Consider the following 68,754-nt stretch of genomic DNA (forward strand, 5'->3'; position numbering starts at 1 on the left):
TCTTCATATTGAGTAAGAATTTCTAGCTTGATCTTGGTGGTTGCTAGAAGAGAATAGGGTTGGAGAAGACCCGGCTCTTTGTGAGCTCCTCAACGGAGACGTAGGCACTTCTTTGTGAGGTGGCCGAACTCCGGGATAAATTCACGTGTTCTTATTTACGCAATTTACTTTATCATGTGAATTTGGTAACTTGTCATTTAAATTGCTTTAGTGACAATCTTGCTAGTTTTAAGTGTTATTCTAGCTTTGTGATATCTAGTAGACCTAGTGTAATTCTTAGACTCTAGCTATTATCTTTAGTTCACATTTATTCTGAAAATCCCTGTTAGGCCGGAGACTCCGGACTAGACCGGATACTCCGGACCATACCGGAGTATCCGGCCTTCACCGGAATATCCGGCAGTTTTAATCCGCTGTTTTTAGTTTTAATTTTCAGAAAAGCCTATTCACCCCCCCCCCCTCTAGGCACTTTCAGTAGCTGACTTACGGGCAAGCTGGTTTCTGAAATCTTTTAACCTCTCTCAAAACCTAGGAATTTTCCTTTTTACAGGTATGGCTTGGGCCCTGTGAAGGACTAGGAATGCTATGGCAATTGAGAAGAACTTCCCCAAAAACTCTGCTGAGGTTCTGATTCTTGCTATATCGTTCGTGTAGAAATAGAGCATTCTTCTACACAATAACGATAAGCTGAAGGTAGTGCCTCGTCTCGAGTCCGAATGTGGCTTCGGGACTTCTCCCCTAGCACTGCCAGTGTCTGATGTTGGCGATATGTAATTTGATGATCATATCCTTGTTGTAATATGATAGTAATTTGCTATCTCTTGTCGTTGTGATCGGATCTTACTGTTCGCGATTTGTGCTTTTCTAGTCCACTGGTAACCCTAACCCATACTGTATATGATATGATAATTGTAAATCTGTTTATTGACTTTCAATAAAAATTGGGATAATCTCTGTTTAAAAAAAACGTTGAAAGTCAAAGCTGGAAGCAAACAATAATGCATGCATGCATGCACATGACGCGATTCCTGCCCGCCCCGAGGGCTCCACGTGTCCACTACACGTTGCCCTGCTGCTGGCCTGGAACCCTCCGGATGAAACGGGACCGCCAGTCCATGTCCAGCTAGCTCTACATATCCACGCGACCAACCGAATGCCTCAGATCAAACCCCACCCTGCTTGCGCAGTCAGAGCAAGCGATCGATCGAGCGAGAGAGGTTCGCGGGAGTCTCGCTTGGCCTCGGTGCGTCGGCGAACGAGCGGCGATGGGGTTCGCGTCGTACCTGGAGATGAAGACGGGCCCGGCGGGCGGCGGCGCGTCGGAGGCGGCGCAGGCGCTGGTCGAGGCGGACCTGCGGGACCTAAGCGTCGCCGCGCGGAAGCTCGCCAACCACGCGCTCGTCCTCGGCGGCGGGCTCGGGTTCGGGTTCGGCACATCCTTCCTCAAGTGGCTCGCCTTCGTCGCCGCAGTGTCAGTGCTACCATAACAGCCCCCTCTCTCTTTACTTCTTTTTTTATAAAAAAAAGACGCGTCACTTTCCAGAGGGATCTCTGATCTCGCCGCTCGGGGCCCAAGAAGCTCCTGCTTTTGCGAATCAAGTCAAGGGATGGGCTACTGGAGTTCGTATTATATGGGATCGGTCCTTTTTGGGATGGTTGGTTGAGAGAGAATCGGGCCTAGTTTAGGAGGGATGGTACCGTGAAATTGTACTGGTACTGTACTGTCAGGTACCCATGAGATATGCGGCATATGCAGCCGGACGTAGTTGGATTGTGAGGAACTGTATTAGAAGTAGGATCCTGTTTCTTAGAGCTTCAGCTCAAGCTTCTAAATCCATATAGGATTTAGAGTTTATAGATAAAATAAAATGATTTAAATATTTTTTGTTTGAAATAAGAATAAGATGGATGACCTTTCAAAAATTTCTTGGAGCTGTACACTGAGAATAGTTGTGCAAGCCATCTTATTTCTATTTTAAGCTAAAATTAGTGACTTAAACTACTTTATTATGGTTAAAAATCTGATTGTGTGTCTGGTTAATGGCGGCAGCTGTATCCGGACTCCTGAGTGTGGGTACGGATAGCTTCAGTAGTCAACATGCTTTTGAAGTATGTTCAAGCCAGAAGGTTATGAACTCCTCGCAGAATTCGAATTCCTGGGCGGTGTTAAGCTGCTGGTATTATTTACAGCCAAGTTATCCGCGTGTGCAAGTTCGCGCTTGTATGTAGTGTTTGCAGTACTGAATCGCGACTAGACGAGTAGTACGCCTTAGAAGAAGAGAGCAGAAATTGCTGGCAACGGAGGTTTTAGTGCTACTTGGATTCCTTCCAATCAGCACTACTAATGCTCTTGATGAGCCATTTTACTTTCTTTTCTCAGTTTCAGCTTTGTAGACTGCCAGGACTGAAGGAATTCATATGCTAGTTCCACCTGAGATTGGTAGCATTTTTTTGAGGCATTTCTCATAGCATTGTTTATTGATGGAAACTGTTTTCTCTTCCGCTGTAGGTACCTCTTGATATTGGACCGCACAAACTGGAAGACCAACATGCTGACAGCTCTCTTGGTCCCTTACATTTTCTTCACCCTGCCTCATGTGCTGTTTTCTCTGATGAGGTGAATGGGCAAATACTCCCTACTATATTACCGACCCATCATACATAGTCTAGACTCTAGATGCAATCGTTATCTACCATGAGACTATTTTCGCCAGCATGGATTAACAGAATGTGAAAGATGTTGAGGAAAGTCGTAGGATCAAAGTACTGCCAATTGCATTCTGTCATATTTTGAATGAGTACAAAATTGAAAAACTCTGTATTTTGTGGAAAAGTAACCCAGGCCTTTCATATTGGTTACCCGTTGATCTAAAGTCTGCTGATAGCGATCGCCCTAGCACTTTCAGGAGATAATGTTCTCCGTTGATGTATGATGAGATTATATGTGGATATATGAAAGTAGAATTGCTTATCGTTAACCATTTGAATTTTTCAGAGGAGAGGTGGGAAGATGGATTGCGATTATTGCGATTATTCTACGGCTCTTCTTTCCACGCCACTTCCCTGGTATCACTTTGCTATCTATCCCTCTTTCTTGTCATGCTTTATTGCACCCTATCAAAATTCCTTGATATTTGTTACATTTCCCCTTCTTTTTTATATCCTTGTGCCCCTAAAAGAATATACCCCTGTTCATTTTGTGGCACCAATATATGTTTCTACCAACAGAGTGACTACAATGTTGCCTGGACCTCACAACATTTTGCATCATGTGTACCAGATTGGTTAGAGCTGCCTGGTGCAATCATCCTTCTCACAGTGGTTGCCCCAAGCCTCTTTGCGGACACCTTCTGGGGCAACTTGGTCGGTGTCTTCATATGCCTCGGAATTGGATGCTACCTGCTACAAGAGCACATCAGGGCATCAGGTGGATTCAGGAATGCCTTCACGAAGGGCAATGGCGTGTCGAACAGCATCGGCATCCTTCTGCTCTTTATCTACCCTGTCTGGGCCCTGGTGCTGCACTTCCTGTAGACACTACCGCTTCGGTTCTCTCTATTCGTTCCTTTGTGCAGACGTTTCATCTATGGCGATTTGAGGGTGCATGTTATGTATGTTTGAGCCGTTGTCCTGTTGGTGGACAGTTTCTTGTATGTTCGTTTTGTTTTGAATGTCTCTTGAAGGTTCGATGTCAAAGCTTCGTTCTTTGATACATAAACTCAATAAATTCTTCTCAGTTGCTTGATGTCAAACTGAGAAGATGTTAGTCAAATTCTCTCATGCTATCATTGTGCATCTGTTATCAACTTTTTTCTAGGGATGTTTGTCAACTTTTCGTCCAGTGTTGTTTCTGAACATTTTAGCGATCTGCATAAAGTTTGATGTAATAACAATTGTGCACTTAGATTTGCTGAAGTGACGAATAGTGAAACACAATCTGGACGGGGACACGGGGCAACGGGCCGAGTCTGGCACACCAAATTGTAGATGAACTTTTTGGCCCGACAGGGCTCTGGGCTTCTGGCATCCACGTCGGTCGTTTACACCTGGCTCCCTCGCGACCGTTGTTGCAACCTTTAGCTGCCTTTCGCTCGTCGCGGTGCAACCACACATGGTGCGCGGCACATTCCTCCTCGCCCGGCTGCTATCCCGGCGCTTTCCAGACCAATTATTCCTCACCGGTGATCATCCGAACCAGGCCTACTGGAACAGTGGTCAGTGGACGAGACGAAATGTTATTTTCTTCTTTTATACCATGAGATGAAAAGTTCTTGTCTAAGGAAATTCTTTCCAGTGATTCCCTCAGAGTTTTAACTCCTCGATCTCTCTAGCACCTAAGTTTCTGGCTGGATGATCCTACGTCAATCCGTTGCAATCACTGAACATGACCTTACGCACACCTTTGCTTTACGTGTCTTGCTTAACCTGCCACGTTCTCTTCACTGTCGCGGTCAGCGTGTAAGATTGCAAGTCAGTAATGCCATTTTATCACTAGTTTACCGGCTCTGCGAGGATCTGATCCGAGTGGAGAAAGCGACTGGGCGAGATACACAAATTCAAAGCAGTAACCATGACGAGCAAAGGCCTTTCCGGAGAATCAACTCCCCCTGCCGGTGGTGCGGTGCCCCGCATCCATCCATCCCAAAAGCCCCGGCCTTTCCATCTTGTTCGGTTGTTCCCTGCTTCTGTTCAACTCGCTCCACAATTCCATTCCGTTTCTCCATTTGCATCAATAGGACCTTAGGAGAGCGCGCACGGGCAGGGAATCCCCAAGAAAGCAAGAACTGTTGGCGCCGGAGAGGAGCAGGGTGGTTGGTACCGCGCGCGCGCGTATGGGATGAGAGGGTGGTGCTTGAGGGGCGTGGTCCGGGAATGGAGAACGTAGATAGGGCGGGGGCAGGGGCCGTCGGCAGCGCCGGCAGCCTCGGCCTCCGCGTCGGGCAGGCTGCCTTCTCGTCGGCGTCCCTGCTGTTCATGTCCGTCGGCGTCGAGTTCTTCAGCTACACCGCCTTCTGGTACGTGTTGCCTCCTCCTTTCTGTTTGGTCTTTTTCTGCTACTTTCTTTCAGTTACACCGCTCATGCAATGGTTCTCGAGGTTTCAGCACGGTGATCAGGCTAACTAAACGTGTGAAAATTGGAAATTCAACCCACGATTTACGGCTTTACGCTAAATTCTCTGAAACGATATGATTGACAGCTTCCTGGTCACGATCATGGGTCTGGTCATCCCCTGGAGCTGCACGCTCGCCATGATCGACGTGTACTCCATACTTGTAGGATGCCCTCTTCGCGTGCCTGGCGTCATGGTTATCGTTGTTGTGGGAGACTGGGTATGTATGCACACATCTGGTTACTCATGCCATGCAAGCCCTCTATTTTTGCCCTCTCCTGTGCGCATCAGCGTGCCAGTAATGAAGGATCATTTTGCCTGCAAATCCTCCAGGTCCTGTCGATACTCTCGTTTGCAGCTGCCTGCTCGAGCGCCGCGGTCATCGATCTCCTCCTCCAATTCCACGGATCCCACTGTTCCCCGAGGTTCTGCGGGAGGTACCAGTTGTCTGCCATGATGGCGTTCTTGTCCTGGTTCTTGACGGCTGCTTCAGCGGTCTTCAACTTCTGGTTCATCGCCTCCCGATGATCACTGTAACTGCTGAATTAATTCCAGAAAATGGTTCCGGACAGTCACTGTTTTTTGATAGAATTTTATATTTACTAATTGGAAGTTCCTTTTGGTGCTCCATGTTAATCTTAGTAAACTCCAATTTAGTTACGTTAGCAATCAACATATTTTTTTCAAATCAAATAAAATATACCAATTAAATATACGTGTAATCAAACATTACAAAATTAAAATAACAGAACGCAAACATATTACGAATTATCACATAAAAATAATATCAAAGAATTTATAATGTATTTCAAAAATAATAATATGAGATACGGTGGCGACATTAAAAATGATAATAATTTCAAATAATCAAGAAACAAATAAAAATCAATTTACATAACACATAAAATGAAAATTTATAAATTAGATCTATTCACAAATAAACATGATTCCAATATTATGAATAAAAATTACATTTATATTTTACATTCTAATATTTAAATATAAATAGCTGATGTATTTTAGCATACAACTATTATTAACACAAATATCTACAATTTAACTATAAACTAAATTTATAGTCTGTGCAGTCGCACGAGTTAATGTGCTAGTGTTCCTAATAAAAATAGGACCACGTGTTTGGTCTTCATCGGCATTACGGGCACTATGCTAGCCTGCCGTTGCCGCTGCCGGTTTACAATTGCCTGGCCAACTGCCATTGTGAACTCTTCTCATGGTTTTGTCTTAAAAATGCTTCTATAATATCACAAATTTAATGAATTTTATAAATATATATTCTAATAAAAATAGAGATCAAAGTTATATATGGAAGATCATATCGTATCTTATTCAAATTGATATATATTTATGATAGGAAAGAGTACGCTCTGTAGTTTTAAAATTAAACAAATACTTATATGCTAGATATGAACAAGTTGGGCCGAATATGCTGGTTGAGTTAAATTTTAGGGGCTAGGTAGATCCATATTTGGACGCTCTCCCACGTGTAGATCTCACGAAGGACTAAGATGTTGAATAGAAACACGCTGTAACTTTTTGTTTAGTTTACAGCATGACTCGTAATGTAACTATGTTTAGCAGTTGGTGAAGAACGGTAAGGGTGATCTGTTGGGGAATTTATGAATATGGGTTTTGGTTTTGGCTTCATCCAACCACAGCCTAGTTTATTTCACATGCTGATCTTATGCTAAAATGTCAGCGCAGCCAATTCTTAGCAACTAAAATCACGCTGGTTCTCTACATTTTAGAGGCCTCAGCAAACAAAGGTGGCGTAGAACAAGAATCACGAAAGCAACCTAGAAATTTCATGCTTTAGAGCCAAAGATGGTAAAGCCCCTCTGCACGGGCACCTTGTCGGGCTTCCCCTGCCCTTTGCTCGCCTTGGCTAGTATACATAATTTGAATTGATTCCAGAAAATGGTTCCAGACAGTCACTGTTTTTTGATAGAGTATACATAATTTGAATTGATTCCAGAAAATGGTTCCAGGCAGTCACTGTTTTTTGAAAGAGTATATACATAATTTGGAGGGCTTATGCTAGTACCTTTAAGGTTCAACCAACTTCTCAGCCTTGGTTTCGTGCCGAGGTGACTGACAGAGCTCCACAGTACTCGGTCAGTCAGGAGCCGTTTTTCTGAATTGGCTCATCCAGTTGAATTCCATCTCTGGTTAGTATTGCTTCGGTTCTAACACCAGGAGATTTTGTGCATAAAGAAATTAAAATATCTGACGAATGAACAGAACATATAGTAGTACAGTAGATCATTTTATTTTTTGAGACGAAATACAGTAGATTATCAAGATGAGCGGTGGTTGATCCGATAATGCGAAAATGACATCTGTTCCTCGTTTTTTTATATTTCTTAAATCAAAAAATTATAAAATAGGTGTTTATTTTGAAAAATCGCAATTCTGAGTAGTACTTGTCGCTTTCAACGGGGACATGTTAAAAAATAAATAAAAAATCATGTTCTATTGTTCTCAAAATTCAAAACACTATCAAAATAGTTATGAAAAATTCTGAAATTTTTTTGGTAGTGTAGAGAATACTATGATCAAGCTCTCAAAAAAATTCAAACAAAAAATATGATCTATACAATGAGAAACGAAAAAAAGGCACACTTCATTATACAGAGCCGGCCACAATCCATACAGTAAAATTTATTTTTTCATGACAAGTAATTATTTAAGTGTATTTTTTAAGTAAGATTATAGCATCTTGTACACCATATATATATTTTAATAATTTTTTATGACTATTTCGATAGTGTTTTGAATTTTGAGAATATTGAAATGATGTTTTTTTAACATGTTGTCCGTTGGAATGGTGACAAGTCTATTTTTTAAAATCTGTGCATGCTGTCCCCCGTAGTCTAGATGTGTGATTTTTCAAAATAAACATCTATTTCTACAACTTTTCGATTTAAGAAATATAAAAATAAAAAATCCCAGATCCTCGAAACGTTTGGGCCGACGGGAAAGCTGGTAGGGCCTTTAGCCCCTCTCGCGTCCTCCGAAATGCGCACTTTAATTTCGGCCTACTGGCCATTTTTGGAACCCTGTGTGGCTGCGTCAGCCAGAGAGCCCAGCTTGCTGGTGAGGTGCCGTGGGCCTGGGTTTAACCAATTCAAACGTAGTAAAGGACCCGTAATGGCACTTTCATAATTCCTGCCCATCATCATCCTATAGTTCCTCATTTAAAAAAAAAATCATCCTATAGTTCCTGCTAATCATCATTTCACAAAAATATTTTTTATGATGAATCTAGTTATATCAAACTTATGTTGTTAATCTATATGTTTTTTGTTATTAATGGTCAAAGCTCAAAATGTTTGATTTATGACAAATTTAAATACCGGAGGTACTTAGTAAACATATATCAAATTGCGATGCAAAAGAGCAGAATGAATGCAACGGAAAAAAAAATTCACTAGTCCTTACAAACGTATAGATTATCAAAACCGTTTATTTACGTTAGATAAGGCGAAAAAAATATAAAACAGATAAGAGAAATCTATATCAAATGAGATATAGATGGACGGAACTGCCTTTCTAGAATGCAACGCGTGGTTTGCCTTTCCGAGTGGTCAGCTTGGTCGCGGCTGGATTCTCAGGTCTCTGCCTGTCACTGCTGCGTTGGCAGTTCTGGGTGCCTCCGTAGCAAGTTGGCCACCTTTCCAGCCTGCGTGTTGTGGTAGTGTCCGTCCTCGGCTTGATTCTTCTGGGAATTATCAATCGGTTGCGCCAAAACAGGTGGGTGTATGTCGCGACACTTGCGTTGCATCGCACAATGGCGTTGCCGGTGCACGGTGCTCCTGATCGGGACACCATGGGCCCAGACTGTCCCGATCTTGGACGAGTCGATGCATCCAAATCTAGGGGTTGGAAAGACTTTCATGTCACAACTGAACTCTATTTTGCTGGAATGTAAGAACCGCGTGCGCCCTAGGAGCAACTAGCAAGCATCCTATAATGAAGTTGTTTGCATCTTCCAAACTGATCTACTCTGATCCGTTGGTCTAAAAATAGATCTACTCTATTGTTTTTACTCTTTATTTTGGTGTGACAACCTACAACTGTCTTTTTATAGTAATGAATGTTTGTATGTATCAATTGATGCAGATGCTAGGACAAATTTATATTCACTTATAAGAAAAAAGAAACTACCGCAGTTAAATGTCAGTTCTTGAAAAGGGTACAAGATACCCAAAAAGTAGAACATTTGGATGGATGGATGTTGCACGTTGCTACCTGGTCCCTGCAGGCAACCATGCATGGTGCCATAGTCCAGTGTGTAAAACGCTTATAATCCGTGGCTGCGGCACCCTAGCAGAATTCTTGGACAGTGACAAATACTACGTACTGGAGGAGCATTCATAGAGCAACCACGTTTGGATGCGTTTTTGAAACAGAATCGCAAAAACACAATGATTCTGGGTCATCGAAAAACGCAACCTTAATTTTGCGATGTTGGCAGGTGGCGTAACTGGGAACATGCCATTCCGTCGTCGTGGCTTCTGAATTATCATGTGGCCTTCGTCCTCCCCTGCGTCTCCTGAATCACGTGGCTGTTGGATCGAAGCGCGAGTAAAATAGCCGCTGGCCACGTCGAGATCTGCGGCCGACTGACCGTCCAGGACCGAAGAGATTCCCGCTGCCGCCCGCGCGCGCGGCTCGGGTCTGCTCAACGGCGTACAGGATCTACGCGCTCCGCGGCCCGCGCGCCCTCTCCCGGTGCCGTGGGAACGTTCCAGGAAGCTGGCCAGGGCGGGCAGGCAACGGGCGGGAGGACGGAACGGCAGGAGCGACGCGACAGGCCACGCGACCCGGCGTCGGATCGGCCGCGCTTGGTGCTGGAAAGAACCTGGGAATCATTTGGCCCCGGCCGGCCGCGCGGACCAAGTGGCCCGTCGTGCACCGGAGGTGGCTCCCCACTGGCCGGGCAGCGCGGGTGCCCGGGCTCCGGGCGGCATGTGCGCGCTGCCCTCCTCCAGCACCCCCGTGCGCCAACGTGCGTGGGACGTGACCGACGTCCGGCCGGTTGGGGGTTTGCTGGGGCGAACAACTCGCCGCGCGCGCTGGTGGGCTGGCTGGTAGGGTACGTTGTCTCAGCTAGATTGATCGGCCTTCTCATCATGCATGGTTTCTTTTGGCTGAACTGTGGACGCATGATTTGTCTCAAAGTGAAAAAAAAAAACCACATTGTGGTACACATATCGCACTGTTTATTTATATTAAGATTTATATTAAAATAATAGATAAAAATAATTATAAGATAAATGAGAGCATTAACAGATAGATAAGTATAAAATAAGAGGATAAACGATACAAATTAACTGTGCATTTGCACCGCATAGCGGAATTACATTTCCGGTTTGGACTGGGTTCATAGGCCTCCGTTATTTGTAACCGCGAAGTAGGGTCCAGTAGTGGTCTAAACATGCATGCATGTATAGTATATGGTATAGTATTACTCCGTATATTCCGTAAAAAAAATCACTCCAGAGATGGCTGAAATGCATGTAGTTTTTCTTTTTCTTGACTTGATCGACCTTGTTGTGATCACGTAACTCTCAGAATGGTGCTATAGGGTGTGCTATTGGAGTAATTGTAACTCGATATATGCATGACACTATATCCCGTTTGTTTCATGTGTAACAGACGATGACGAGGTCACGAGAACTCATACACAGAAAATAAACCACACTACCGTCCGCTGCACCCATCAAAGATGTAGCAGGCCGAGAACGCGCGTTCGGCGCGGCGGTAATGCGCCAGGTGTGGCGCACGCCTGCGAGCGTTCGAGCCTGCTCGGCGCTCGCGTCTCCCGGTGTTTTTCCCGGAGCGTCCGCACGGGCGGACCGACGTTGAGGCTTAGGGATGCATATAATATCGGATGATTTTTCGTTTTTTATGGTCTATCTTAAATAACATGTCTATAAATCATTTTAAATAGGATATCCGAATCTCTAGACTAATAATTGAGATACTCAATTATTTTTGTTCTGAGTCCACCACTGAACACTCAGGCTAGACTAGACATATACGCGTGCGTGTTCTACTACGTATTTTACACATTAAAAGTCTCAAGCCTTCTAATCTCAACCTAGTGTATATATGCGTATGATGTGTGTAGGTATGGGTGCGCGTGATATACCCTCTCAAAAAAATAGCAGTCCAGCGGTGGGCTACGGTCAAGGTCACAGTTTTTGAGCGGATTGGAGAAAAAGGCGCCACTGATCGGACGTGCCACCACGTGAACTCCGTCCAACTCCCACGCCGGCCGCGCCACGCGTCCCGTGCTCCGTGAGTTGAAGCTCTGCCATGGCACCACCCAGGCGCTCCCACCTGCCACGGCGCTCCCTAGACCGGAGGCTGCACGCTACCTCTAAGCGCGGCTACGTGAGCGACCTAGCGCTTGCGCGCGATAGCCTTTTGGCCTACATGTAGTGATGCACGGACATAAATGCGAAGATATTTTTTAGTAGAAAATTGCTCATATCGATGGTATAAATTTATATATATTATCAAATATATAATAAAATATCACCAGGCTCATTTTGGTTCAAGCTTCTTCGCCCCTGCCGGCAACAGAAAGGCCACGGTGGAAATATGCCGGCGGAGCTGCGGGCAGGCGTCGTCGGCAACACTATCTGGTTGCATCAGACATTCAGACTAGAAGAATCGAGGAGAAATTTCAGCGAGTTCACGAGACAAACAATTTTTCAAGAAGTTCACGTTGAAATCAGAATAACTCTTTCGATTTACTGGATGGTTATCCGAACGTGATGTGATAAATAACAGTTACCTACAGGATATGCAATTTGTAGGGGCGTTACTTTCGCTCTTCCCGTTCACTAATAATCATGATGCTTCTCACCTTCGATGTAAACATTCAAAATGTGAGTTTAGGGGAAAGTCAAATTTAAAATGCAAAACCTCCATTCGAATCCGAAGAATGAACCTCTAACATCAATGTGAAAGGACTTCTCATCTATACGTAATAGCTTTCTATCGAAAATTGGGCAGATTTAACGTCTCGCAACTTTCTACATAAACTGTGAGAAAAATTCAATTGGGATCCAAAACTTTTAATTGAAATTTAGCTTTTATCAGAGAAGGCTAAGCTTTTTAATAGATAAAATTCTGAACTAGAAATGACAACTTTGAGTTTTCAAATCAAGATTTTTTAACTTTCCAACCGAGCTATCGATATGCATGTGCCCGCCGTGGTTAGTGATGTATGATGTGCTCTTTCGGATCATAAATACATGCTATTTTGAAAAATTTTATATCAAACTTTTAAAGCTTTGACTAATAATAGTTTTTAAAATATTTAGTTTGAAATTTTCAAAACCATGTATGTAGATTTATCTTAAAAAATACTTTCATAATATCATAAATTTAATACATTTATAAATATATTTTAATAAAAAAATAGTTGCCTAAACTATATATTGAAGATCGTATATTATTTAAAACATATGTATTTATAATCGGATGGTGCATGGAGTAGTAGCTATGCCCGAAGTGATGTCCGTTGTCAACCTCAATAACAATCGACTATTTTATGCTTGTGCTATTTTTCTTCACTCAAATAAGGATACTGGAGACTGGATATTGTAGATGATGGAGCATCATTAGAGCCGATATGATATTTAACGCAGCTAGTACTCTCGTTGGTCCTCACTTTGTCAAGAAAATCCCGTCCAGTACACGCTAATGGCTGGCCTCATAGTGAAAATTTTCACACGCGTAAACATGGCTGTTTATTTACGATAAAATTTGTATTGATTGGGTATATAAAAAATCATAAAATAGATTAAAAAAGTTACAGATAAATAAATATCAACTAAAAGAAATGAACGGATAAAATTATATATGTATTTATAAGTGGGCGTGGAGTTGTATTTTTCGCAGTAAACCTCCAGCCTGTGCTGCCCCCACTCCGTGGCTACACGACAGTTCACCCTCTGCCGCCCGACTTCGTCTCCCTCCTCCTGCGCTATATATAGCAGGCCCCTTCGAGTCTTTCGTCCTCATCGCCATCTCCAGCACAAACCCAGTACACCTCAAGGCCAGCGCAGGGCAAGGGCCAAACCCGATCGAAGCAGAACGGTAGCATACACAAAGATCGCAGCGCGAGCAGGAAAAGTTCGGAATCCTAAGGCACAATGGGCATCTGCGTGTCTTGCGACGCGGCGGACGAGGGTGCGGCGACGGCGAGGGTGGTGCTCCCCGGCGGCGAGCTCCGGGAGTACTCGCCGCCGGCAACGGCGGCGCTGGCACTGGATGAGGCCGGCGAGGGGTCGTGGTTCCTCTGCGACGCCGACGTGATGGAGTTCGAGGGCTCCCTAGCAGCGGTGGCTGCCGGCGAGGAGCTGCGGCCGGGGCAGATCTACTTCGTGCTCCCCGCCGAGATGCAGTACCGCCGCCTCACCCGCGAGGAGGTGGCCGCGCTCGCCGTCAAGGCCAGCGCCGCGCTCGTCGAGGCGGCGGCGGCCGCCGCCGCGCCATCCTCCCCCTGCCGCCGGCGCCGGCGCGGCGCTGTTGCGCCGCTCGTGTTCCCGCTCCCCGAGGAGGAGTACGCGGTGTCGGTCCCGATGAAGCCGGCGGCGGTGCAGAAGCGGAGGGTGGCGTACCGGGGCGGGAGGGCCACGAGGTTCTCTCCCGATCTGGCCGCCATCCCGGAGAGCGAGTAGAGCCACCACGCGGTAAATCTCGAGACGACAAGACGAGAGGCATCGTTGCCCTTCCCCCCTGCCTCGCTGGTGACGCGTCCCTCGCCGGAGTTTGACCGGACGGTGTGGACGCGCCGGAGATGAAGCTGGAAGTGTTTCAGGTCTAGTAGACGGAGCATTCGCAAAGAAAGAAAAAAGGTCTAGTAGACGGAGAATTTCGAGTGTGTGGTGTGCGTAGTGTTTTTGGCGCCGTTAATTTAGGCGGCATAAGCATGAGAGCATGTAGGTCGATGCAAAAGTGTAAATACATGCAAAAGTGTAAATAAATGAGAAGGCAAGCGTTAGAGATCCGGGACTTTTTGTTCGTGCCATCACCATGGGAGGCAGAGTGCTTCAGTTTGGGGGATACGGCGGATGAACTAGATCGTGCAATTGACTGAACCTCGTGTGCGAGGACGCGTCACGGGTTCCGGTGGCAAAGAGAACACGACGCTCCCATAACCGAAGCCTGCAAAGTCGCCGGTGAAGCCGCCGGGGAGGTGGTCGCCGACGGAGACGAGGCACCTCGAAGAATCTGGATCCTGGCCGGTGGATGGGTCGCTGGGCCATCAGAACACAAAGCTGGGCCGAAACCAGAGATATGGCCCGCGGCCCACACATACGCTGATATCTTCTCTCACTCAGCTCGGCCGCTGCCAGAACCGTGGGTGTGGATATCCAAAGATAGCGCGATTCTTGGGTTAGGGTTCCCCGCAAGAAAGAGTGAAATCCGGTGGTTTGGTGCGAGTGCGCGCAGGGTTTGCCGGATCGGCCCTCCTCCACCCCTTCTCCGCTCCTTTGCGCAAGTCTTTAAGGGAGAACAGATGACTGGACGCCCAGACCAGGGGCACGAGAGGGGTTGAGGCAAGAAGAGACACATCGATGAAACGTGGATGGAGGAAGACGAACTTCCTGGCAGGGACTACAACCGTGAGAAGGATTTGTGCCAGAAACTCGTAAAAGGTATGGGGACCTTATAGGATAGGGGTTTTTGAAAATGCATCTAGCCCTTATATGTGGTTTTGGTAATTAATGATAACACCTATGGACTAACAATGACGTTAAGTTTGTTAGTAGGTTGTTTCATAGGCAATGTATTGAGAGATATGCATGAGCTATAAATGAATAATAAGATTGAAAATGCATCAAGATAGATGAGCTCTAGGTTATTTCATAGTAGATGCATAAGTGATGAATCATAGATTTACTGAGAAATGCCACGAGAACAAAAGAAATACATCTTTGTCAATGAGCTCTTAGTGATGCTTATAAGGAGAAAGAAAAGCTCAAAAAGAGTGGCAATAAAATTGAAGACTAAGTTACTTGTGGAGATCAAGTAACTAAATGTATAATATTATTAATAGAGTTTTATGGACTAACCCGTGTGATATGTGCTTAAGAATGAGTAGAGTTAGGTTCTATATGAAGATTGACAATATGCATGAAGGCTAATAAGTTACGTGTGGAGATCAAGTAACTTAAGGTACTAAAGTTATCAATTAGGTTTTATAGACTAATCTATGTGTTTTGTACTTGAGAGTGAGTTGGGGTTAGGATCTATATGAAGGCATAAGTTGAATTGAAATCATATATACCAAGAGTAAAGAATAAGAATGGACTCTATATTTGATAAAGTTAATTCCTTAAAGATGTCGAATACAAAGTGATTTTCTATGGCAAGACGGTGAAGTGCAAGCAAGACTCGGCTACGATGGATCATCCGTGGTGAAGGGCAAGCAAATAGCTTGGCACCGAAAGACCAAGGAGGTGGTGAAGAGCGAGTGAAAGATTTACGCCAATGGACCGTGTGAGGCCATGAGAAGCTATGAATGATTCAAATTAATCATATGAAGAATCAAGAAATGATGGAGTGAAGAATATATGAAAGTTGGCAACCCGTAAGGTTTGAATGAAAGAAGCGGTACTTGAAAGTTATTCAAATGCTCAAAGTGGTTCAAACGAGTTTATCTTTTAAATTGAGTATAGGTATGCCGTACTATTAAGAGGGATGCAATGTAGAGCTAATTATCGTGTCTCAGTGGTCAAGAGTTTCTAACCAAACCCAAGTGAGAGTTCTTTTTAGAGTGGTCAAGAGTTTCTAACCAAACCCAAGTGAGAGTTCTTTTTAGAAATCCCGGTGTGAAAAAGTGTGAAAGTGTCTGAATTGGGTTTCGGAGTGTTCCTAATTTGATCAAATGTGTTTTATGTCACGAATTCAGTTGGGATGTGCAACCCTCTGAATAAGCTTTTCATAGAGTCAAAAATCGTCGAAATCGGCCTTTTTAGTTGACCCGGATACTCCGGGTGAGGTTCCGAGTTTAGGTGCTCGATTTTGCCTTCTTTAGCCTACCCGGATACTCCGGTGGACCCGGAGACTCCGGGTATTTATACCCCCTCACCTCCATCCTTTGGGGTTGCTGCAAGGGCAAGAAAGAAAAATATTTTAGAGCCAAAAGAACTCCTTCCCACTCCATTTTAGTGAGAGATTTGAGAAGAAAAGTGAGTTGGGTTGTGAGATTGGAAGATTGAGTGCAAGTGAGCTAAATCCAATCTTGATCACTTGAGTTCATCGGAAAGAAGTTCGTGAAGCATTTGTTACTCATGGAGGTGAAGCCTCCTAGCCGGCTAGGTGTTACCCGGTAAGCTCTCACGCGTGTGGTGAGCTGCGGGAAAGTTTATGAAGGTCGATCTCGCCTCCGCAAGGGAAGAGATAAAGCTAGTGGATCGAGGAAAGCGGTTGAAAGAGATCCGACTTGTTGGAGCTTCCTCAACGGAGACGTAAGATTCATGGTGGTGAATCCGAACTTCGGAAAACAAATATTTGTGTCTCCACTTCGATTGTTTACTTTAGAGTTCTTGCTTAATATTTGTGCATATTGCTCGATCTATTTGTTTGTGTATATTTGATTGTAGGTTCTCCGTGGATCTACTTGGAACACACGACTTCATTTGGTTTGAGCTAGAACTCTTTAGGCGCTGTTTATTTTTAGTTTCGAGCTAGTTTCTGTACAGATTCTGGATTTACCCGGGGGTTCCGAAACTGTACAACTCGGAGTATCTGGATTAACCCGGATACTCTAGTGAACAGTGTTTTTAGGATTTTTCAATTAATATTTTCTTGTATATCTTTTGCTATAACTGAATAATTTTTTGTCACCTTAGGATTATAACTTTCACTTATTTAGGGTGATTGTGCACTAGTTGAGCTTAGTATATTTAGGGTTTTTACTTGTTAATATTCCGCTGCAAGTTTAGGCCAACGGTAAAAGGGGATGAATTTTTTGAAAAATACCTATTCACCCCCCTCTAGGTGACGTCATTGTCCTTTCAAGTTTCCATCCTCACCGCAGAGATGGCCTGCAACAAAGGGACCAAGGTGGTCGTCGGAACACACATCAGGGGTCGAGGGGTGGTTCTCACCAAGGGGGGTGGAACACTCACCATGACCTGTGGAGCATCCCTACTCAAGGTGAGGGGGGAAGCAAAAGCATTACCCTGGATGCTCAAGGCAACTCAAGGGGCCAACGAAGAGAAGAGTCCAGGAATGAGCAGCTAGATGTAGGCTGGGATCTCTCTCGAGGTAAAGCTCCAAAACCTAGACCTTATGAGATTATCAAATGTTTTAGATGCACACAGGAAGACCATCATCAATTAGACTGCACAAATGAACCTATATGTTATAAATGCAAGAAGGCTAGGCATATGGCTACTGAGTGCGTCTCCTTAGCATTTAGGGATAAGAAAGTTAGAATGTTTGGGTTTGCCAATCCCGACCAAGGTTTCTATAGAATCACCGTCCCAGAATCAAAGTCAAAATCTTTCTTAACCATTGGGGTAATATCTGTGATTAAAGGGGATACAACTAAAGCTAAGCTCGAAGCTGAACTGAAAAACCTGATCGACCCCGAATGTGATTGGAATATCAGAACAGTGGACAAGAATGAGTATCTTGTTGTTTTCCCCAACAAGGAGAGTTTAGAAACCTTCTCTAGGCTGTCCATGGTGGAACTAGCCTTACATGCTTTGGTGGTAAAGATCTCTAAAAGGAATGTAGACCCAAATACCTCAAGTCTACTACAAACTGTTTGGATTAAGATCTTTGCACTACAAGAGATCGGCGCATTAGTGATAAAAGCTTTGTGTCGAAATATTGTATTGTCACTAATTCTCATGTTAATTGTGACTAAACTAGTTTTCGTCACTATTATGTAGTTTATTAGTGACAAAATTTTACGTCGCCACAAGATATGCCATTAGTGATGAAATATAGTGATGAAACATTGTTTTATCACTGTTTACCAGGTTAATTGTAACTAAATATTTTTTCTCACTATTATGTAGTTTATTAGTGATAAAATTTCATATCGTCACAAAATATACCATTAGTGACGAAATATAGTGATGAAATATTGTTTTGCCACTGTTTACTAGCAATTCATTTGTTCAGCTTGACAATTCGAGCCGAAGTAGTGGTTCACTAGCGAATTCTTTCCTTGTTTACGTGGGCTAGTTCCCTCCAAATATTTGTTGACCTTTTTTTACTCCCACCCAGTAGCATTGACCACCATCCGAAATTACATTTGCTGGTTCCCTCCATCTATTTGGTGACTTTTGTTTTATTCCCGCCAAGTAGCATTACCACTAACCTATATATAGGAAATTACTAGCAATTCATTTACGAAACATTTCCTAGAAAGATCAGAACGGGATGGCCCCTGACCGCCGCCGCTTGCAGCAAGGTAAGCAAAACAAATATTTTATTCCCACAAACTGTCTCATTAGCGTAGCAGCCACCAGCCCTAGCCGTCATTAGGTTTAGGAGCCGCCGGTCCCTGCCGCGACGATTTTGATGTGGCGGCGATGGCCGGTTCCGGCCGTGACGATCTCTACCTGGATGCGATGACTGGTCTCGTCCATGCCCATCTCGACATGGCGGCGATGGCCGGTCCCGGCCGCTCCGATGTCGACCTGGCTGCGATGGGCTGTCCCGGCCGCGCCGATCTCGACCTAGCTGCCATGGTTGCCGCGCCGATCTCGACCAGCCATCCTCTTCATCGGAGGTTGCAACTACCACGGCCCGACACATGCGCACGCTGCTTCCAGCCATGAATGGATTCCCCCCCCCCCCCCCAATTTTCTTCCGTGTTTCATCCTTCTTGATAGATAGCAACTCCATGCCTTAATAAATTTGATTTTTATGTCCTGATTAATTTTGTGCTGGCTATTTACTTTTCGCATACACACCGCATTTGACTCCGTTTCAATTTTGTAGCGAATATGAGTCCCCGCCTACCTCAAGGAATCGCTGAGATGGATAGAGAATTTGATGAGTTAGCCTCCGATGGTTCCATGGCTGGAAGGGAGCAACTATCGTCTCATACTAGTATTATGTTTTCTGCATCCAACTGTCTTATTCCATTCACTATTTTCATCCAACTGTTTTCTGTATGTTGGTAGTACCTTTGCATTGGTATTCTCATTGGTAGCAATCTGTTACTAATTAATTAGATAATTCTATTTTTAATTGTGTGTAATTACAAATACTGTTTTTTTCATGCGCCTGTGCAGGGGAAAGAACTGCTAGTCTGCCATGTCCACATGCCTCTGGAGCTGATCAGTTTGGTTCAGATATAGCCGTGGATGAAAATGAACAGATCAATGCTGCTGCACTCAACACTGGAGGTGTGATGTTAATCTGATATTTTTTTCTGTACTCTGCAACAAATAAAAAATATTTATTGTTGTTCATTTCACTAAATTAGGCCCTGCTGCAAGAAATGGTCGAAAGGTAACAATCAATGAACAACTTCGCAAAAGAAGGGCAAAAGGAAAACAGATTGATATCAAGTTCCCTCTACAATTTGCTAAAGTGTGTGGAAAACATGCTAGTTTATTTAAAAATGAGATTTCAGTTATTGTAAGAACTATACCTCTTCGAGTGAAGAAGTGGAGGGAGATGGAGACATCCCATCCTGGTACCATTGAAGATGTTTGGCAAAAACTGAAGGTTCGTTACTCTTTATATGACTCAATATTCAATATGCATAGCTACAAATGGATTGATTGTCTGCTAATATCATGCCTTTTGCGGTGCAGGGAAAATTTCCTGAGCTTTTAGAGGAACATAAAGGTTATGCCACGAGACAAGTAGAGTCTCAATACAACAATAGGCGTTACCGTCTACTTCAAGCCTACCGACAAAACAAACAAAGGCTAACACATGTCGCACCAGAAGAGTGGAGATGGCTGATAACAAATTTATGGACGGATCCTGACTTTCAGGTGCATAAACTCATTTTCTATAACATAATGTTTCAGAGTTTGTAACTTATACGTTTCTGCAATTTTGTGAACTAGAAAAGGAGCAACCAGAACTCTCTGAATAGAGGGAAACAAGAGATGAGGTCAAAAGTAGGAACAAAATCAATTGCTCAAATCGCTTACGATTTGGTGAGAAAAGTTATTTTCTTTTTGACTGGTTCATTTGTCAAATAAATATCTACTACGGTTACTTAGTAGTTCATGCAGTATCATAATTAGAAGTTCCTGCAGTATCATAATTAGAAGTTCCTGCAGTATCTACTACGGTTACTTAGTATTCCTGCAGTATCATATTTGTCAAATAAATATCTACTACGGTTATTTAGTTGCTGCAGCTCATAATTAGAAGTTTATCTTCCTTAGTAGTTCCTAAAGATGTCTCAGTGACAATGCCAATATGACATGAACTTGGTTTAATAAATTGTGGTTGCGAATGTTTGCTGAAATGTAAGGTGCAGCAATTTTTCACCTTCTACTAGAGTATTGTGCTGTCTTTTCCTTGTAAACTTTATTAGCTCATCTTGGTCATGTATTCTGTTGATAAATTTTTGTTACCTAACTGTAGAGGGACCCAGAAACTGGTGCATGGCCTACTGCTATGCAGGTTTGGAGGGCAACATATCAAAAGGCTGATGGGACTTGGTCTGTTCCAAGTGGTGAAGAAACATTGGTATGCCTCTTCTGCTACTGTTTATTGGAGTACTAGCTATTGATTTGGTTGCTGATGCTACTGTATTTGTGATCTTTGTGTTGTGTAAAGTATCCCAAAATTCGGATATGCTCTTTATTCTTTGAAATGATTGATTTCTGCCTAACAATTGGATATCAGGGCTTCCTTTCTTTTCGAATCAGTGGTCAAAACTATTGTTCTGAAATGGAGATGAAATTTCCAAATATTCTTTTAATATTTTGTAGCACAGACTACATACTTACCTTGTTTATGTCATAAATTGCAGACCAAACTACATGAAGTTGCACAGACACATGAAGAACAAATTTCTGCTGCTCATGTGCCTATGGTTGAGCACTTTGCACTAGTCCTTGGCAGAAAACCAAACCATTCACGTGGTGTTGGTAATCGTGCTGTCAACAGAGTGGGTGAAGAAAGGATCAAATTACGTGAGCAAATCGAGGCTTCGGACCAGCGTGCAGCTGCTGCTCAAGAGCGTGCTGAGGCTGCTGAGCAACGTGCTCAGGCTGCTGAACAACGTGCACAGGTCATGGAAGCCCAAGTCTGCACAATGGTTCAATCAAATGCACAATTACAAGAAGAGTAACAGTCCCAGCGTGATGAGCTGAATTCTTTGCGAGATACCCAAAGTGGAGAGGTTGCACGTCTAGTAAGGCAGCAACTTGATCAACAAATGGCTGATTTTCTTACACGCATAAATTCATTTTCGCAGCCTTCATCGAATGGACAAATCAGCCAAGTATGATTTATGTACATGACTTTAATTTCTACTGTTATGTAGTTTCTCTTCCTATAATTGCATACTGAACAATGTGTATTGTATTGTTTTATAGGGCAATGCGGATAGCCAAGGGTAGTACTCACGAAGTCCATGCATCAATTCGATATCCAAGAGACGTGCTGTGCACATTTAGTTTAGAGTTTATAGTTTCTTCATCAGTGGTTTTAGTCATCATTTTGAGCTTTTAAAATACGTGTCTTGAGAGTTATTTCGAGGGTTGTTAGTGTTACAGTACATTTTTCAAATGGATTAATCTATCTCAGCATGAGACTTATTTATTAGAAGTATGTTTTTCTTCAACTTTATGTATCGCTTGATTGCAAAATGTGTTATGGTACGTGGTGCATATTTGTAAGAATGATATTATCATAGAGTATTTTTGTTACACTATTTTTGTCACTGTGATATGAATAATTACGATAAATTGCTTGTCATAAGTAGGTAATAATTATAATAGTGATAAAATCTCCAGTCTCAAAAAATGTTCCACACTAATACAATTCTTACCTTGTGACAACAATTGTCATAACAAAAATTATTTTTGTCACAAATAACTTAGTGTTCCTGTGATGAAATTATCCTCACATCACATCTCTTTAATTGCCACAAATAGTTGACTGTGTGATAGGAAATATTGCCACAGTAAACTCATATAGCGAAGAAATTATTGTCATTAATATTTACTTTGTAGTGACCATATATGTCATCACTATTACTATAATAATTGTGACGATTAAATTGTCATAAATAACATGATGCCGTGAGAACTACTATCATCACTAATAAAAATATACGTGATGACAAGTTTTGCCACTAAAATTATCATAAGTGACGGCAACTTTCATCACTAATCTATATGATTTTGTTACCACAAATATCGTCACTAATAAAAATATAAGTGATGACAAGTTTTGCCACTAAAATCTTTATAAGTGACGGCAACTTTCATCACTAATTTATACGATTTTGTTACCAAAAATATCGTCACTAATAAAAATATAAGTGATGACAATTTTTGCCACTAAAATTATCACAAGTGATGGAAACTTTCATCACTAATATATACGATTTTGTTTCCACGAATATCGTCACAAATGGGTAGACCAGTTGTGAGAGTTCCATTCGTCACTAATGAGCACAGTTATTTGTATAGAATAAAAAATCATCACTATATTATTTGTGACTTGAGTATTTGTGGCGACTAGTGGCGAACGAAAATATCGTCACAAACACTGCTTTGTGACGAAAAAAAAGCCTTTTGTGATGAATATTTTCGCCACAAAAACCCTTAACCCTTGTAGTGTTGGCATCCCTGACTATGCCAAAGAAGATGAAGTGGTCAAGGAGATCATAGCCTTAGTTCCTGAACCAGTGGTAGTGGATGAATTAAGTCTTTTGAGGGCTGCTGTAGACAGAGTCAAAGTAAACTGCAGAGAACCCCATAAGATTAGGACTACAATTGAAGTTTTCTTCAATAAAGAAGGCAAAGAGATCTCCTTCGTGTTGGAAAGTTTTTTGGGCAAAAGGCAGGAGGATGGGCCCTCAAAGCCTGATCCCAAAGACCATGATGATGATGATGATGCAGACACTGACATGGATGACTCATACTCTAATGACAACAACCCAAAAAGAACTTACAAAGGGGACAAAGGGAAAAAAAATAAGAACCAACCAAAAAAGAGGGCTCTATGCCCAACACCAAGGGAGTCCCAAACACTATGGTAGAGGAGACTGAAGTGCAATATGAAATGGTGGATCCCCTGGCTTCATTTGATACCAAAGAGGGGATTTTGGTGTTGCACCCTGTCAAGGATAACACTATGAAGGAGGTTGCTCATAAGACACAAGGTTTGGATCTTATGGTACTGAAGCCTGAAGATGGGCAACAAGCTGACATGAGATGGGGTAACCAAGAGACCATGATGATCCAAATGGAAGAGCTGACCAGGGAAGAAACACACTCACAAACTCCTTATGGCTTGAGTCTGACCAATAATCATGCCATGAATGCTGAAGCAGAGCAAAGTACCAACGGTTATGAAATCCAAAATACTCCCCATTCCTAGGTGAATGTGATGATGGGATGGAAGGCCTGGAAACTGGCTTAGGGGGGGGGATGTTTTGGATCAAGAGGAAGAGGAGGAGGAGGACACTTATAAGGTCACAGGCTGGTCTATTCCTGTGGGGAAGCAAACCAGGGGAAGAAGAAGAAGAAGCCAGCCATTGATTGCCACCATGTTCAGCACAAGAATTCCTCGAGATGGGCCCTAATTCTAGAGAAGGCAATGGCTCGGAAGCAGGCTATGGACAAGGTGCTCCAAGGTCAGTCCTCTTCATCTAACTCTTTACTATTCTTAACAATACTTCTCTAGAGCATTTCAATTCGATTTTTGATAAGCTAGATGTTGAAGTAAAGGATTTAGAAGGGACTATTACTGCATTTAAAGTTGAAGAACTTGCTAGAGCAGTTATTGCTGAAGCCAACTACAAAACTTATTTTGAAAAGCTGGCCAAAAAAAAAATAGGGTGCATGAAAATGGCATTGTGTTCCTCTCTGAAATGGCCATGGAGGCTATTGATAACACAAAGAGGGCCGTAGAAGATCTGGACCAGGTTGGTGACACAGGGGGTGTGCCAACTAAATCCAAAAAGAGGGCTACAAACAAAGGGAAGATATCCAAATGAAGTTCATTTTCTAGAATGTAAGAGGGATCGCCAAGAAAGCTAGGAAAGGTTAGGTTAAGGATACTATTAGGCATGAAAAATTAGATGGTATAGGGCTACAAGAGACCATAAAGGAAGACTTTTCTGCCAAGGATCTCTCTCGCTTGTCTGCTGACCTGAATTTTCTTTGGTCTTGGCTACCCTCCAGAGGACTCTCAAGTGGTATCCTCTTGGGCATCAAGGTTGATGCTCTGGAAGTGGAAAACTTTTGGGTTGGGGACTTCTGCATTTTGGCTACTATTAGAAACAGAGTTTCAAATCACAGGTGGAACCTAGTCACTGTGTATGGGCCTGCTGACCATGCACTCTCTGTTGATTTTCTTAAAAACTTTAACAGGTCCATGACAAGGAGTCACTACCTATAGTCTTGGGTGGGGATTTCAATTTAATTAGGTTAGGGAGGACATTAACACTGGCAATATCAACCCCAGACTGACTGTCATGTTCAATGCCTTCATTGACAGCAATCATCTGATTGAAATTAAGAGGAAACGGAGCAAGTATACATGAACCAATAGACGAGATAATTTGGTCGTGGTTAATTTGGATAGGGTGTTGGTCACTTGAAAATGGGAGAGGCACTACCCTCTTTGCACAGTAACTTCCTTGACCAGGGTTGGGTCAGACCACAACCCCATTATTCTGGACACTGGCGATAGCGTACAACATAGAAAGAAATTCTTCTTTTATGAAAAACAATGGTTTTTACACAAAGGGTTTAAGGAGAAGGTTTCTTAAAGATGGATGGCATGGGTGCAAAGGATGCCAAGCCAAATATACTCTCTTAACAAATGGCAGGGTGGCCTTTGTGATATGAGGTAGTTCCTTAGGGGATGGGACATGGCTCAGATTGGAGATAACAAGAAAAAAGCAAGCCATCAAGATAAAATTGGAGGATATGGATAAGAAGGCTGATGATCTTGGGTTGAATGCCATTGATTGGGAGACAAGATATAAACTTGAACAGGAGATGGAACTACTATATCTCATGGATGAGATCTATTGGCAGCAGAGAGGGGGTCTGAACTAGATCCTGCAAGGGGACAATAATACCAGGTTCTTCCAGATATGATGCCAGATCATCTTACTGGAAATTGAAGAAGGCAAAATCACTGAACACTCCCAGTTAGAGAAGCATATAGTTTATTTCTACAAGAAACTATTTGGTTCCAATGAAGAACCACATATTCATCTCAAAGAGGGTTTTTGGGGTGCTAATCAGCAGCTAGCTCTACAGGACCAAGAAGACTTGATCAAGGAGATATCAGTGGAAGAGATAAGACATGTGGTTTTCAATATGAAAATTGTCTCTGCGCTAGGCCCTAACGAGGTTGGGGTCTCTTTTTTCAAACATTTCTGAGATATTCTTAAAGATGATCTTATGAATTTGATGAAAGATTTCCACAATGGAGCTCTTGACTTGAAGAGGCTGAACTATGGTGTTATAACTCTCCTCCAAAAAGTCCAGGATCCAGTGTCTATCAAACAGTACATACCTATATGTCTGCTGAATGTGGACTACAAGATCTTCACCAAGATGATGACTGAGAGAATCACACCTTTGCTCCCTCACCTGATTAGCCACCAGCAGACTACTTTTATCAAAGGGAGGAATATCCTAGAGGGGGTTGTGATACTACATGAAGTGTTGCATGAATTGAAATAAAGTAAGACTAAAGTGGTCATCCTAAAGATTGATTTTGAGAAGGCATACGATAAAGTTAGATGGAATTTCCTTCAGGAAGTCTTTGTGAGGAAAGGTTTTCCTGACACTTAAGTAAAATGGGTGATGCAATCTGTCTATGGTGGAAAGGTGTGCATTAACATCAATGGGCAAAGGAGTCCATACTTCAAAACTTACCAAGGACTTAGGAAGGGCGATCCTTTATCTCCAACTCTTTTCAATTTGGTAGCTGATGTCCTGGGAGACCTGATGGAGAAGGCTGTAGAGAAAGGTTTAGTTAAGGGAGTTTTGACTCATCTGATACCAAGGGGGTGTTTCTTGTTCAATATACAGATGACACTGTTTTGATGATTGATGGATCAGATTAGTCCATTCTTAATTTGAAAATTCTGCTTTATTGCTTTGAGTGGATGTCAGGGCTAAAGATCAACTTCCATAAGAGTGAGATCTTCACTTTTGGCTTTGACAGTGCCAATAAAGAGAGGGTTACCAACATGTTAAACTGCAAATTGGGGGCACTCTCTTTGAATTATTTGGGGATTCCCATTTCAGATCAGGATCTAGGGGTTAAGATGTTCGAGCCTGTTAGTACGAAGATGTATAAGAGACTCTCTCCTTGGAAAGGGAAGAATATGTCTTCGGGGGGAGATTTACCTTGACCATTTCATGTCTGAGCAGCCTTCCCACTTACACTATGGGGTTTTACCATCTGCCTGCAAGGGTGCACAGAAAGATGGATTCCCTCAGAGCTAACTTCTTCTAGCAAGGGGCTGATGATAAATTTAAATACCATATGTTGAAATAGGATGCAGTGTGTAGACCAAAAGAATATGGTGGTTTGGGCATTGCAAATACCATGAAGATGAATGAGTGCTTACTGGTTAAGGGGGTCTGGAAAATAGTGAAGAATAGCCAGGAGGCATGGTGTCAAATCCTGAGGGCTAAATATATGCCTGATGGCTTATTCTTTGGAAAAGAGAAGAGGGGTTTCTCAATTCTGGCGGGGGCTTCACAAGGTCAAGCATCCTTTCCAATAAGGGACCAGATACAAAGTGAATGGAGGGGATAAGACTGTATTTTGGAAGGATGTGTGGCTGGGAAACACTCTACTTAAGGTCCAATATGCAGAGCTTTTTGACCTCTGTGATGACCCAGATGCCATGATTGAGGATTGTTACACTAATGGCTACTAGGCCTTGACTTTTAGAAGAACCCTAAACCAAACAGAAAATGGCAAGCTGCAGGTACACTATACACAATTACAAGAAATCCATCTCGATGATGGAGAGGATAAAGTGATATGGACCTTGGATAAGTCTGGAAATTATACCACCAGATCTCTATACAAGTTCCTTACCTTGGGGGGGGGGGGGGGGGGGTCACCAGCAAGGAGGCTTGCACGGTCTGGGATAGCAAACTACCTCTCAAAATAAAAATCTTCTTGTGGCAAGCTACAAACAACAAACTGTAATTTGCAGGTACTCTAAAGAAGAGGGGCTGGAAGGGCAGTGAGAATTGTTGTTTATGTGGCAAATTAGAAATTTCTGATCATATCGTGTTTAGATGCCACATAGCTCGTTTTGCATGGTGCTGTTTGGTTGGAAGGAATAACCCAAATTTATGAGTGATATGTTTCATAATTGGATTAATCTGACCTTTAAAAATTCGCACAATTTGAGTTTGTTTATGATTGCAGGTTTTGAGTGGGCTGTTTGGAGGACACGCAATAAAATGACGATTGAAAGGAAATTCCCTGCTTCTCCGATTGACATTCTGTTTTTTGGGATTTCATACTTGCAGAAGTGGAAAGCCTTTCTCAAAACTGATAAAAGATGAACATGGAGGTAACGATGTCGAGAATGGTGCAGTAGATCAAATTCTTTGAAGTTAGCTCCGTGTGCGTGTCTGATGTGCTGGAGATCTAGCCCATGGCGTTGTGTTGTTCTTGGTTGGCGCCAACCGATCTCAAGGGTGAACGTTTGATGTGGAAAATGATATCACCCAGATGTTCTGAAGTTTTGTGATGTAGACTCTAATCTGTCAGTTGGTCCTCTCAGCTTTGTTTTTGTTTTTGTTTCATTTTCGATTTGGTTCCGTATGGTTGTTGAAATTTTTTATTGGTTTTCAATAAAAACCGAGTAATCTCCTTTCTTAAAAAATACATGAAATCCTTGTGCGAACTTACAGTGTGCTCGGTCACAGTTTGGAACAGGAGAGGCCTATCCAAGGCACAGCCGCACAAGACTCCGTTCAAATTATTGTATTTCAATGGTCTTTAGTGGACTTACGTTTCTTTTTAAGTTATAAAGGCCCTGTTACTATTATGCTGCTCTCAATTTTTTAACATCGACTGTCCTTGAATTTTTAGTATAAATTAGAACACATATAACTCATTCACATCATACACTCACTTTTAAGATTATGCCTAACAGATTTTCTTTGCGACTTAGAATTTTTTTTTTAAGGGATTTTCGTTCCCTTCAGTGCTCCGATGATTTTTCTTCACGAAAGAATTTTTAAGATCATTCTCTATAGGATATGTCTGTCTTGTGCATCTTCTGATAAACCTATCTCGCTAATGAATGACAAAAATATCATGTTAACTTGCATTGTGTATATTAAAGTCTGTTTAGCAGAGCTCTCAGAGCAGCTTTTCGGCTGAAATCAGGAGGAGCTCTGCCAAATAGCAGTTTTCAGCTTTTAGCTCCCTGAGTGAAATCTGTGGGAGTGATTCTCTGAAATGAACTAGAAGTTGAGGAGCTGAAAAAAACAGCTTTCCCTAATTCACTTCCCGCACAGAATCACTTTCTCTATATATTAGTCACAGAATCACTTCCTCTTGAGAATCACTCCCCGCAAAAAATTTGAATAAAAAAAACTCTACCAAACAAACCCTCTGCCTTTCCAATATTACAGGTGCTCTATTATGTGACGAGGACAAAGTCGATTGTTGTACCAAACACAAAAAAATATATACCGAAGCTATTTTTTTGAAAAAAAAAATACTTAAGCTAACACACTGACCAAGATGCAATCGATGATATGCCCTAAGGCTTAAACATTATGTGATGATATATATTAGAGGGAACGGCTCACATTCTTAAATATGCACAAATAAATTACTACTTCCGGTCATAAATACTTACACTTTTGTCAAGATCCTGTCAAGCTTTTAAAACATTGATCGTCAATAGTTTCAAAAATATTTAATTTAAAAATATAAAAATTATATATAGAGATTTATTTTCAAAAATATATTTATAATATTATATTTTATTAGATATTATAACTATATTTTAATAGAAAATAGTGGTTAAAATTGGATATCAAAGACTATAAAAAATAAAAAAACATCATGTATTTTTTACCGGAATAGTACGTGCCACCAACCATCACATTATTGCGTAAGGGCCAATTTGCAACGGTTGATTTCTAAAGAACATATCAAGGTGGCCCACGCTAATAGCAAATGTCCACGCTAATAGCGTTGCTAGTATCGCAACAAAATTTTATCACGATAATTTTTGATTAATTATATTTTACATGAACACTTTATTTAGTATTTGTTTTTTATAATAATTTGATTTTTTTTCTAAGACTATTTGATATGGATCATTGTTTTTTCTATTCTAACCGCAATTTCAATTGTTATTTATTATATTTTATTTGAAATCTTTATTTAGATTCTTGATTCCCAAATTGTATTGAAAGCGAACTACTAATTTTCCATAATTTTTAATTTCGAATTTAGCTATGTATTAATCGTATTTGATATGAACTCTTTAGTTTAATTTGGACCGTTAGATTTTCATAACAAGTGGTTTAGATATTTTTGTTTTTTATTAATATGATAATTTTATGACAAAAAAGTAATATAATGACTCCTTTTAACACTTAAATAATAATATAATAGATACATTACATAGATGAGTCATGATTCCTGAAAAAAAAACCGGTAGCACGTGCTGGAGCTAGTTTGGAGTCTACAAGCCCGGCTGGGTGCTTTGCTTCAGCCCGTGCCGATGGTCAAAGATCAAAGACGTCCCCCGGCCCAAAATCCATGTCATGTTGGTCCTGGGTTATGGACTTATGGGCCATTGATTTGGCATGAATCCGTTGCTCTCCGAAGCTGGGCCATTCGGAGAAAAGAGGCTCATATGGAGAAGGAGAACCATCCTTGAAGCTGATGTATTTTTTTCCCCCGGGAAGATTGAAGCTGCTTCTTCAAATAAAAGAAGAATTTCCCCTTCTTGTTTGAGATCTCGAAAATTCTCTTTGGTGGATAACACTATTTCAGCACCATAAGCAATACGTAAGTTAATCTTGATCTCCAGAGCATCAACTTGGCGCCGGTTGCCAGCCGACGAAAGACCAGCTATGCTCTTGTCTTCATCATCTGACCAAGTTTATTCTGGGGAGGAAGGCTAGGCGATCAGGACAAGAGTACGGAGAATGCGGCTGCGTGCATCCTCGGATGTAGAGGCCCAAACGATGTTCTTTCATTATCTAGGAAAATTTAGAAAGAACGCGATTGCAAAGGCTATTTCCTCTCATTTCTTCCCCTATCTCCTGTTCATCTACAAAACGAGTACCTCTTTACACGGCGTCAATGGTAGTCTGATACTACCACACAAGACAATCTGCACAGCTCTTCTCAAACTCTCTAATCCTATGATACACGCATATACTAGTTCAATTTAACCGATCCTCAGTTTTTTTTTTTTAGAGATCCGATCCTCAGTTTATCACAACCTACTGGAACATCCTCATGGTCTGACGGGATCAGCTGAGGTGAGGAAACGCCAGGTCCCTGGCAAGCAGATACCGGAAGCTCGGGTTGTACGGCACCCACTCCACGACCTTGCCCGAAGACCTGCCACCCTGCTGGCATCTCTGCACGGCCATCCTCAGGCTCTCCGGGAGGTAGCGCCGGACCATGTCCACGAGGCCCTGCGGCGAGAGCTTGACGTCCTTGGCGTACGCCTCCACGGCCTTCGGGAGCAGCAGCTTCTGCTCCTTCCACACGCCGGCCGTCGCCCGGATGAACTCCTCCTTGGCGGCCTCCAGCTGGTGGAACAGCCGCTTCGGAGTGTACACTCTCACCTGGAAGCAACCAAAGCGAAGAGAGAGGAGATGATGATGGTACGGTCGTAAAGAGACGCCTCTAGTAATTATGGTAGCAGCAGTGCTTTGATGCAACAGGCCAGATTCCTAACATGATGGCAGATGAAAGATTCCTAAAAACGTTCCCAATCAGTGTAAAGTTTGCATCCCATAGTCCATAAACATCTCATAATTTCTCAGGTCACATGCAGCTTTTCGTGCCATATTTGTGCTAAAAGGCTTGCCAAGAATTGATATGGCATGAGTATGACTTGACAAAAGTAAGCATTTGCTTAGTTTGAAAAGGGATTAAGGTACAACGACAACAATTTGTGCAAGATAAGCTGCTTACCGCCGGATCAGAATGGCTGCCTGAACAAAGCGCAAAGCGTAAAAGAGGCTCTGATTGTGCAACGGCAAAGGCTCGCCACTCGTGCCCCACTTTGGTCACTTTGCTTTTGATCCTTGGGTAAAGCAGAGTCCGTAGCCACTGCATTAAAAGGATCATCAGATGGAATTAGCGTGCTTGCGACATACAATCAGTACAGTACGAGCACCGTGCTTTTAGCTGGGTTTTTGACCTAATCATGCATGTTTGCTATACCTGTCCGGGACAATGTGTGTTGCATCCAAGAACCATGCTCTGGATCACAGCTACGTTGATGTTGCGTCCAGCAATTTTGCAGGCAGCCTGTGGTAGAAACATATGTCAGGAAAGGAGAAACTTGGTCTGAATAAATGCTTCTGATTGCAAAACCCTTTCATTGATTCTTCAGGGGAAGCACTTTTCACTTTACCTTAACAAGTAGCGATGTCTTCTTTAGATTGTTCTGCGGGACACCATTCTGCAGATAAGCCTGAGGAAGTAGCACAATAATACAATTGAGACCCAATCAAGAACAAAGTATATAAAGTGCTAAAAGTTTAAAGCGGACTGCGTCGAGAGAGTATTACATGCATCAGCAGGGCGTTGTGTATGTTCACCCAGAATGCTATCTTTTCTTCATTTGTCATTCTCCTCAAATCAACGGCTTCCAACCGGTACAAAATCAATCTGAAAAATCAAAATTCGATTTGGAGGAGGGCATCACAACATTGAACTGAAACAAAACAATTGCATCCACCAAAGAATAGAATGTTGCGTAAAACTTACTTGTATGTCTGGAGCAGGTTCTCAACTTCTTTCAGCCTCCGGCTATCACGGCTGATCAGTGGAACCTCAACCATTGTGTTGTACGGTCCACTGAACTCCTTCAAACCCTCGACATGGAATGGGTTTATCAAACGGGAGTCCAAAGTAGTCTCTCGTTTGTAGTTGGGACTCCACATGTCCCCCACATACTGTGGAGATATCGCACTTGTTGAGGAGAACGACGATGTCGGTGAAGACAAGGAACCATGGTGAACCAAGGGAGGGTCTGCAAGTTTGCAGTATACCCCGGCCATGCATCTCACCATCTCCTCTGACAGGTTATTTGGAGATTCAGGGATGTGGTCAGCAACATTAGTCCCCAGATACTCTGCTAAGCTTATCATTCCCGATGCACCACTCTCTCCTTCCTGCTAAAAAAATCATAAGAAGGCACTTAAAATCCTGTCTAGCTTCATATAGTAATTACTTCAGCCATTGTATTTCTGTCAAGTTTTTCATAATCCCATAAGCACACTGCATCATAACAATTCTAAAAGGCGTAAAACAAACGTTTCCTTTTTGCGACATCTACGTCATGGCATCCTGAGATGATGAACTAATTTAGCAGAAGCTATAATTAACAGCGCCACAATGTTATTTCATCATAGAGCAAATCATTACCTCTAGAAATGAGAAAGGTTGTGAGTGGCATGAACGAAGAGCCCTCGCAAGACTATCATCCTCTGAAGGCAGTATCCTTGATGAACAAATTCCGCGGTACGACAATGCAGATTGGCAGCGGAGGACATCAGAATCAATCGCTCTATCAGCGCAAGCGGATGCACAACAATCTGTCAGTGGATCATTCCACTTCTTATGCGGCGGCGGGTAGCTGGACCGGATAGCTGCATCACCTCTACTCTTGCAAGGCTTCTTATCAATGGCCGATTCCCTGAGCTGCCCGAACTGCGAGCTCACTGACGGCTTTGATGATTCCCGGCGATCAGGAGGAGAAAATGTGGGTGCTTGCTGCTCAAACGCTTTCCGGTACAGAGTAAGGAGATACTGCTCCATGTTCTTCACCTCTAGCTCCAATGTGGCAATCTCCCTTATCAGTTCACTAGCGGCCTGAATGATCAAAGGGATTAATTTAGCGAGCATTGGGGAGGAGCAAATTAGCAACAGTTGTTAGGCAAATGAGTCACCTTTGGCATTGGATTCTCAGATGACAGGTTGACCGGAGCAGCGTTAGGCCCCAATGCTTTTTCCAGGGCGCCACGCACAACCTGCTGATCCTTGAGGTGCTTCTCTAGTTGCAGAATCTGCATCAGGTGAATATATTAGTCTACACTCTACACTATAGGAATTCAGCAGGGGGAAAAAACATGAAGAAATGTCCACTGTGCAGCCAAAAAAGGCAAAAACAATTGTTCCATTTCAGAAACTCGTACAAATGGAATTGCAAATTGTAATCTGCATTAAACTATACCGAAAGAAATTAGCCTGTCCTTACCTCATTTCTCAAGGTACTTTGTGCCCCCCTCCCAGATTGCACTTCCTTCTTGACATCACTTTTTACCATAGCTTTTACAACTTCCTGCGAAGAAAAGATTAAACACAAATTACTCAAAATTACAGGATCTATGTGGTGAGAAACTCGCATTCACTGCACAGTACAATGTTAATTTTGCATAGAGCATGGGAAAAATTACCGGCTTAGGCAGAGCAAATGTCTTGTCTGAAGAGCGCAAAGCATCTTTAGCATATATGTCCTCAAAATAACTGTCATTCAAAAACCACATTGTGAGCATTCTTGCAAACAGAACAAAATAAAAAGCTTTGAAGAAGTAAGCCTGCAGACACCAACCTCTTGGACCGCTTGTGCCGTTCTGAAGAACTGAAAGACTTCACAGGCTTGGCGAAAGCTCTGTGCCCCTTCTTCTCCGGTGCCTCCACCTCCATTCCCTCGGCGCAACTCGAGAACCAATCAAGAACTAGCTGCAAAACGCAAACTAGACCACTCTAAGCAACGAGACATCAAACAGAAGGCGCGTTCTTAAGTCAAAGGGGAGAAAGAAGAAGACGAAGAGCAGATATATGAACAGGAAAGAACTTACAGAGATTCGTTGGTGCACGGAGCTCAAAACTCAGAGGCAGGAGAGAAGAAGCCAAAATCAAGCAAGAACCTCCAAATGATCCAAGAATAAAGAAATGGTGTCTTCTGAAGTCACGCTAAGCTCCAACAAACCCTGCACTATGCAGCACAGCAGTCAGTGCCATCCATCTACCACCACTTCCCTTCACTCTTCAGGTCAAGAACTATTCAGCCATTTGGAGAGGAAAGGAAAGTCTTCTCTCTCTCTAAACTACTCTGCAGCCACCCCCATTGAGTAGATGTGTATGTGTATATACGCAGCACAAGCAGCACCGACGAGACGCTAGTGGTGAGCCTGCAAAAAGGTCGTTGACTGTGACATCTCGTGAAAACGCCACACGTAGCTTTTTCCCTTCCCTCGGCTCCTTGCTGTGATGGATAAATACAGTAGGTTAACCACTTGACCTTTTGGCATGCCCACGTCTGAAAATCTTGTTCCTCCCGGTTTCTTTGTTTTTGCAGCTAGAGAAACCAGGGAAAGCGAAACTTTTGAACCAGTTTGGTTATTTGTGCCCGAATTAGGCTTCTACCCCAACCTTGACATGTGGTAGGAGTGAGATTATGGGAATAGATTACTGCAATGCCTTCTGCCTCCACCTCTAATACAGCCAACCCTCGTGTTACCAAACTGACAACACATCGAAAATATAAACTACAAGCACGCTGCCTACCAAACTTGTGTAAGAGATTTCAGCATCGAAACAGTAAGTAGCAGTTGGTCCACACGAAACGATGACAGATAATCCAAAAGGGATTAGTATATAATATGTATTCCGTTTTGAGATTGTGTGTGAGTAAGCTTAATCTTGAACTATTGGTAGTTGATGCTGGTTGGAGTTGTTAATGGTGCAGGTAGGTTTCTAGATCTATCTGACACGAGCACTTAGAATCTCTGTACTGTAATGTCCCCCGTCCAGATGAGGTTGTTTTATGACACAGTGACAGTGGAAGCCAGCAGTTGAAACGGGAGTAGAGAATCTCCATAACTAAAGTGTGTGCATTTGCTACTATCACTCTATCCGTGGAATATGCCTGACATTAAATGAGATGAAATTTAAGCAGAATGACCTTTTGTTGCCCTGATGATAGCTAAGCTTTCAGGGTTTCCACTTTCCAGAAGCTTAATGCTGCATCAGAAGATTCAAAACTACATTTGAAAAACATAAGACAAAATCTGTGGGGTGATTAGTTGCTCAACCGTGTTGATATTGCAGAAGTGGCTCCTTGGACAACCGAACCACCATTTACGTTTTCTGTAAGGAAGTGCATGGATTCAACACCCCCGTTTTCACACAATTGCACGCGATGGCAGAGTTCCATGGGAAACAAAGTACATGAATGCAATGAAATTTCTGAGTTCCAAACACGGCCGAAAATATATATTTTTGCCATGGATGAGGGAGTGAAGAAAAAAAAGATTAAGAGCTAGAGGAGGAAGAAGAGCAAGAGAGAAATAGATGAGCCCATCCTATCAGGCTCCTCTGCATCCGCCAGGGGAACAAGAACACGTATTGCCATTTGCCCCTGAAGTACTTCATCTAAAAATACTCTTGCTACTCGTTCAAAAAAGTACTCTTTTTATAGCTCCAACAAAAATATTAGAATTCTAGAACAAAGAAAATGGTAGACCTGTAGACCCTGCAGAAAGACAAACAGTCATTAAAGACAAGGCCGCGTTTGTGCAAAAGAATGTTTAATCCTTCTTTAGGGGCACAAGCAAGCACGGACCCAAAAGAATGGAAGAAAAGATGGGTCCTCAAAAGGGACGAAAGCAGGGGATAAAGGAGAGCCGGCCGTGGCTGTCCCGTTGGGCGCTTCCTCGCGTCCGCTCTCCCGCGTCTTAAGCCCTGACCCGCCCCCTGATCGCCCCATCAAAAGCACGCGACGGCGGAGGCGAGCACTTGTCCTCTGCTGCGAGGAGCCGCTCGCTTGTCGCAAGGAATTTCCTCTTCTCCGTGGCGGCGAGCCGTTGCTGGGCGAGGCGTGCCGGCGGGTGGGTGGGTTCGGTTCTCCGTTCGGGACGGCCGTGGCGAGCTGGGCAAGGTAGGTCAGGCAGGTGCAGCCGCTGCCGTGCAGGGGAAAAGTGGCCAGCGGAAAGGGAAAAAGGCTGGACCTTTTGGCGATCGTGTGCGGAGGGACGGGTGTGGACTGTCGGCATGGAACCGAGTGTTCGTCAAGGCAGAATGCGGGATAAACCATGGAGTACTAGGCGAATTGGCGCTCCTGTCTGTTTTTCTGTTGCACAGAATATAACAAAAGAAGATTAAAAAGTTAGGTTCATCAATTTTAGTATCTCAATATTTATTTATAAATTTATTAATATTTAACATATTCATTTAATTATGGAGAAAAGAGTATTATTTTTATGCATACATATAATTTTAATACGTAGACGACAGTAATACGAACCTAACAAAATTTGTTTCCTATTTTTTTGAGTTTTAGCTATTTTCTGAATTTTTTAAAAAAATTATATTATACATGTAAATATACGGATATGTATATACATACATACACATATATGTACATATATTTATACATATGATGTATCCGTATATATACATATGGACATACATAGGACTCATATGAACAGTATCTACAGTGCTTGGATCCTAGAATCGCTTCAATTCTTGGAGTTTTATTATAAGTATCAATTTATGTAACCAACATTTTGGCTGACGTAGATATGACGATTTATCCTCTTAACAATTTATGTTGTCTTTTCGCAATAAAAAGATCATGTTACCTTCGTCTTTTAAAATCCTCTCTAGCTTTGCATGTGCGACAAAATTGTTCGCAACTCCTCCTCACCCGTGACTCACCATTTTTCTTGAGGTTGTCAAAACCCACCCCCACCACCATTGCACTATTTCATCCTCCGCGATCAACCTTCCTGGTTCTCCTTCTTTCTTAAATTTAATGACCCAGTTTTCAAATATAGCCTCCGTAATCTGTCTCTAGCGTCTAACATTATTGAATTTGCCACCGCCTCAGGCCCACTCCTAGCCTTCCTCACCGCCTTGCGAACTTCCACTAATTATCACCCTCCTCTGATCAATGGCTTGCCGCACCAATGCTTCCATTGCCCCGCTGCGTAGCCATCACTGCCCAAGTAATTTTGAGGTGAGGGCTTCATCAAGTGAACCTTGAATCCTAAACTGGATAGCCCTAAATGTTAGCTAGAGTAAGGATCTTGATATGGGATCCTTAGGCTAGATATTTGGTTAAATTTTGGGTTCATACATCCATTGACAATATCTTCTTTTAGAACTATATCAGCAATATCTAACAGAACTGGCAAGTAATTCCTAGATTAGTTGTTCAACACTGTAACATGTTACATGAACCACAAAATCACGATCAAAATCTAAAAATAGACAATATGCATAACCGTATTTATCAAAATAGACAATATATCATCGTAATTACAATTTTAGCATCCGTATTTGGCACCTCATTTACCGAAAATTGACTTTCGGTACACCGTACGATGAAAAAATACGTGCCCGGTCATATTCGGCACACGAGGTGCCGAATATGACATATTTGACGCCTCATATACCGAAATCAGGTATATTCGATGTGCTGAATATATGCTACAGTACTGTATTTGGCATCTCGTGTGCTAAATATACCCTGTTGTAACAAAAATAGTCCTATTAAGTCATAATTATGATTTTGATGATTAATGACAGCATAATCAATAATACTAACATATTTATCAAGAACATATGTTAGTAGTTCTCATGAATGCAATACATGAAGAAGCCGTCGTAACCGGGATAAAGTTTAATCGAATTGAAGAAGTCCTAGGAAGATTTTCCTCACTGGATGTTCCGGTGCTCTGGGTGTTGAACTCACCAGAGCATATCTGACAAAAGGGGAGAGAGGCATGAAGACCTCGCCGAAAGATCGGATGATTAGCAAGTGTACTCACCAGAGCAATTCTTCTAAAAAAAAGGTGTCTTGCTGAAGAATGAAGGTTAAGCCTCACCGGATAGTCCAGTGATCAAAGCATGGTAACACCGGAGTATTTCTATCCAGAAGGCAGAATAGAATAACTCACCGGATAGTCCGGTGATCAAAGAAAGATACACACCGGAGCATTTCCACTAGAGAAGTTTGCAACCATGGAAGATCGAAGATCAATATGTCTTAAGGTCCGGTGATGAAGCAAGGCTACACTGGATAATACACTATATAATGAATAATGTAAAGAGGCAGAACGAAGTTCAAAGCATTAGATAGTCTGGTGATAAAGTGATATGCAACTGATGCTAACACTGGAGCTATTTACGCAGGGAAGATGTGGTTGGCTCGGATGACTAAGGATAATTCACCGGATAATCCGGTGATGGAAATGAAGTATACACCAGAGTGTCAGATATTCACTAAGGCTTGAGTGGGGTTCCAACGGCTAGTTTGTGAGAGTGTATTCATCAGATGATCCGATGTTAGTACTATTGTTCTCACCGGATCATCCGGTGTTAATAAATTTTCTGAGTCGTTGGGTTAACAGCTAGTGCGCTAGTTTGCTCAGTCATTTGAAAGTGTGGCATATTGCTGGAGTCCAGAGGAAGCTCATACATACTTTAGAAGATATCTAAATCAACAAAGTGCTTAAAGTGATTATCTAAAATAATTAAGCATAATATGAGATAGTGATTAGTGCTTATACGTCTAGAGTGAGTTGTAGCTAGGTGCTGCAACTTGAAAAAATGATCAAGGAGTTATCCTAGCTTGTACCGAATGGTACGTTGACGCATTAGAGTCTTTGTGACTTGCCAACATTTTGGGTTTTGGTGCCTCAAGCTTATTGACTCTCCGACTTGGCGTGGAGCGATGACAAGAAGTGTGTTCGGGAACGCGAAAACCCTTGCCTTGATGGCTCAAGCTACGAAGTGATCACGACAACAAGGGACCAGAAGAGAGGCTAGTGGTGAGACCTTACCTTAGTAGCTTATTCGGGTAAAGGTCTTATATTTGTGACTTGGTGGTACAGGAGCTGTGACCGGGTATCGACTGAAAGCATATCCTTTGTGGAGCTCTAATATAAACTAGAGTTAGTATTTATACCATCGATACCATGCGATATAAATCTTTTATGCTGAGTTTGCTCTCTCTATCTTATTTATGTTTTCAAATTTACATTATTACAATTTACCTTATTAGATATGTTGCAAATGCTTTGATAGTTAGAGTAGATACACTAAATAAACCTAAAACACATTTAGATAAAAATTGATATAGGTCTATTTTGTATAGTTTTTGGAGCCCAATAAATTCTAAATTGTACCGGAGAGTTATTAACGGTAGTGGAATTACTCTTAGTGAGCAAAGCAGTGGGAGACGCTTTGACTAATTTTAACAATGACGAGTCGGTTAGCTGTTGTGCCGGAGATGCTCTTAGTGAGCGAAGCAGTGGGAGTACTGCCGTTGCTCCCTCCTTACGCTGTGGGGAGTTGGTTTCTGTTGGCTTTTCACAAGCCACCACACCAAAAACCTGTGTAACGCATTCACCATTCCTAATCATATTATTTTCATTTCGTTTTTTTCTTAATTTCTTTCTCTATTTTCATTACTTTTATTTTTCTCTTATCTTCAACAACTTCCTTCCAAAAAAATTCGCGAGGAGAATCCCTTTTCGTGTTGAAAATCGTAAAAAAAACCGTTAAAACGCTAAAAAAATAAAAAAAATTCTTTCATAAAAATATTCTCATCCACGAAAAAAAAATTCCCTTCGCAAATTTATGCACTGCACTTACCATGCCTATCCTACTAATCCAACAGCAGGCAGGCACGTCAAGTTTATGCAGTACGAAGGGCCAAATATCGGTGACAGATCAGATGCTACTAATACTTTCCAATTTACACTCTACCTACGTCTTTCTGTAAATTATTAGCATGAGATGAGGCAGAGAAAAATATTGGTTTGCACAGCAAGATACAAACAAGATTGGCAGGCAGACATGCCACTCAGCAGTCTGTGATGGAGCTTGGAGTCTTGATTCACAATGTCAAATGTCACATGGAGCAGACTAGACAATACCACTCTACGTCTCTGCCTTTTGCCCAGCAATTGCATTTGCTTCTCGCAGGGATCTTCTCGAGACCCCCGAAAAGATGCATGTGCGCAGAGAGGGAGAGGGAGAGAGAGGGGCAATGTCCGATCATTCCTATCAACTCTATCCGCAATTCCGCATCCATCGTCCGTCTAATTTTGGTCACTTCAACTCCAAGGTCCGCTAGTTCTGGCACCCTAGGACTGCGAGCCCGCCCTGCCGCGCTGGTGTTCTTTATTTGCAAGGTCAAAAGAGAAGCGAATCCGATGTGCTTGCACTGCATCCAAAGGTCCACGACGGATGATGATTAATCACCAGGCTAGTGCCTGTAGTGGAGTAGTATTGACTCATGATTATTCACCGGCTCGCCACTGTAACAATCTTTGATTCTTTCTCTGCCTTTTTGGTCAGATTTCAGCTGCAGCCTTGCAGATGCCCAGGATCGGTTTAGGCAACAATACCGTCACGGGGTTTGCCAGATATTCATCAAGCCTCAAGAGTCAAATGCTCCAGCTAACAATTCCCTGACAAAAACATTATTAGGAGACGCTTACAGAAAAGCTCAGAGTTTTCAGAGCAGCAGCCGGCGGAGAAAGAGAAGGCATGGCAGAAGAACCGAAGTGGAATATCCGATGCAGAAAACCATGGTTCTGAACTCTTGAATAAGAGTGATTGTAGATAGTAACACTTCCGTTTCCAAATAACTGTTACCATGTATATCAAGCATCAATATTTAATCGTCAATTTTTTATAAATACACACATAAATCATTCTAAGTACACAACATACTTAAACTATTTTTTTATGACAAATCTAATAATACTATTTTCATTTTAATTGCTTAAATATTTTAAAAATTATTATTAGTCAAAATTACTAGTTGCTATAGTATTGGTGTCAATTATTTGAAAACTAAGGTAGTAGTTAATTTTTATTATTGTAGCTTTGAAGTTGACGTGAAGTGATATCTTGTTAACATAGAAGTTAGTCTTGAGAGCTAGCTTTGAGTATTGTGAGATATAAAAAAATTAAAATTAATTTTTTTTAAGAAATATACTTAAAAATAAGAAATGGTAACTGAAAATAATCACTGTAGATGCGCTTACCAAGCACAAACACAGCGTGATTTAAAGCGAGCAAAGCACCAAAGCAGTCGTACAACTCAAGGAACATAACATCTCTCGCGCGCCGGCCGGGAATCGTGGATTCACGTCTCCCGGTGCGCCGTACGCGCGTAAACGCACAACCGGTCAGTGCTAAGTGCGTGCGGCTAAGTGATCTTTTACACGGGGAGGCAGCCATGGAGGCAACGCGAGTAGGGAAGAGATCAAAAGAGAAAGGCTACGTGAACAAAAGCCAAAAAGAATCTTCAGGCGTCCCCTTGAATAATTTTTTTTACATTTTGATATTTTTTAAATATATTCTACAAATAGACCCATATGAAAATAATTTCTGAATATGGACTCTTTTGCATGGTGATATGATATTTGGTACCGTAATTGAATAGTAAGACATCGTGATAATTAACACCGTTGTAGCAACCACGTATGATCTTATATGTTAGATTTACAAGATTATACGTAAAATCTACCATAACGTTAATTGTTATGACGTTATGCTATTTAATAATGACACCAATAAATGTAGTGCCATAATAAGAATCTATTTTAAGATATTGTTTCCACGTAGGTTCATACATAAAACAAGTTTCTATAAATACTAAAATCTAAAAATCAGTGTAGTGGTATATTTGTACACTAGACACTAGTAGCCTAGCAGTACTACCACTACATGGGAAAGAGGGAAAGGGAACGAGCAGGGAGATTGCAGAAAAGAGGGAAAGAGAACGAGCAGGGAGAGGGAAAAAGCCCGGGTTTCAGCCGTCTTTTCGCCGAAAAGATGGACGTTCCGGGACAATTTTACGGGATTCTTACGAGTTCGGGCGAGCGCAGAGCGTGTGCGTGGACTTGGAATCCTGATGCTTTGGATTCGTAGCGTAGTGGCAGTGTGGCACTCGGCACGGTACGAGAGAACTTTCGAAAGTGGCATTGGATTCGGCGGCTGCTACGAGCGCGTGTAGCTTTCTCACTTGAGCCAGCAGCTGCCTACCCAATAGGATATATCAGGAAGTCAAAGCCACCAATGAGCCAGTGGTGCAACTCGCTCGAAAGCAGACTTCAGAGCAAAGCCAATTAACGGATTCGTCATCAGCTACGGGTGTGATTGGTTATTCGTACAAGGTTTTGCTCATATGGATAATATATATAGGTTAAGAATAAGTAGGTTGAGTAAGGTCATATTTATTAAAAAATATTTGATTGGTGGTATGTTTGTACAATTTTTGTTTGAATGTGTTAATTTGTGTCATTCAATTCTAGCTTACTTCCGTAGCCTTTTGTATTCACTCATGCAGGGAGTACTACATGCCAGTGATATAAAATCATCTTTATGCGAGTAACTAATCACAAATCGAGCTTTCCTCTTGATCCAATGTGAGGACGTAAATTTACATCCGTCAAATCAGATTGAAACAATAGATATAAACAATTAAATATATTTGTTATTGAAATTATACGTACTCATCGGATCAGAATCTTTTTGTACAGGCAACTAATCAGCCGGCAAGATTTGCACCTTGTTGTAGCAACGTTTTCGGCGAAGCAGAGCTGCCTTCCCTTAGGTTTAAGTTATGTTTGGATCAGGTAGAGTTTATATAAAGCTAGCTTATAGCTTATGGATTGTTAAAAGCTAGCTTATAGCTTATGGATGGTTAAAAGCTAGGTTGTTTGAATCTCTGAATTATAAGCTGATTTATTGTTGGTTTTAGGTATAGTACCTTTATCTTTATTGTTGATATGCAAACGCGTGCGGGCAAAGAGTGGAGGGTAAAAGGATCTTTTTAATATGCATTAGTTGAAATAATGCTGGCTCTTCCTAGCTTATAAGATTATAGAAGTGATTGCACTGTTATAAACTGAATAAAAAGATAAACTATTTGGATTAACTAAAACTTTTAAATATAGATTTCTATAAGCTTTAGGCATTCATGGCTACCTACCTACCGTCCTCCGTCCAGGGCGCGCGCGGGTGAATGCGTCCATCCTCCGCGTCCGCGCGCGCGCACGCCGAGGGGCATCGGTTTCACGGGAGAGAGAAATGGCAATCAGGCGACGCAGGACAGTAGGAGTAAATGAGCGGAGCAGATACACGGCCACGGGCGCACAGTGGCACGTAGTACGTACGTACCCCTCCCCTGTCGGTCTCGCTAGTGGATGTGTCGAGCAGAGATGTTTCTGAGTAGGTACGCGCCAAATTATTGCACCGAATGATATGGAGTGCCTCCGTTGTGTGACTTGTGTCTGCATTTACTGAGCTCCGAGGGAAATCATGCTGGTGAAAGATGATCGATCAAACTCTCCAATGGCTCTCCTATCTGCACAAACAACGCCGCTAGTGGTGTAGTACTAGGAAGTACGTAGTACTAACTACTAAGCTGCTATGCAAGTGTCAGAACGAACCGCCATGACAGGGAAGTTACTTGCAATTCTTCTATTTTGTGCAAAGAAGAAAACGGCCAGCTCAAGCTGCATTTGCCTGAAGCAACGTTGACACAATGTGTCGTCGATTACACCTTCCGATCTTTTCTCTACACTACACTACATTGCTAGCCAATGGCCTTCAACGCCTGCTCTCTGACTGTGACTGAAATCTCACTACGTCAGCATCTTCTACACACTGATTATGAGCCGAGATCAAGCAGGCTGATATTATGCACCAGCAGAACTGCTGGCAAGACGGCACCCGAAAGAGTATTATTATTCAGAAGCTCATCTTGCCTCCTTGACAAGCGGTTTCACCTTACGCTTATGTCCAAAGCTGTAAACCAGATCCTTGCGGGCGCAGACTGGAAACAGGTGAACACCAGGAGGACTCAGCCGCCTCAAGACGTAGGGGAAGCTCAGCTGATCCCGGGACGTGAACCTGACCACCTCGTTGAACCAGAGGCACATGAAGAGGTTGGTCAAAGGGGTGTGATCCCTCACGATAACTGAAGCTTCTGCAAGAGCTGTAAAAGGCAAGAGAAATTGAATGGCTTGTTATTACCGCGTCGTCGAGGACCACTGGAAAGGATATGCGTGATCTGAATCCAAGCATTATATTACTCTCACTTTGGCAGTGCTTCTGGTGCTACCTAGCCCACAATGTGGGGGCGATGGGGCTAAAATGGTGTGACCTGTATCACTGGCTGAGGTACAGAAAAGGAGCTCGCTTTTATGCTAAACGCATGCAACTGGACAGCTTTATAACTTATGCCTTTTGCACAACTACAGCTGAGCAGTAGTACTGCACATTTGTTTGATGAACATCAAGCATGATTGTCCACAGTATAGGATGTTGTTTCATTTATTTAAGTACCACATGGGTTCAGCATCCCATGTTCCTGCTTGCCAACTTAAACTGTTATTACTACCACGGTTCTTACAGGAAGCACTTAAAGAGATACATGACAGAACACCTAGCCACATAATAGAGAGGGCACTAACACGAGCATGATGCAGGGTCATAGCATAGGAGCCTGATGGTGATTCACAATCGGCTTTGAATAATGCTTGACAAACAATATGAAGGATGATAGAATATACTATAAGATAATTAAGAAATAATGTCGATATGTAAACTAGGGACACCAAACAAATAAAGAAAAAAATAATCACCAAACAAAATTGCGAAATTGAACTATGAAAAAAGAGAGATGTGACACGATTGTAAGAAGCAAACAATGGTATGAACGTCAAAATTGAAACAAACCTTTCTTTCCATGGAATCTTTTCTCATCAGGAATGCCATCCTGTCGGTACTGATCCAACTGCACTTTAACTTCTTCTGGAGTTGCTTTATGTTTCTTAACAATTGCTTTAGCCTCGTCATACAGGCTACTCCTAGCTCCATGTTCCGACAATGCTAAAGAAGAGTTTGAACGCCACAGAACAGCTTCAAGGACTCCTAATGGATCTCTCCGGAACTGAGATTTTGAATCTACCCAAATTGAGTATCTTGCCATAGGGAAAAGGCGATGGCTTATCAGCTGAAGAGAATCAATCACCAAAACAGAAGTCAGCTTGTAAAAAACATTAATCCATATTGAGATAGTATGCAGAGATATAGAAATTTAGATACTAGTATTTGTGAAAGAAGATCGTCTAGCTGTTCTCTTGTTCATAGAATACCAACAAGTAATGATTCAAAACAGAACATCAATGCTTGCGCTAAATTTTTCTACAACAAACAGGACAATGGAGCCACAAAATTTCCAACTTTTACCTTAGGAATTTTCCCATTCAACCGTTGATCTGAGAAAGGAAGATTGCTGACAAGAATGATACGCCATAAGCCAATCATGAGGTCTTCACCAATCTTGTTTCCTTCCTCCTCTTGAGCTGCACGAGTGACTTCATCCCAGAATGCAACATAGCAAACCTAGAAAACACCAAGCATATGTCAATAAACAAGAAAGAAGCTCAAGTCATGAACATCCAACACAAGAGTAACAAAAACCTTTCTGATAGACTCTTCTGTCATCCCTACAGGCTGGTGAAGGTCATCACCTCCACCAAATGCACAGGTGGCCACAACCACACTGCAAGATCTCATGTATTCTTTGTCAACATCAGAAACTCTGAATCCCCCACTTTCACTGTAGAAGCCACAATGCACCATCACACTTTCCTTGATCTGTAACAATCAGTAATACCTATGATGAGAATGGGATGAATAAAACATTATAATTTGGTTTCAACAACGTACACCATCCAATATGTACTACGTGGGTAGCTGTGAGATGAGATTATTCCACAGATTGTATATATGAATGAATTTACGGTGAAGTTTCAGAACAATTAGAACAGTTTACATAATTTCCAAAACTCAAAGAAATTTGGGTGCTGGAAAAAATAACCTTGAAGCTTTCTTCTCTTTCAGTAAGCGTTTGGTATCCTGTGAACGAATTAAATCGTGAATTCTCTGTATGCAATGAAATATCATCTTCAATATGGGGCAGACTTGATCGGTACACAACTTCCTTGATTGGCTTATTTGTTTCAGGAGTTCCTGGAAGTTCCAGGCTTTGAAGCTTCTCAGGATCGAGAATCTTCAGGCACGCTGTCAATGCAACAACACTGAATTTATGAGCAGAGCACATGCCTTAGTGATCGTATTGAAATTCCAGAAGTGGAGAGAAAGAAACGCAGGAGGGAAGGAAAGAAATATACTACAACCAGAAGAAATCAGAAGGACCAGTAAAGTTCGTGAGCTAGAAGTGCTAAAGAAATCACATACTGTACCTTCAGTTTGAGCTTACAGGTAGAAATAGCATTGGGGATTGCTCTCCAGCCTAATATAGTAATTTAGTCAATTGGCGTTAGCTACAACAACCTTAGGCTATAAACTAAAGCTGAAAAAGGAAAAAAACATCTCCGCCACCAAATATTCAGAACAGCTCTGTACAGCAATATCAATCTAGGATGGACTGCAAATACTACCGGTGAAAGAAAAAAAGAAAAACAAAGCGAGCTTATGTTTAGCAACAGCCACATTCAGAACTCAGCTGAGCTGATCTTTTTTCCGTGAAGCGTGAAACCTTCCATCAACACTCCAGCAGAGCAACAACAACAAAGAAGACACTCAATCCTATAAAAGAAAATGAATTTCACATCCAATTCATTAGCTTCCATCTGTCTGATTCCTTCAGTCACGAAACATTGTGCTCCATCTGTATTTGACAGACTTGGTACTCAACTTTGACTATCTTACCATTTAGGAAAATACTTATGGCCTACTTCCCGTTAACTATGCCCCAATCAGAAGGTACCGGCATTTCACTTAATACCACAAGTAAACAGTAGCATGAAAAGCTAGGAGCAACAAATCACATTATATTATGGAGAACAAAAACAAAGAGAATATCTCAACTATAGTGTTTTAGTATAAAAATACAATAGAAGTAAGCAGGTCGGCAATAATAAAGCATTTCAGTGTCAACATTCAACAAACAAACAAATGAACTAAGCAGCGCATTATAATATAACCACGCCCACGGATCACCGAATTGAAAATACCAAATAAATCAGTAAACTAAGACGTGGTTCTACCCACAGGAACTAAGGATTTAAGAATCCACGGGCGTGAACTTACACTTCGTGGCGCCATCAGCGGCGCGGGCGGCGCGGGAGAGGCGGCTTAGGTCGGCGTCCGCCGGCGGAGGCAGTGAGGAGTGGGATTGGGAAGGCCCGAGACGGTAGGACTCGTAGAGGAGGAGGGAGACGGCGAGGGAGGCGAGGAGGAGCGGCGCGCCCAGCCGCGCGGCGCGGAGGAGGAGGATGCGGCGGCGGGCGGCGGCGGGGACGGGGGCGCGGTGGCGCTTGCGGCGGACGCGCACGCGCACCTTCCCGGTGGCCTCGTCGTCGTCGGAGACGGAGATGGAGATGCCGTGGATCAGCGACGACGACGACGGCATGGCCGGAGCTGGGGAGTGGGGACGGAAGGGTTGGCTCGGCTTCGGTGGTGGGCTAGGTCTTGGGGTTGGGCCGCGCCAGACCAAATGGGTGGATTCGGCTCGGTCGGGGTTTGCTTCGGACCGACCCGTTTGCACCTCGGTTCTCGGCGCCTAGCAGTTTTTTTGTTTCGCTAAAAAAAAGCAGTTTTTTTTTCAATTGTACGCCACTAAAAAAGGCAGTTTTTTTTACGAGTTTCTCCGTTTTAAGACGTGTTTTGTTTTGAAATAGTCAAACATCATAAGTTTTCACCGGTAATCAGTGAAATTATATGCATGATTAGTATACAAACTGTCTCAATAAATTTGTATTTTAAAGTAATTTTAATATGACTTTGATTTTATAGTAATTGATAATATATTATAACAGAAACTAGCAAGTGGCTCACGTTAATAACGTTACTAGCCTCGCTGTAATATTTTATCAGATAATCTTTGAAAAAAAACTAGTCTCTTTAGTTTTTTACGAGGTTAGTGTCATTAGTTACAAAACGGATAAAATTAGAAGAAGAAATAAAAATTATGTTAGTGGAAAAGAAAATTATTTATGCTCCAAATTTGTACCTAAATCGTATACATGTATTAGCTCGATTCGTATAATTTTTATCAAATATCAAAATCGTAGTCAGATATAGACATCCCAACAAAAATCAAAATATGTTTGTTTTTTCTGCGTACTATACCTTACCTGTTGCCTGCTTGATGTGACAACATCGAGCTCTAATATGCTTTTTAATCTATTACTTTAGTAAGAATGTTAAAAAATCATTATTTTTTATTATAAATTTTAACTATTGATTAATTATATTTTACACGGATTATTTATTTAGGTGTTTGATTTTTATAATAATTTGATTTTTTATAAGACTATTTTTAATATGGATAGTTATTTTTTCTATTCTAACCCCAATTTTAATTATTATTTATTTTATTTTATTTGGATTCTTTATTTAGATATTTTGCGTCCTAAACCGTATGGAAATCAAACTGCTAATTTTCTATAACTTTTAGTTCTGAATTTAGGTATTTATTAATTGATATGAACTCTTTGTTTTTCGAATTTAGCTATTTATTAATCGTGTTTGGTATGAACTTTTAGTTTAATCTAGATGTTAGATGTTCTTAATAATGAGTGGTTTACATTTTTTTCTTTTTTCCGATTAACGTGTTAATTTTGTGACCTTAAGAGCAAACGTAGTGGCTTCTTTTTCACTTCAAATAATAATATAATATATTAACTTTTAGTGACTTTTTCAAAACAAAATATTTCTTATATTTTTTAATGGACAGAGTATATTGTAACACCATTAGAATTGGCACATACCCCCGTCACTGCAGTGTGATTAAAATCACGAGTAGATCATGATGCAACAGGTACTTCAGCGAAAAAGGGTTGAACAACAACTATAGGAAGGGCACCATGTAACCCTGAAGATTGCTTCGACCTGGTGTTTTGTGCAATTCGAGTTAACTTATGTGGTGCAAAGTGCGATTTACTCTTTTGTATACTGATTACAAGTCTGTCCAATGCAAGAGTACACTTGATCAAACTCATCAAAACTGGAGAGCAATCTCGAGAAATTTACTTTTAGGAAAAGAATACTGCAGAGATGTCGCGTCCATTATAGAATTTGCACAGAAAATAACACAAAAAGGCCTTCTCAGTGGACAAAGATGGTATTGAAACATCTGCAACAGCAAGTGAGCATCCTCAACGCTTGGAGAACTGAGGGCGCTTGCGTGCCTTCCTGAGACCAGCCTTCTTCCTTTCAACAATACGGGTGTCTCTCGTCAGCAAACCTTCTGACCTCAGAGGAACCTTGTTGGCAGTGCTGATCTTCACCAACGCGCGGGCGATGCCGAGGCAAACCGCCTGGGCCTGGCCTGAGAGACCACCCCCATGAACTTTGGCAAAGACGTCGTAGTTGTTCTCAAACCCTAGAGTCGCCAAGGGGATCTTGCAGTACTCCATCCAAATTGGATTTCGCTGCAAATACTCCTGCATATTTTGAAATTTTCAGTAAGTACAGTTCATTGAATAAATGTTGATTTGCGCAAATATTTTCAACCAGATGTTGACTTGATTGAAGATTTGCTTTTGGTTCCCACTAAATAGGCAAGTTCTCGGTAAATGTCTCATGTGAAACTGGATGGAAATGAACCTCTACGCTGTTTCAGTGGTCGTTTAGCCTTAAGGCATTTACGAAGTTAGTTAATTCACGCCATAATTTCAATAACATATCCAAGTTGTTTTAGATAATATCATGTCTGGAAGACAACTGTTTTCATGAAACTAACGAAATTCAGTACCCGACATTCCTCAATTCCTTCATGGGAAGGATCAGATTAACAGCGCTGAGTTTGTGCAAAATTTGAGTTCATACCATGATCGACTAAAAAAAATTTAACCCTGAAGCAAATGAACAATGGCATCCCAACATTTTCGACAAAGAACGGTGCCTTCGTCCTAAGCACAGGCAAACAAAAAATCAGATTCAGAACAAGTTATGACCAGCAGGCCGAATAACAGTTGTTTTCGAAGCAATCAATATAATGTACAGAGCCACATATATGCTTCTAAGCTAGATTGAAAAGCAAGTTGCTAGGTATATTAACCTTTTGAAGTAATCCTCCTTGTAGAGGAAGTAAAAGTGTAAAATTACAAATGCGCAAGCTACTCATCTCGTTCTCACCAAAACATTAGTGCAAAAATTTCACTTCTTATTTCGCATTTCTTTCAGATGATCTTACCCGGCTGGCATTCAGGGTTCAGTGTCTTAGCTACTAGCCTACTACTATTACTATTAGACGGTCAAGCTCACTGACAAACATCAGCAACAATATTTTTGTGGCACATTCTAGGCAACACAGAACGGAACTGCTAGTTAGCTCATCTCACGGAATTCTACGGTGTCAACTGTCAACCAATTGCAGGATGGAGATTGCGACGCGGACCAAACAACAAAATGGCGGGACAATGGTGAAATCAGCGCGTGCATTTATCGGGTTGAGTCAGTGGGATAAGCACCTTGGCGTCCCGGAAGTTGATGAAGACATTGCCGGTGCCCTCCTGGAGCACGACGCGGGCGATGGCCGTCTTGCGGCGGCCCGTGGCGGTGATCCGCTGCGCCGCGAACCCGCCAGGAAGACGCTGCTTCACGTACTTCCGCAGCGCCAACCCTGAAAGCTCGTCCTCCGCCTCCTCCTCCTCCACAGCCACCACCTCCTCCGCTGGCAGCTCCGCCCCGGCCGGCTCGGCCGCGGAGGCGCGGAGCCCGAGGCGAGCGGCGCGGCGTGAGGTGGAGTGGAGGCGGAGGAGAGGGGGCGGGTGGGGCTTGGAGGTGGAGGTGGAGGGGAGAGAGAGGTGGGAGAGGGCGGCGGCGAGGGAGGAGATGGAGAGCGCCATACCTCGGCGTGGGGTGATGGGGTGAGCGGGCGCTATGGATAGCGAGGGGGATAGGCTAACGCTGTGCTGTGCATGCTGGAGTACTCGGCTGGTCTCAGCCGTTGGATCGGAAGTCAAGGGTCTAGATTAATGAAGAGGTCCTAACCTCTCATTACATGGTAGAGATTCTCAAGCCTCAGCCGGGAGAAGGGGAAGCGGTTTCTCCGATTGATTATACGGGTGACATGGCCGCTGGTACATGGGCTAATTGTTGCATGCGTGACTTCCTTGTTACTAATAAGTATGGTTCATTAAAAATTGGTCAACGTGTCTGTCGGAGAGTGAACTCCTGTCGCAGGGATCCCGAGAGACCCCTCTTTAGAGATTCGACCGGGGGGATGATCCTGGAAAGGCTTGTGTAGGAAATGAGTGGGAACGGAAGTAAATGCGATGGCTGGCGGGTACACCGGATTTTTGGACAGGTTCGGGCCGCACGGAGGCGTAACACCCTACTCCTGTATGAGTGCTATATCTATCCTTGAAGGGGATTCTTCAAGGATATATCTGGTTCTAAGAGGAGAACTGTTTACAAAGAGCTGGAGGCTCTTATGTTCTAGCTTAACTTGAGCTGGTTCGAAAGTCTATCGATTTATCTTTCGCCTGGCTCACCGGAGATTGTTGGTCGTCTGGTGGTCGAAGGCTTTCTCTCCTTTTTTTCAGTGTTCTCCATCCTTTCCTTTTATAGGTGTGCCGACCTCGACATACCCTGAATGGGAAAGAGGGGACGCGAATGCCCAGGTGCCACGGAGAAAGGCGTAATCATTTCATCTTGGCGAAGTGACAGGGGCGGTGGAGGAAAGGCGGCGCGCATTCAACCACCAGCCGCCGCGGGAGCTTCGGGGCGCTATGAAAAAGGGCCCACCGGACAGCCTCAGAGGTGCCCGGTGCGCCCACCCTGTCTTGTTCTCCTGCCAGGGCAGGGTGGCAGGCCGAACGCTTCGATTCTGGCAATGTTATCCCGAGGCGCGCAGGTAAAAACGGGACGGGACCCGTGCATTTAATGGACCCACGCCCCCCTGCCAGTGCATGGCAGGGTCTGACACTGGGGCGTGGGCAGCCGAGAATGTCAGGATGTCAGAATGTCAGGCCACGCGCGCCTATTAAATGCGGCATCGGGCCCTTGACTGGATGACACTCTGACGACGGGGCCCTTCGAGTCTTTGAACGAGCTTGCGCGAACCTTCTGGGGACCGAGTCCTCGGGGGCTGCCACGTGCAGCCCCGAGCACTCTCTCCCGAGCACTTCGGCGGGGCCTTCGGGGCACCGAGTCCTCGGGGGCTGCCACGTGCAGCCCCGAGCACTCTCTCCCGAGCACTTCAGTGGGACCTTCGGGGCACCGAGTCCTCGGGGGCTGCCACGTGCAGCCCCGAGCACTCTCTCCCGAGCACTTCGGCGGGGCCTTCGGGGCACCGAGTCCTCGGGGGCTGCCACGTGCAGCCCCGAGCACTCTCTCCCGAGCACTTCAGTGGGACCTTCGGGGCACCGAGTCCTCGGGGGCTGCCACGTGCAGCCCCGAGCACTCTCTCCCGAGCACTTCAGTGGGACCTTCGGGGTACCGAGTCCTCGGGGGCTGCCACGTGCAGCCCCGAGCACTCTCTCCCGAGCACTTCAGTGGGACCTTCGGGGCACCGAGTCCTCGGGGGCTGCCACGTGCAGCCCCGAGCACTCTCTCCCGAGCACTCTTTCCCGGGACTCTGCTTCTACCTATCTTGCAGGGTGGTGATATGTGGTGGACGGCCGGTCTGGCTTCGGGACTTAGGGACCCCTGGTTCTAAATACACCGACAGCAGCCCCCGGGCCCGCCGGCAGTCGATGGGACGGAGACTGCGAATGGGCTCTTCGTCGCGACCGAGGCCAAGGCTGGCCGGACGCCATGTGGCAAGCTTTCGAGAGGTGGCCCCTGCGGATTTTAGACATCAAGCATGCCCCAACGGGAAAATGAGTGGACGCGTGTCCACTCAACTTCCGAAGGGCATGATAATCATACGGGCGGCCCGCGCGGTCGCCGCGCAGATCGAGGAAAATACGCCTGGCAACCGCTGACATCGCGCGATCGGCGGGAGATTCGCCTGACAGTTGCGTCGACCGAGGCGACGCTTCGCCGAGCGAACCGTCCGGGGCGGCAGTTTTTGAATTTTGAGATATAAAAGGGGGAATGGATCGGTCCGTTCCCCTTTTTCACGCTCTCTCGCACTCGTGCTCCTGCTTCCTTTGCGCTTCGAAGTCCCTAGGAAATTCCCAGGCGATCGGAGCGTTCTTCCTTCTCTCTCTCTTCACCACCAAAAAACACCTTCCACTCCGCTGAGATGACGAGGGTTGGAGGAGGACGCCGGGATAGGACTCCGGACAGCATCTTGCCGGAATCTCGCCTGAGGAATGAGGAGGCGGCGGATAAAATCAAGAAGCTGCTGGTGCCGGAGGGTCAGGAGGGTGCTGTGGTGGTGAGGCCGGCGACTCTGACGCCGACGACGACCGTTCCTGGACGAACCGTCCTCTTCACCTCCTTCGTGGCGGCGGGGCTAGTGCCGCCGTTCTCCGCCTTCTTCCTGCAAGTGCTGGAGACGTACGGCATCCAAATGGCGCACCTAAGCCCCAATTCCGTCGTGGCGTTGGCGGTCTTCGCACATCTCTGCGAAATGTTCGTGGGGGTGATGCCGTCGGCGACGCTGCTTCGCCACTTCTTCGTCCTTCGGCCGGTGGGGAAGAAGAGGGGGCACTCCACGGCGGACGTCGCGGGGTGCTGCAACCTTCGGCTCCGGGAAGGCCTGGGGGACCATTATATTCCCCAGGTGGTGCGCAGCAAGTGGGAGGAATGGCGACGGGACTGGTTCTTCGTCGACATCGACCCCCACGAGCGGCTCGAATTGCCAGAGAAGGCGGCGGAACCTCGGCGATCGACGTGGGAGGCGCCGCCGCCAGAAGACGCGAGGCTAAAGCCGGTGCTTGAGCGCATCTTGGAGCTGCGCGAGTCCGGGCTGACCTCTGTCATGGTGGTCGTGGACTTCCTGCGTCGTCGATTGGCGCCCTTGCGGGAGCGGGCCCGACCAAGCTGGTTCTACACCGGGCCGGAGGACATCACCAGGACCCAGATCGGCGCGAGTTGGGATCTGGGGCAGGCGGAGCTGCGAGGGATGACCCGAGTGATCACCGGGACGGAGGACATGAGCCGGGCGGAGCTCCCGTGGCCGGAGATGGCGCTCTGCGCCCATCCCGACCGGGTGGCTATCATGAGGCGGCTGCCGGAGTTTGACGCCCAAGGGCCCGTGGACCGGCCAAGAAGCCGGAGTCCCGAGGCCTCTGAGCTCCCCGGGCTGGAAGAACTCCTTGGCGAGGAGGTTGTTGGCAGCTCGGCGCAGGCTGGCGACGGGGCCGCCATGAGCAGCAGCCGCCGCGCCAGAGAGGAGGGCGCCCCTGAAGCTGTTGAAGAGTTGACGCCGGGAGACCGGGGAAAACGACCCTGGGCCTTGATCCTATTGCCGGACTCTCCGCCGTCGCCGACGGCAGCGGTGGTATTTCCGGTGCTGGAGCCGCGCCTGGTGCGGATGGGGCCCGCACCGACGCCTGCGACCTGCGCGGCGGAGACCGAGACTCGTGCGGCGGCACCCGAGGCCCGCGTAGTGGCCCAGCCGAGCCCCCAGCGGAAGAGGCGGCGGGAGGGGTCCGGACCGACGGCACCGGACCCGGATATCAGGCTCCCAGCGGCCAAATGGCGGTATCGGTGAGTCATCTTTCTTGCTTTTCCATGGGCCCTTTCGGCCCGAACTAAGTTTTGACAACTTTTACTCGTCTCCCGTAGGCCGGCCGCAGGCGTTGCGGCGACGGAGAGGCGGAACTGACCGCCCGTGAACAAGCCCTGTCCGAGATGGTGGCTAAGGCGAAGCAGGTTGCCGTCCCCGCCGCAGCTGGCGGTTCTTCCGGTCCGACCGGGGACCAGGGACTCGAGGCACAGCTGCGGGCCGCCAGGGAGAAGCTCGAGACCGCCTTTGTTTCGCGGGTCAACCTCGAGCATATGCTGGAGGATATACTCCGGCGGATGCGACGGGCCGTGGAGAGGGGTGGTCTTGGGCGGCTTGTCGACGACAAGAAGGGCGACGGCCCCGCACGACAAGTGTTGGGGCTGCAGCAGGTCTGCGAGCGCCTCGAGACCCTGCCCTGGGCAGTCCAGGAACTTGCCGCCCGGGAGGGACGTGGCTTGGCCCATGCCGTGGCCGAGCACGTCCTGGCCTGCTACCGAAGCAGGGACCCGAACTTCCCATTGGAGCCGGCGCGGGAGGGAGTGGTCGAGGCTGAGGAGGAGGCCGCCCGGGCAGCGGTTAGGAGTACCGCCTCTGTGGTGGCGGCCGGCTTCAGGCGAGAGGTGCCGCCACCGCCAGCCCCCGGGGACGACTCAGAGGACTCAGCCGACGCCTCTACCGCCGACTAGGCCTTCTGCTCCCTTTTTTCTTTTGTTGTAGATGCAGGAGTGAACATTAGGAGTGAACCCTTAGAAAAACGCCTTGTCTATGTCTTGTGAATATAATGGCAGCTTTTCCTTGGGCTCGCAACTCCAATTTCTCTGTATGCTTGATGTTTCCTCTGGTGCTCTGCCTGGAAGTCCCGAGGAGTACTCAGTCGGGCCGTTCCCGACCTTCCCATCCCCGAGAAATGAAGTTGTTCTGGTCGCTGGCGTTGGCGCAGCCAGCCTTCAAGCTCTCGTGAGTCCGCACTGCCTATTTTAAGAAACGAAGACACAGACTCCCTTGCTCGGGAGATGGATCGACCCTGCCCGGAACACGCCGTGCCCAGCGAACACCTTTTCACTTTGCGACCACTCAGCTGGTAGAAGGGAGACGCGTGCGAGCGAGAATGTGACCAAAAGTCCTCGCGGTCCGGTGGTGCCCGGGCTCAAAACGGGCCGGACCGAGCACTGACAGCCCGCCCTCAAGGCCTGAGCTCCGGACTACTCGAGCAGCTCGAGTGATAGGATTACCCAGGGCACCTGAGGACTCGGTAGTGCTCGGGGTCCTTAAAAGCGGACCGAACACCACGACCACCACGAAGGGCTTCGGTCAGACGTTACCGCACGCACGGTACTCCTTTCTACGAACCGCTCTGTCGTTCTGGAAAAAGCCGACACGTGGCAGGGTTTTTGCGTGCCAGGAGACCACCTCACCGAGCAGATTAAAGCGCGAGAGCCCCCGAGAATGACTCGGGAACATAAATTTACTGAAAGCAGATTTGTCTGAATATAACCACTCACCGGGCAGCCGTCGGCCTTCCGGCCAGCCGATCCAGAAGGGGTTGATTCCGAGCTCGGGGGCCCGGGGACTTGATTCTTTCAACGGAGCGCCCGAGTGCCCAGAGGCATACGAGGCTCCTAGGGTCGGGTGATCTCGACCACCCAAGCCTAGGCGGTAGGACCACCCGAAGACCCTTGGGGCCGACCAGAGACCGGGGCATTGAAGCCCTCGCGGCCGAACTGCTTGTGGTGGCCAACCTATGACTCGAGAGAGAGAATATAGAATCTCTTTGTCTGGTGCGCTCTGTTAGTGCGGTACTTGCTATAGACTGCTCTCGTTCTCGACCCGAGACCTCTCGAATACCCGAGCCGGCGGACAAGAGCGGACAGAGGCATAACCTAGAGGTCCTATGGTTCGGTGGCGCCCGGGTATGACAGGCCAGACCGAGCACCGACAGCCCGCTCCGGGGGCCTGAGCTCCGGCCTACTCGAGCAGCTCGAGTGATGGGATTACCCAGAGCGCCCCGAAACTCGGTTAGTGCCCGGGAGCCCGTCATGACACCGAATACCACAGCCTACCATGTCGGACGTAAGTCAGCGGCGACTGCTCGCATGTATACCGATTGGGATTCTTTTATCAACGGGAAAAAATGAGAGAGCGAACTTTTTCTCGCACAACCGAGCACCTCACCAGACAGATTAAACATAGGGAATCCAGAGAAATAATTTGACATAGTGATTGCTTATTAAAATACTGAATGTGCAATATTTACAAGGTTGGGCGACAGCGACTTACCCCACGGGGCGAAGCCTCCAGACTGCTCGGGCGGGGAGAAGCCCCCGGCCTTGTCAACCTGAACCGCGAGCTCGACCATCTACGGGTAGAAGCGTCGAAGATGCTCGATGTTCCACGGATTCGGGAGTGGCTGTCCTTCCTCCGTCGCCAACCTGAAAGAACCTGCCCGGGGGACCGCGACTACGGTGAAAGGACCTTCCCACACAGGGGATAACTTATTCATTCCTTCGCGCGACTGGATGCGTCGGAGAACTAGGTCCCCCACCTCGAGAGACCGGGCCCGGACGTGGCGCAGATGATAACGCCGCAGACTCTGCTGGTAGCGAGCCGCCCGGACAGCAGAACGCCGCCGGCGCTCTTCCAGGTAGTCTACGTCGTCGCGCCTTTGATGCTCCTGCTCGCCCTCAGAGTATGCGTGCACTCGAGGGGAGCCTAGAGTAAGCTCGGAGGGGAGGACTGCCTCGGCGCCGTAGACGAGGAAGAAAGGAGTTTCCCCGGTAGCGCGGCTTGGCGTAGTCCGGTTGGCCCATAGCACGGCTGGCAGCTCATCCACCCATCCCTTCCCGTGCTTAGCGAGCACGTTATAGGTCCGGGTTTTGAGGCCTTTTAGTATCTCCGCGTTGGCACGCTCGACCTGCCCGTTACTCCGAGGATGAGCGACGGAAGCGAAGCAAAGCTTGATGCCAAGATCCTCGCAATAGTCCCCGAACAAGGCACTAGTGAACTGGGTGCCGTTGTCGGTGATGATCCGATTGGGGACACCAAAACGGCTAGTGATGCCGCGGATAAACTGGAGCGCCGTGCTTTTGGTCACCTTGATGACTGGGACTGCCTCCGGCCACTTGGTGAATTTGTCGATAGCGACATATAGGTATGCATAGCCCCCGACTGCTCGGGGGAATGGACCCAAAATGTCCAAACCCCAGACCGCGAAAGGCCATGACAGGGGAATGGTATGGAGAGCCTGAGCTGGCTGGTGAATCTGCTTTGCATGGAACTGGCATGCCCTGCAGCGCCGAACCAGCTCGGAAGCATCCTGGAGAGCTGTGGGCCAGTAGAAACCTTGCCGGAAGGCTTTCCCGACCAGCGTGCGGAACGATGAATGGCCACCGCACTCGCCCTCGTGGATCTCAGCGAGAAGATCGCCGCCTTCTGCCCGAGAGATGCATTTCAGGAGGACACCTCCTGCGCTACGTCGGTAGAGATCCCCGTCTACTATGGCATAGCGTTTGGACTGCCGAGCAACCCTTTCGGCAGTCGCCTCATCCTCGGGTAGGAACCTTTCTTTCAAGTACCCTCGGATGTCAGACATCCACGAGGCATCTTGAGAACATTCGGCGAGCATAGCGCACTCGCCGGACGGCGGCGCCCTGACGGGGCTTCCCACTGAGGGCACCGCCGGGGTCCCCTGAATTGAGTTCGAGGTTTCCCCTTCATCCTGTTCGGCAGGCAGGACGGAAGGCCGTGCGAGTCTTTCTTCAAAGACTCCGGCAGGGACGCGCGCACGTGATGAGGCTAGGCGAGAGAGCTCGTCGGCCGGAGCATTGTCGCGGCGAGGGATATGCCGCAATTCGAGGCCATCGAAGCGTTTCTCGAGCTTTCTGATTGCGGCTACGTACGCCGCCATTTGAGGATCCGTGCACTGGTACTCCTTGGAGACCTGGTTGACGACCAGCTGGGAGTCCCCTTTGACCAGGAGGCGACGAATCCCGAGCCCCACCGCAGCCCGGAGGCCGGCGATGAGACCTTCATACTCCGCCATGTTGTTGGATGCGCGGAAATGCAACTGTACGACGTACCGGAGCTCTTCACCCGTTGGGGAGGTGAGAACCACTCCGGCCCCCGCGCCTTTCAGCGAGAGGGAGCCGTCGAAGTGCATGACCCAGTACCCGGGCGCGCCGTGCCCGGGATAGGCAGAAACCTCTTCTGGGTCGACGCAGGGGACGGGCGTCCACTCTGCCAAGAAGTCAGAGAGCGCCTGGCTTTTAATTGCCTGGCGACTAACGAAGTGTAGATCGAACTCCGCCAACTCTACTGCCCATTTGACAACGCGCCCGGTGCCTTCCCGGTTCCGGAGAATGGGTCCCAGTGGATAAGTGGTAACCACCGAGACTTTGTGCGCCTGGAAGTAGTGGCGCAGCTTCCGGGAGGCGATGAGCACGGCATAGAGCAGCTTCTGAGCCTGAGGATACCTTGTCTTGGCCTCCCGGAGGACCTCGCTGACGAAGTACACCGGTCGCTGTACCCGGCGGGCCCGGACGGTGGCCCCACCCGGGGGGCTGCCACAGCTCCCAGGGTCGGCGGTATGGTCGGGGTTGGCCGGGCATTCGAGCTCGATTCCTTGGCTAGGAAGAGCAGTGTGCTCGGGCTCGACCCCTCGCTCCGGGGGAGCCACGAGGACAGGTGAGTGGTCGGGGGCCTCTGGGAGCTGGGACCCAGCACCCGGCCCTGAACACTCGTCTCGCTCCACCACCAATACTACGCTCACAACCTGAGGAGTGGCCGAAACGTAAAGCAGCAGGGGCTCACCTTGAGAAGGAGCCACCAAAACGGGTGGCGAGGTAAGGTATTTCTTTAAGTCGCGGAAGGCCTGCTCGGCCTCCGGCGTCCAGTCGAAATGACCGGAATTCTTCAGAAGCTTGAAGAGGGGGAGCCCCCGCTCCCCGAGCTTGGAGATGAAGCGCCCGAGGGCGGCCATGCAGCCGGCGAGGCGCTGGACCTCCTTGAGCCGAACCGGGGGTCGCATCTGCTCGATGGCCCGGATCTTCTCTGGATTGACCTCGATTCCTCGGCCAGAGACCAAGAAACCAAGGAGCTTGCCCGCCGGGACCCCGAAGACACATTTCTCCGGATTGAGCTTGAGGCGGGTAGAGCGGAGACTGTTGAAAGTCTCGGCAAGATCCTCGAGCAGGGTGGCGCGGTCTCGGGTTTTGACCACGAGATCGTCGATGTAGGCCTCGACGTTGCGGCCAACCTGCGAGTTAAGAGTGATACGAATGGCGCGCTGGAAGGATGATCCAGCGTTGCGCAGGCCGAAAGGCATTGATATGTAGCAATAAGTCCCCACCGGGGTAGTAAAAGCAGTTTTTTCCTCGTCCCCTATGGCCATGCGAATCTGGTGATACCCAGAGTTTGCATCTAGGAAGCATAAAAGATCACATCCCGCAGTTGAATCTATGATTTGATCAATGCGAGGTAAGGGGAAGGGATCTTTAGGACAAGCCTTGTTAAGGTCGGTGTAGTCCACGCACATGCGAAGCTTGCCGTTGGCCTTCGGGACGATGACTGGATTTGCTAGCCAGTCGGGGTGGAGGACTTCTCGGATGAATCCGGCGTCGAGGAGCTTGCGGACCTGCCCGCGGATAAACTCCTGGCGTTCTGGCGCCTGCCGCCGGACCTTCTGCTTCACCGGGCGGGCGTCCGGACGCACAGCCAAGTGATGCTCGATCACCTCCCTAGGGATCCCGGGCATGTCGGACGGTTGCCAGGCGAACACGTCCATGTTAGCCCGGAGGAAGGCGACGAGCGCGCTTTCCTATTTGCTGCCCAGGTCGCTGCCGATACGGACAACCTGGGTAGCGTCTTCGCCCACCTCGACCTCCTTCGTTGGAACAGATGTGTCGGCGGCGAGTCGGGGTCTGGATGAAGAGGGTCCCGGGCCCCCTGAAGAGCCATCAGCCTCGGCTTGTGCTGAGACCAGGGCCATGTATATTTGTTCGGCGCAGGAGACAGCGCCACCGGAGTCAGCGATCACGGAGATAGAGCCTGCGGGGCCGGGCATCTTAACCGTAAGGTATGCATAATGCACGGCCATCATGAACTTGGCGAGCGCCGGACGCCCGAGGATGGCGTTGTAAGGGAGAGGGAGCTCCGCGACATCGAAGAGGACGCACTCCGTACGAAAGTTGTCCCGGCTCCCGAACGTGACAGGCAACTCAACCTGCCCGAGGGGCAGGGAGTGCCCGGGCGTTACTCCACAGAAGGGGAGTGACGGCTTTAGGCGTCGGGAAGATACTTGCAGCTTCTCAAAAGCCTCTTTGGAAAGGAGGTTGAGGCCGGCACCACCGTCGATCAGCACTCTGCCGACTTTAACATTGCAGACAGTGGGAGATACGACCAGAGGTAGCCGCCCCACAGCTGCAGTACTGACGGGGTGGTCGGCCATGCTGAACGTGATCGGAGCATCCGACCACCTCAGGGGTCTTGTGGCCTCCTCGCTCGGGGTTGCCGAGCATACTTCGCGCCGCATGACCTTGATGCCACGGCGCGAGTAGGGTGTGTAGGCGCCTCCGTCGATGAAGGCAACCGCATGCTCGGGCTCCTGGAAGCCGAGCTCGGCATTGTTGGGAATGACCTCGGTATTGCCTCCCCCGCGGGACTCATCGCGCTCCCTCTGGCGCTGCTCCACGAGTCCCTTGACCGTACGACACTCTGTGAGGTCGTGCCATCTGGTCAGGTGTATGGGACACCATTTACCTGGCTCGGGCCCCGCGGGAGCGGGGACCCTCGCTGGAATAGGAGCCCGACCAGGGGTCGGGGCTCTTGCTGGAGCTGACGCGCTAGCCGGCGCTGGGGCCCTCGCGGGCGCAGAGGCCCGAGGAGGAGCCCGAGCGGGGGCCCTGACGGGGCGCCGATTGGCGCCCGGCCGACGCTCTTGCCGGCGATCGGGCTCTTGCGGCTCCCCGTGAGCGGGGATTTGGGCTAGCTCAACGGGAGCAGCCTCGCGCTTCCTCCTCTTTTTCTTTTCCCGCTTATCAGAGCGGGAAGAACTTGGTCGATCGGAAGCGGGGCGAGGAGCATGCCATGCCCTGGCCTCCGCAGCTTTGGCGCACTTATCGGCCAGTGCGAAAAGTTCCGCAGGGGTCTCGATCTCGTGCGTACCTAGCTTCTCGAGCATCCGCTCATCACGTACGCCCTGCCGAAAAGCAACAATGACAGCATGGGGGGCCACTCGCGGAATAGTGTTGCGAACCTGGCTGAAACGCTGTATGAATCGCCGTAGCGTCTCCCCTTCCTGCTGTTGGACGGCGTGGAGGTCGCACTCCAGCCCGGGACGTGCGAACGTACCCTGAAAGTTGGCCACGAATTGGTGGCACAGGTCGTCCCAGGAGCTGATAGATCCTGGGGGTAAGTTCATAAGCCAAGAGCGGGCGGAACCCCTCAAGGCAACATGAAAATAATTTACCATCACCTTTTCGCTGCCTCCGGCCGCTTGGACGGCCGTCGTGTAGATCTGGAGGAACTCGACGGGGTCGATGGACCCGTCGTACTTCTCCGGCAGCTCGGGGCGGAACTTGGAGGGCCACCTCACCCGACGGAGCTCGGCGGTGAAGGCACGGCAACCGGTGCCGTACCCCGCAGCACGAGCGGGGGTTCTTGGTGGCGAGGAACGGCGAGCCGGGGATCCCCGGTGGTGGTGGGCCGGGAGAGAGGAAGCTTGGTCCTCTGCCCCGACCCCCTGCCGGGTCTCCCGCTGACGCTCGAGAGTGACCCGGGCATCTTCGTGGCCCCTTCGCTCGTCGAGACGCAAACGGAGGTCCTGGGCTTCAGATACGTCCTGGGGGATGGCGCTCCGCCTGGAGACCCCTCGGCCCGTGCGGGTGTTGCCCGCTGAGGAGCCGATTCTGGCGGCACCGCGTTGAAAAGTGGCGCGAGGGCTCTCGGCCTGCACCTGGCGACGAGCAGTGCCGACCAAAGCGGCGACATCTTGCATCCACCGGCCTTCCGGAGTGTTTGGCGTGGCCCGAATGGGAGGGTGCCTGAGGAGGGCTTGCGCTGCAAGCAACGCGCTCCCTGGGCTGGCCTCACTAAAAGCGAGCCTGCGCCGGGGCGGCGCCCGACGTGACCCAGAGGCGGACTTAGCGGCCGGGGCCCCGACCATCTGCTGGGGGTCGGAAAGTACGCCGGCAGCGGCGGCGCTGATAGGCCCAGCGCCCTGATCCCCTTGGGCGGGAAAGACCGCACGCGCGGATGGCGGCTGCCGCGGGTACGCAGCAGCGACGGGGCTTTCTTGGTCGTGGGGCAGCGTTCCGTTACTGGAAGAGGAGCCGGAACGCTGGAGACGGTGCCCACCGGCCATCTCTTCCTGTGGAGAAAAAAGGGAAAACAAACAATCCAGGGATATTCCCCCCTACCTGGCGCGCCAGCTGTCGGAGAGTGAACTCCTGTCGCAGGGATCCCGAGAGACCCCTCTTTAGAGATTCGGCCGGGGGGATGATCCTGGAAAGGCTTGTGTGGGAAATGAGTGGGAACGGAAGTAAATGCGATGGCTGGCGGGTACACCGGGTTTTTGGACAGGTTCGGGCCGCACGGAGGCGTAACACCCTACTCCTGTATGAGTGCTATATTTATCCTTGAAGGGGATTCTTCAAGGATATATCTGGTTCTAAGAGGAGAACTGTTTACAAAGAGCTGGAGGCTCTTATGTTCTAGCTTAACTTGAGCTGGTTCGAAAGTCTATCGATTTATCTTTCGCCTGGCTCACCGGAGATTGTTGGTCGTCTGGTGGTCGAAGGCTTTCTCTCCTTTTTTTCAGTGTTCTCCATCCTTTCCTTTTATAGGTGTGCCGACCTCGACATACCCTGAATGGGAAAGAGGGGACGCGAATGCCCAGGTGCCACGGAGAAAGGCGTAATCATTTCATCTTGGCGAAGTGACAGGGGCGGTGGAGGAAAGGCGGCGCGCATTCAACCACCAGCCGCCGCGGGAGCTTCGGGGCGCTATGAAAAAGGGCCCACCGGACAGCCTCAGAGGTGCCCGGTGCGCCCACCCTGTCTTGTTCTCCTGCCAGGGCAGGGTGGCAGGCCGAACGCTTCGATTCTGGCAATGTTATCCCGAGGCGCGCAGGTAAAAACGGGACGGGACCCGTGCATTTAATGGACCCACGCCCCCCTGCCAGTGCATGGCAGGGTCTGACACTGGGGCGTGGGCAGCCGAGAATGTCAGGATGTCAGAATGTCAGGCCACGCGCGCCTATTAAATGCGGCATCGGGCCCTTGACTGGATGACACTCTGACGACGGGGCCCTTCGAGTCTTTGAACGAGCTTGCGCGAACCTTCTGGGGACCGAGTCCTCGGGGGCTGCCACGTGCAGCCCCGAGCACTCTCTCCCGAGCACTTCGGCGGGGCCTTCGGGGCACCGAGTCCTCGGGGGCTGCCACGTGCAGCCCCGAGCACTCTCTCCCGAGCACTTCAGTGGGACCTTCGGGGCACCGAGTCCTCGGGGGCTGCCACATGCAGCCCCGAGCACTCTCTCCCGAGCACTTCAGTGGGACCTTCGGGGCACCGAGTCCTCGGGGGCTGCCACGTGCAGCCCCGAGCACTCTCTCCCGAGCACTTCGGCGGGGCCTTCGGGGCACCGAGTCCTCGGGGGCTGCCACGTGCAGCCCCGAGCACTCTCTCCCGAGCACTTCAGTGGGACCTTCGGGGCACCGAGTCCTCGGGGGCTGCCACGTGCAGCCCCGAGCACTCTCTCCCGAGCACTTCAGTGGGACCTTCGGGGCACCGAGTCCTCGGGGGCTGCCACGTGCAGCCCCGAGCACTCTCTCCCGAGCACTTCAGTGGGACCTTCGGGGCACCGAGTCCTCGGGGGCTGCCACGTGCAGCCCCGAGCACTCTCTCCCGAGCACTCTTTCCCGGGACTCTGCTTCTACCTATCTTGCAGGGTGGTGATATGCGGTGGACGGCCGGTCTGGCTTCGGGACTTAGGGACCCCTGGTTCTAAATACACCGACAGTGTCAATAGCTATGTTACTGATGCAGTTACTTCTTCTGAAAGGACGCAGTGGTGAGGGCAGAACGTTTCCTCACACATCCACGATACCTCCACCACATCCATGTGTCTCGATAGGTCACTGTCTCTGCACCATCCTCCTCGTCTCCTCACGACACGTTGTCATCAGATCAAGCCTCACATGGTCCTCTTCTCCCTCCTCTCGTCGTCTCCCTCTCGTTGCTCTTGGCCTAGTCGCTGGTCTCTTCCTCACCCGACACATGGAGAAGCAGTAGCCATACCACTCTGAGCGAAGGAGCTCCACTCTATGAGATGTGATGCTACGGTGAGGTGGCCATCTTAGTGCTACGAACAAGGGGCTCCGCTTCATGCGGAGGATCACTGTAATACTTCGGTCTATTAGTGTTTCTTATTTTGACCTTGAAGTTCAGTTGTTCTCGTGTGATAAGTTTAATCTTAGTAATTTAGATAGGCTGACACCAGCTTATAAGCCTTTATGCTCAAAATACAGCACATTAGGGTTAACTCTTTTACATGAAGTGAAAACAAAAGTGTAAGAGATGTGCTATATATGCAGGCTCGATCCATAAGTGAGTTGGATTGTAAGTGAATTTTGGAGGCGGAAAATTACAGATGGTATTTAGAGCTAATTCTCGCTGCACAGGATCCCTAAAGGGAAATAATGTAATACTTTGGTTCATTGGCTTGCCCCCACATGCCACAGATGGACTCAAATGAGGTGTTTATTTCTAGATGTATTAATTTTTTTAGCTTTTTATCACAGATTTAAATACGTGTGTTGATGGTTTCTAGTTTCTTGATTTCTTGCACGTGGTCGCTATGGGTAATATTTGGTCTTAAAACTCTTGAATTTTGCAACTTGTGTACTCGATGTATTAGTCTTATATGACCTATTTGTTGCAAGAGCAATGACAGATTCGAAATTCAAGAGCTTTCTGGATGGGAGCAAACTCTAGCATCGTCATTTTTCAGCCGTTTTTACTATTTTGATCAAATATGGTTTCAATCTCTAATAATTAGCTCAAACGATGTGGCACATAGAGCGATCTGGTCATCAAAACCATCCCTCAAGTCCCCTTTCCATTTTTGCCATCTTTGTAGCCCGTCACCATTTCCCACCTACTTCGACGAAGCCCTCTCGAACCCCGATCCCCAATTTCACATTCGATCGAAGAACATTGCCCTCTCTAGGTGATACCACCGTTGAGCACCTCTCCGCCTCCGCCTCCTCCCTAGTCCCATGTTTTCCATGCACTCGCATGCATGCCTCTCCGCAGCCCTAGCTACCACTGCCTCTTCTCGTCGTCTCTTTCTCTCTCCTATCACTCTCTACTGATTTCACCATCATGTGTTATGGCAAGGATATGACAGATTACAGAAGAACTCCACCATATACAAGAGACCAGAAAATGCTTGTATAATTATGTGGAGGTAATGCATGAAAAAGTTTTGGTACTACTTTGAGCAAGTGATGTGTGGTGCTACTGTAGACATGTAAGAAAGCAATTTATTAGTCATGTTCATGGATATATGTAAATGTTGATATTGTAATAATGGATTTCTCTTGGCAGAACAAAGTACCTTCTATAATACATACATAGATTGCAATTCAAGTTCTCCTGGATCATATTATTGAAGTATTATTGATAAATGTGTATGGATAAGCTATAGCCCTTTGCTGCGTCTGCGGCAACGTGCTTGTCTGTGCTGAACCTCGTAATCAAACACTATGCTCTGGTCTGTCTAATGCATAACGCGCGGATGAACTGAACAATTAAGTCTATGATTGTTCTCTCAACTTTTCTGTATTACTCTCCGGCACATTACATATTTTCTCGGTCCCTGTATTGTGTATGGGCATCAGAAGTACGGCCATGAGATGGGGAAAAAGAGCAAAAAAAAAAATCTATTCCATTGCCGGGATTTGAACCCGGGTCGCCTGGGTGAAAGCCAGGTATCCTAACCGGACTAGACGACAATGGATTTTGTGATAGAGCTATGTTGAACATTAAGTTATAGTATTAGTACTCAGATTTTTTCCCCGCAGAGAGAGAGAGAGAGATGGCACGGCACGCTCATGTCAGGATGTAGGGGGTGGGTTTTTAAGATCAGATGCGCGCTGCAGATCCATTTTGTCCAAATGAACGGATCATCCGTCAAGTTTCACACGTGCATACATGCTCGTGGGAGGAGCAAGCGCTACCAGCGGCCAACTGGACAGCACGATGCATGGGCGTGTCTGTCGGCAGCACGCGGAGGCGCATACCTTTCTATTTTCACATGAAGGGCTGCACTGTACACACAGAAGCATGCATGCATTTGCCTGAGGCCTGGGCTAGTAGCGGCCGCCTAGGAGCAGCAAGCAAAAAAGCGAGCGCTGTGGCACGCGCGTGGTCCGGCCACGCACGCGAGACTCGATAGATCCGAGGGAGGCGCCGCCGCCGCCGCCGCCGCATGCATCGAACCAGCGACGCAGGGCAGGAGCACGGGCGCGCTGCGAAATCATGCGTGCACGGACCCGGACCGACGGACTGGTTGCACGCACGCGCTCCTCCCTCGGGGCAGTACGGCACCCTGCCCGGGTGTCTCCCTGGCACTGCTCGACCACCTGTGGTGTGGTGGCGGTAAGATAACTCACACCAGATGCCAAATGGGACAGAGTATACAGTTTTGATCCGCGTGATGGTCATATGTTTATACTATACTTGCGAGGGATGAAATGGTGATATACCAACTCATTCTATTCTTCGAAAAGCCCGTTCGCCATCTCAATTTTTTTTTAACGGCGCTTCCTCATGACATGGTCTTCGTTAAAAATCTGGGGGTATAAGATGTGGGCTTGAGCCCCATCGGCTCAATCAAATTTTTTCTCCTATTGCTCTGTCCTTTTAATTACCCTAATTCTAAACTAATGGTTGAAATGCACCGGCAATCTTACCGTGCCATTTTGTTTTGCGGGGAGAGACAATTCATTTCCGGGAGTATTTCTCTCCGCGATACACTTATTTTCCGTTTCACAAAAAGGAAGCTGATTTCTCAAAGCCAGGTGAGCCGAAACAGTATGGTTTCAAACTTCAAACCAAAAGTTCAAACTGAAGAACAATAGCGGTCAGTGCCTAGATTCCGTTCTCATGAACCCTCGGCTGCAATCTGTAAATATCAAAGAGATGAAAAGGTTTAACAAAAAGCAACTATTCACGTACGACTTATTACGACTCATCATTTATTTACGTTTAGATTCATATTAGAAAGTATGTGAAAAAAATTACGAAATAAATAAGAAAATCAATAGATAGATGAGTATCAGACGTGAGAGAGGAATGGCCGAGATAAATGTACGTCGTAAAGGGATATGAAGTTGCATTTTCCCATGTTCACACGCTGTGAAGTGCAAATTGTTTTGACTCGCGATACCACGAAGCAAACTGATTTGAACAGAGGAGTGAGAAGTTATGGTCAAACATACGCACATTCGTTTTAGCTAAGCACGC

The 68,754-nt window shown here is 46.3% G+C and overlaps 7 protein-coding genes and 1 non-coding gene across 12 annotated transcripts; 4 read left to right on the top strand and 4 right to left on the bottom strand.

The window, feature by feature from the left end:
- The first annotated feature begins 1,138 nt into the window (after positions 1-1,138).
- Positions 1,139-3,772, top strand: LOC133913400 (cold-regulated 413 plasma membrane protein 1-like). The gene is made up of 4 exons (XM_062356541.1): positions 1,139-1,471; positions 2,510-2,617; positions 2,996-3,066; positions 3,281-3,772. The coding sequence occupies exons 1-4, from the start codon at positions 1,266-1,268 to the stop codon at positions 3,532-3,534; spliced, it is 639 nt and encodes a 212-aa protein (XP_062212525.1). The 5' UTR covers positions 1,139-1,265; the 3' UTR covers positions 3,535-3,772.
- A 784-nt stretch (positions 3,773-4,556) lies between these two features.
- LOC133913399 (CASP-like protein 5C1) lies at positions 4,557-5,682 on the top strand. The gene is made up of 3 exons (XM_062356540.1): positions 4,557-5,015; positions 5,199-5,331; positions 5,445-5,682. Exons 1-3 carry the CDS (start codon positions 4,873-4,875, stop codon positions 5,637-5,639), a joined length of 471 nt encoding a protein of 156 aa, XP_062212524.1. The 5' UTR covers positions 4,557-4,872; the 3' UTR covers positions 5,640-5,682.
- Positions 5,683-13,100: 7,418 nt separating this feature from the next.
- On the top strand, positions 13,101-14,156 carry LOC133911259 (uncharacterized). The gene has a single exon (XM_062353459.1). It carries the CDS (start codon positions 13,304-13,306, stop codon positions 13,829-13,831), a length of 528 nt encoding a protein of 175 aa, XP_062209443.1. The 5' UTR covers positions 13,101-13,303; the 3' UTR covers positions 13,832-14,156.
- Positions 14,157-18,525: 4,369 nt separating this feature from the next.
- On the top strand, positions 18,526-21,926 carry LOC133913401 (uncharacterized). Of its 2 annotated transcripts, XM_062356542.1 has the most exons (9): positions 18,543-18,588; positions 19,122-19,232; positions 19,418-19,531; positions 19,612-19,856; positions 19,946-20,131; positions 20,207-20,299; positions 20,736-20,840; positions 21,127-21,600; positions 21,695-21,926. In XM_062356542.1, the coding sequence occupies exons 1-8, from the start codon at positions 18,558-18,560 to the stop codon at positions 21,445-21,447; spliced, it is 1,206 nt and encodes a 401-aa protein (XP_062212526.1). In that variant the 5' UTR covers positions 18,543-18,557; the 3' UTR covers positions 21,448-21,600; positions 21,695-21,926. The 2 variants fall into 2 exon arrangements, with proteins under 2 accessions (XP_062212527.1, XP_062212526.1); XM_062356543.1 differs by lacking the exon at positions 20,207-20,299 and having other exon boundaries at positions 18,526-18,588.
- Positions 21,927-30,581: 8,655 nt separating this feature from the next.
- On the bottom strand, positions 30,582-36,614 carry LOC133913403 (uncharacterized). Of its 4 annotated transcripts, XM_062356546.1 has the most exons (13): positions 36,169-36,614; positions 34,403-36,078; positions 34,153-34,283; positions 33,998-34,067; positions 33,799-33,882; positions 33,491-33,607; positions 32,967-33,413; positions 32,307-32,716; positions 32,108-32,207; positions 31,951-32,010; positions 31,758-31,844; positions 31,506-31,643; positions 30,582-31,153 (listed from the first exon to the last, which is right to left on the bottom strand). In XM_062356546.1, exons 3-13 carry the CDS (start codon positions 34,245-34,247, stop codon positions 30,833-30,835), a joined length of 1,929 nt encoding a protein of 642 aa, XP_062212530.1. In that variant the 5' UTR covers positions 34,248-34,283; positions 34,403-36,078; positions 36,169-36,614; the 3' UTR covers positions 30,582-30,832. The 4 variants fall into 4 exon arrangements, with proteins under 4 accessions (XP_062212530.1, XP_062212532.1, XP_062212529.1 ...); XM_062356548.1 differs by having other exon boundaries at positions 32,307-32,713; positions 34,403-36,614; XM_062356545.1 differs by having other exon boundaries at positions 34,403-36,614.
- Positions 36,615-44,025: 7,411 nt separating this feature from the next.
- On the bottom strand, positions 44,026-48,116 carry LOC133913405 (probable hexosyltransferase MUCI70). The gene is made up of 6 exons (XM_062356549.1): positions 47,694-48,116; positions 46,459-46,661; positions 46,059-46,235; positions 45,825-45,980; positions 45,312-45,588; positions 44,026-44,568 (listed from the first exon to the last, which is right to left on the bottom strand). The coding sequence occupies exons 1-6, from the start codon at positions 48,013-48,015 to the stop codon at positions 44,330-44,332; spliced, it is 1,374 nt and encodes a 457-aa protein (XP_062212533.1). The 5' UTR covers positions 48,016-48,116; the 3' UTR covers positions 44,026-44,329.
- A 1,496-nt stretch (positions 48,117-49,612) lies between these two features.
- Positions 49,613-51,514, bottom strand: LOC133913406 (small ribosomal subunit protein uS9c-like). Its single transcript, XM_062356551.1, has 2 exons — positions 51,080-51,514; positions 49,613-50,050 (listed from the first exon to the last, which is right to left on the bottom strand). Exons 1-2 carry the CDS (start codon positions 51,455-51,457, stop codon positions 49,763-49,765), a joined length of 666 nt encoding a protein of 221 aa, XP_062212535.1. The 5' UTR covers positions 51,458-51,514; the 3' UTR covers positions 49,613-49,762.
- A 15,658-nt stretch (positions 51,515-67,172) lies between these two features.
- TRNAE-UUC (transfer RNA glutamic acid (anticodon UUC)) lies at positions 67,173-67,246 on the bottom strand. The gene has a single exon. It is a non-coding gene; the product is annotated as a tRNA-Glu (tRNA).
- Positions 67,247-68,754: the final 1,508 nt, after the last annotated feature.

Source organism: Phragmites australis, chromosome 3 (assembly GCF_958298935.1).
Source record: "Phragmites australis chromosome 3, lpPhrAust1.1, whole genome shotgun sequence".
NCBI classification, from domain to species: Eukaryota; Viridiplantae; Streptophyta; class Magnoliopsida; order Poales; family Poaceae; genus Phragmites; species Phragmites australis.

Coding starts and splice junctions, on each gene's coding strand:
- LOC133913406 (XM_062356551.1), bottom strand. CDS start 51,457: ATGGCGCTCTCCATCTCCTCCCTCGCCGCCGCCCTCTCCCACCTCTCT. Junction 50,051..51,079: donor TCAACTTCCGGGACGCCAAG/GTGCTTATCCCA, acceptor CAAAATATGCAG/GAGTATTTGCAGCGAAATCC.
- LOC133911259 (XM_062353459.1), top strand. CDS start 13,304: ATGGGCATCTGCGTGTCTTGCGACGCGGCGGACGAGGGTGCGGCGACG.
- LOC133913405 (XM_062356549.1), bottom strand. CDS start 48,015: ATGCCGTCGTCGTCGTCGCTGATCCACGGCATCTCCATCTCCGTCTCC. Junction 46,662..47,693: donor CGCTGATGGCGCCACGAAGT/GTAAGTTCACGC, acceptor TTGCATTGACAG/CGTGCCTGAAGATTCTCGAT. Junction 45,589..45,824: donor TGAATGGGAAAATTCCTAAG/GTAAAAGTTGGA, acceptor GATTCTCTTCAG/CTGATAAGCCATCGCCTTTT.
- LOC133913399 (XM_062356540.1), top strand. CDS start 4,873: ATGGAGAACGTAGATAGGGCGGGGGCAGGGGCCGTCGGCAGCGCCGGC. Junction 5,016..5,198: donor TTCAGCTACACCGCCTTCTG/GTACGTGTTGCC, acceptor TATGATTGACAG/CTTCCTGGTCACGATCATGG. Junction 5,332..5,444: donor TCGTTGTTGTGGGAGACTGG/GTATGTATGCAC, acceptor CAAATCCTCCAG/GTCCTGTCGATACTCTCGTT.
- LOC133913403 (XM_062356546.1), bottom strand. CDS start 34,247: ATGGAGGTGGAGGCACCGGAGAAGAAGGGGCACAGAGCTTTCGCCAAG. Junction 31,845..31,950: donor AGACATCGCTACTTGTTAAG/GTAAAGTGAAAA, acceptor TTTCTACCACAG/GCTGCCTGCAAAATTGCTGG. Junction 31,154..31,505: donor GCAGCCATTCTGATCCGGCG/GTAAGCAGCTTA, acceptor GGTTGCTTCCAG/GTGAGAGTGTACACTCCGAA.
- LOC133913401 (XM_062356542.1), top strand. CDS start 18,558: ATGGCCCCTGACCGCCGCCGCTTGCAGCAAG. Junction 19,532..19,611: donor TGCTGCACTCAACACTGGAG/GTGTGATGTTAA, acceptor TCACTAAATTAG/GCCCTGCTGCAAGAAATGGT. Junction 20,132..20,206: donor GGACGGATCCTGACTTTCAG/GTGCATAAACTC, acceptor TTTGTGAACTAG/AAAAGGAGCAACCAGAACTC.
- LOC133913400 (XM_062356541.1), top strand. CDS start 1,266: ATGGGGTTCGCGTCGTACCTGGAGATGAAGACGGGCCCGGCGGGCGGC. Junction 1,472..2,509: donor CTCGCCTTCGTCGCCGCAGT/GTCAGTGCTACC, acceptor CTTCCGCTGTAG/GTACCTCTTGATATTGGACC. Junction 3,067..3,280: donor CTTTCCACGCCACTTCCCTG/GTATCACTTTGC, acceptor CATGTGTACCAG/ATTGGTTAGAGCTGCCTGGT.